General features: G+C 48.3%; 1 long non-coding RNA gene across 1 annotated transcript; it reads right to left on the reverse strand.

Annotated features, from left to right (window-relative positions):
• Positions 1-19,745: 19,745 nt before the first annotated feature.
• LOC137149669 (uncharacterized) lies at positions 19,746-33,743 on the reverse strand. The gene is made up of 3 exons (XR_010918819.1): positions 33,615-33,743; positions 21,936-22,161; positions 19,746-20,225 (listed from the first exon to the last, which is right to left on the reverse strand). It is a non-coding gene; the product is annotated as an uncharacterized lncRNA (long non-coding RNA).
• Positions 33,744-72,089: the final 38,346 nt, after the last annotated feature.

A 72,089-nucleotide genomic window follows, 5' to 3' on the forward strand; every position in this document is an offset into this window, starting at 1 on the left:
CCCTGCTATCCAATTCATGGAGCACAGGGCACAGCACTGCCAATGCACTCCCTTGGTCAAGATGCACAACGACTGAGACTATCCCAGTTGTGGGACGTCACAGAGCCCTTCTGAAGTGTCTCATTCCTGGCCTGTAGTGCTCCTTATTCCAGTCCTTGTCATCAAACACTAGAAAACCTGCTCTAGGGGAGTTCTCTCTTTGCATGGAGATGGACTGGATGATCTAACCAAGTTTTCCACCTCTAACTTCTTTGAGTCTCTGATTCCTAGGGACCTTCATAGCTCTGACAAAACCTCTCAGGAGAGACCCTCAGCACTGCTTACCATGCCCGCCCTGGATAGCTTCACTCCTCTGGGCTCTGAAATGCACTAAGTCCTGATCCTAGTACCCTTATACCAGTTCTGGGTCCCACCCATGCACTTCACCCCTGTGGCTTAGCTCTCGCTGCTAACCCAGTGCTGGGCCCCCACACAACCCTGTCAATGCCTTTTAGTCAATCTACCACACTCCAAGCTCTTCCATGCGCTTTTGTTTGGGTTTAGGGCATCCCCAGCTATTGTAATCCGGAAATTCCTCTGAGCCAAGCCTGCCAGTCATGGTGGTTGCATGATGCAGATGAACCCTTGCCCAACACAACTCAACTCTTTTGTGTCTTAGTACCCAGGCCGCTGATGGCGAAAGGCAATGGCTCATGCTTTATGCAGCAGGAAGCCATCTAAGCAGAGAGATTCCTTTAAAGCATTTAGGAGCCATACATGGAATCTGGAGTTTCAGTTGGCAGTTCTCAAGAGTGAATGTGCTATGGAGAAAATGTTCCTTTGATTACAGATTGAGACTGCATGAAATCTGTGTCTGCACGACGTCAGAGAGAGGGGCATCTCAAGGCATGTGGGGCAGTCGGAAGTGTGGGCAAGAAACGGGCCTCATATCTTCTGTTTCCACTTCCATCTTCTCGATGGGTCATAATCCTTGGGGTGTGTTTTTTCCTTGCAGGGAAGGAATCCTCCCAGCCCCTCTGAAGGCCTCCCTTCCTCCTTCATCTCCAAGGCATCACCTGATCTCAACAACCCACATCCTCACAACCACAACCTCAACATCCCTACTTCCCCCAGCCAGTGAAGGTTTGCTGTAAGGACACCACCCATGCCATTCCCATGGGACTGCCCTGAATTGGAGGGGCCAGCCTGCACCATGCCAGTAACAACCAAATACTCTGCTGGTGTAACTGGGCAGAATTCCACTGAAGTCACTGGGGCTGCACTCACTTGTTCTGAGGGCTAGGCTCTGAGAGTGGGAATGAGACCACATTATGTGGGGAGAAGTTTCCCCAGGTGGTTGTGGCCCATTGCAATATGGGAACACAGCTGCCTGGAGTCAGATGCTGCAGCGTGTCCCCTTTGCTCCTTAAATCCCCGCTTTCCAGGTGGTAATTTTGGATCATTACACCTCCTTTCCTCCCCCCCTGTGGTGCTCTCTCCCTTTCCACTGCAGACCAGCATGCAGTATACTTGATCAGGATGGGGACATAGTTTCAGACTCTGTCCTAACACTGTAGGCCTGCCTCGCCTCTCCACCCCAACCCACTTTATGCCGGTGTGAGCACACTGAAGCTCATGGAGTTACACCGACATGTAGCAGGGACCTGGCTGCTCTGGCCTTGGGCGTGGCTGCTGCCTCAGTTTCCCTTTGCTATCTCCCTTCCTCCAAAGCTCACTGTCCTGTCTCCTGACTTCCCCAGATCAGGCCTTCTCACTGCAGCTGGCCAGGAGACTAAATTTCACTTCTCGCAGGTTTTTTTGCAGTTTGGAAAAAACTTTTCTTCCCCAATCTACCCAAAAAAAGCCAAAACCTCACAAATTTTCCTATGAGTGACATTTTGCAATATTTTGTTTTGGAAACCCCAAACCATTCCCTTGGCAGGAGCACTGTGGGTCTTTCCAGAATGAAATACGCTCCAATTGAGCCTAGGAACCCCAGCTCCTCGGCCACCTGCTGGGACCTGGATCTCTGAGCTCGGGAGCCTGACCTCTCCCGTTGCCCGCCCGACAGGCTGCTGAGGAACCGGGAGTTGGAGAGCCCACCTGTGAGCTGGCAGGAAACCTGCTTCATGCTCATCAGAAGAATCACTGAGATCACCACATTTCTGTAGAACATTTCACCTTCAACAAATCGGACTTTTCTGATGGAAAAACCATTGCAAGGGAAAATGTCCAACCATCTCTACTTCTCGCCCTGCTGGCTTCTCCCTTCCTCCCCGACCTTCTGCCTGGGAATGCTGGAGATGGGTCACCTGGCCCCTCCGCAACCCCCTAGCTGTCCCTGTAAGCTGTATAGAGGTCCAGGCAGGGTATGTAACCTGGCAAACAAACCAGACAAAGCTGGAACTTGAGCTGTGTGGAAGCCTGCTCTTGTTTGTAGTTAGCAGCCATTTTCTTTCCTGTTTGAGAACATAAAAATGGCCATACTGGGTCAGACCCATGGTCCATCTAGCCCAGTCTCCTGTCTTCCGACAGAGTCCAATGCCAGGTGCTTCAGAGGCAGAACAGAAGAGATAATCACCAAGTGATCCATCCCCTGTTGCCCATTCCCAGCTTCTGGGAAACAGAGGCCAGGAACACTTCAGAGCATGGTTTTGCATCCCTGAACATATTGGCTAATAGCCACTGATGGACCTATCCTCCATGAACTTACCTAGTTCTTTTTTGAACCACATTATTGTTTTGGCCTTCACAACACCCTCTGGCAAAGAGTTCCACAGAGTGACTGTGCGCTGTGAGAAAAAATACTTCCTTTTGTTCGTTTTAAACCTGCTGCCTATTAATTTTATTGGGTGACCCCTAGTTTTTGTGTTATGAGAAGTAAATAACACTTCCTTATTTACTTTCTTCACACCACTCATGATTTTATAGACCTCTATCATATCCCCCCTTTAATCATCGCTTTTCCAAACTGAAAAGTCCCAGTCTTATTAATCTCTCCTTACATGGACGTTTTCCATACCCCTAATCATTTTTGTTGCCCTTTTCTGTACTTTTTCCAACTCCACTATATCTTTTGAGATGGGGTGACCAGATCTCCACGCAGTATTCAAGGTGTGGGTGTACCATGGATTTATAAAGAGGCAATATAATACCTGTCAGTCCATATACGGTTCATGACACGCTAGAATCACATCATTTCAGCAGCAGAGCCACACCCACGTTGGGAAGATGATACCTATTCTTCCATCGGCTTGAGTGCCAATTGGCAGCACTGGACACTAATCATAGGGCTACCAGCCCTGAGGTTCAGGAGGAATTTTTGTTTGGTCTGAGGTTCAGGTGTCAAATACCTGCATTCATCAGTCGTGACCTGAGCCACCCCCTGCCTGGCAAACATCTCCCCAATTACAGCAACCGTAAGTGACAGTTTTATCGCACGTTTCATCCGGAAGCGATCCGGATTGCTTAACAAACTCCCACCACCGAAGCACTGCCTCCAGCCCAGCTTTGTGGCAGTTTGGGGAGAAGAAGCAAAGGATGATGGGCCAGATCCTCAGCTGCTATCACTCGTGGAGTCAATACGGCTATATGGGTTTACACCAGCTGAGGAGGCCATGGCATGGATATATCCAGCTGCCAGCACGGAGCTTTGCAAAGCCGGACAGAATGATGGGCGCTACTCAGAGCTCTAGATGGGAAATCTTTTTGATAAAATCATTTCCCCGTGCTGAGTCCAAGCAGGTCACAGGGGTAACAAATACCCCTGCCCTTACAATACAGCTGCCAGGGGAGCTTGTTCGATTGTGTGTGCTATCTGAACAACAGGAGCCCTGCAACTTCACTGTGCCATGTAACCCTATGTGGATACCTACTTGCAGTGGAAGGATGGCCCAGTGGTTAGGGCCCTGGACTTGGTAAAGCTGGGTTCAGGTCCCTGCACTGCCACCCCAGACCTCCTCTGTGATCTTGGACAAGTCAGTGAGCTGCTCAGTTTCCCACCTGCACAAGTGGGATCGTGTCACTGCCCTGCCTGTCAGGCTAAACATCTTAACAACCCAGAGGTGCGCAGCCACTATGGCAATGGGGGCCTTACAAGTGCCATAGACAGCCTCGCTCCAGGACTGACACTCAGCCCCCCAGTCCCTCCGACTCTGCTCGTCCATCCCGCTGGGCAGGACTGATCTCCCGTGGCTTGTGAGCTGCCCAAAGAGCCGGACTGGTTCAAGGCCTGTCTCTCAAAAGCCAGTTTGTTGTCTGCCAGGCCCAAGATTAAAGATACAGCAAGTGCTCCGAGTACAATCCCAGCAGGTGGGGTACTGGGGTCCCCAGTGAGCCAGGAGCTCCCCCATGGCTGCAGGTTCTCAGAGCCAGCACTGCCATGCTATTGAGGCTATAGGCCACTGGCGAGACAGCTGTCCTGATTCACTGACTCCTAGGGAAAGGCTTTGAGGCAGCAGAACATCCCTTCTTCCATGGGCCCACCAGGGCCATATGCTCTCTGGCCTTGCCCCCCACGGACAGAGCTCCCTGGCGCAGACCCTGCTGCTGGACATGGTGCAGCATTTTGCGTGGTGCCCAAGTGGAGACATCTAATGGGGGCTGGTTTTCTGAGAGTGGGTGTCTGACCCTTTTCTGACAGTCGCTTGAAGGTGTCTTGATTTGGGCTTTGGAAATCCCTGATCACTTCTGATTGACTGGCCCAGCCGGGGCAGCCATCCTGGGGTTTGAACCTTAGATTTGAAATTTACATGAGCAAACAGTTCAAGGGACAAGCTGGATCCTGCTGGGGTGTGAGCTACTGAACTGCATAGTTACCAGGGCGGGTCGGGGGCCTATCAGTGTGTCGGGGTTGATTTAAAGGAGCACAGCAAGAAGTTCTGAGCAGCCGCAGAACTTTGTGTCCAGCATCTATTTATTATGGGACCAGTAAAATCCAGCAGGTCTCCGCGCACAGATTCGGCAGCGAAACTCTTTTGCCCATCATTGCATGGTAAGATCTGCTCATGGCAAAAGAAGGGGAACTTACTGGGTTACCAGTCTCCATAGCACCTGAGCTACTTAATAATCCCTAGCTCTTATCATCAGTAGATCTGAAAGGGCTGTATAAGGGAGGTCAGTATCTATCTGTATTTTACAGATGGGGAAACTGAGGCCCAGAACGGGACAGTGAGTTGCTCAGGGCCACACAGCTGCTCAGTGACCAAGCCTGGAACAGCCCAGACCTCCTGAATCCAGGTACAGTGCACTAACCACTAGGCTGCTGAGTCTGCTACACCCTTTAGCTCCACTGGTAGACACTCATGCAGTGTGTGCTGAAGGTACTGGGGTCAATTCCTCATGATGGCAGCTGTCACTGACCAGGGCTGATCCAGGATTTGAATTACTGTGGCCCTCAGCTGCTCAGGACCAGCTTGTTGCAGCCTGGAAACAATTGTGTGCTACGTGTGAGTGGCTGCCCAGGTGAATCTTGGAGCAGGTAATGAGCAGGGCATGCATGATGCTGGCTGTGGGAGTCTGGTAATTAGGGGATAGGTTAGGGTGAAGGAGACATATCACGATGGAGGAGCATCTGGTGCTGTAGAAACCTGGAGAGCACCCCACTTTCCAGCCAGCACCATCATGCCAACCTAGCCATCTAGGGCTGGATTAAGGAGTAGGCACTACAGCCACGGGCCTGGGGCCCAGCTCCTGGAGTCATGTGATGACATCGAAATTTCAGCTTTCATTTAAACCCAAGTTTCAAACTGGTTCAAACGTTTATGATTGCAACAGAAAGCTTGGAAACCCAGCTTGCATGTAACTGCTTCAGAGAACTTAGAATCATGGAGTTGGAAGGGACCTCAGGAGGTATCTAGTCCAACCCCTGCTCAAAGCAGGACAAACCTCAGCTAAATAATCCCAGCCAGTGCTTTGTCAAGCCACAGCTTAAAAACCTCTAAGGATGGAGATAAAGATTGGAACAAGACATTTGAGAGGATGAACTCCAAGACTTACTGCCCTGCGGGACCTTGCCAGCCCCACCCCAGCAGAGGGCTGTGTGGTATGGCAGAAGACAGGAGCATATCAGACCAGCTGGCAGAGCATAAAGATTATTATTACTTAAGTGTATTAGAAGAGCATCTAGAGATGCCAGCCAGCATCAGGGCACCACTATGTTAGGTGCTATATAAACGTATAGAGGAGATGATATTTACCCTGGAGAGATTACAACCCAACGTAATGCCCTTGTATGTTACAGCTTGGCTAAGTGTCACTGTAGAAGGTAACTTTATTCATATCAATGTACCATCTTTTTAAATGTATTATCCTATTTGCCCCCCTACCATCATGTGGCAGTGAGTTCCCTAGGTAACTCTTATTTTCAGCTCTCTGCATCTCTTCGTTCACTTCCACCTCCAAAGCAGGTTTGCTCAGATCCTTTCCAAGTACACCCCCAACTTTTTGCAGCAACCTGGCTCCCTAGGAACAATATGCTTGAGCTGTGCCTGGCTTTACCTTTTAATGATTGATTGGCCTCTGTGCATTACAAACTAGGAAACGCCACAGTTCCTTGGCAGCTCGCACAATCACAACTCATCAAGTGTTGAGGGGGATGGAGTAGGAAACAGTAAAACCAGCCGAAAGAGAAGTGCATCTCCAGCGCCAGAGGTAGCTGGGGAACTGGGACCCAGAGCTGGGAGAAAGACAAACAAATAACTTGTGACAGTTGGAAAATCCATTGGCTCTTTGAATGGAATTGAACTAACAAGCCAGACCCAGGAGAAGCCTGCTCCCTTGTGGACTACAAAGCGATTGGACTAATTCCTACCTTCTCATCATATCATCGGAAACTTAGCCTGAAACGCTGACTAAACCCCCTGACCTGTCGTAAAGCTTTTGCTTCGAATGCTGCTCTGTACAAGTTGCTCTGTGGCTTTAGACATCGCTAATGCATTAAGGGGGGGAGCTGTGGAAAGGAGGCGCTGCACCAGAGACAGGCGCAACACTTCACCACGGTACTTGGAGGAATGAACGCAGGCTGCGTTCCCTTTAAAAAGGAGGCTGAGAATGCTGTCCCCTGACTGCAAGTAGGTTCTGCAAAGGGGGTAGGGCTGCAGATTGGCCCGCCTTCCCTGGCCACACCCATGTGGGTGTGTCTAGCACCCTCCAGAGGTGGGAGGTTTCTCAGCAACTTCTGCTGCAGGTGACAGCAGCAGGACTTTGGCTGCCTGCTGCGTGAGTGCACAAGGGGTTGCAGAGATGGCTCCGTTCAGCCCCTCACCATCACTTTGTGCGCGGTGCATGAGCCCCCAGAAGCTGGGCCTGCCCCTATATTCCCTCTGGATCTCCTCCCAGCAGCTTTGGTGCAAATAAGTCTGTTTTCTCCACCGGGCTCCTGAATCTTGCCAGTGGCAGCTGCTTGTGCGTGCAGCTGTCTCGGGCCTCGCACAGACACCAGCGCGCTCATACACTCATGTCAGGCAGAAGGCAATTCACTGACACACAAGGTCCATGCTGCAAGCACGTCAGTGGCACTCATCGGCCCACAGGGCCCCTCTCGTGATGGCACAAAGGATCCCACGCCACCCGGCCCGTCCAGCTCCTCACTGGGGTGTGGGCATCGCAGTCAACACACCGTCACTTGCAGCTGTGTGCCTGCGTGTGTTTCCACGTGCAGGGCGAATCTCTGGGCCTTTCTCCACACTAGCGTGAGGAACCCAGCTACTTCCACCTGCTATTCGGGGCAGCTGGGTCATGTCGTTTGCCACTGCCCTCCCGGCTGGGGGAGGGAGGCTCTGACGTTCTCCTCAAGGAACCCAGACCCATGGGCCACTGTGTGACCTCTGCCTCAACAAGAGTGAGCTGTGCTCGGGTTTGAACCGTGCGTCAGCTCCCTGCCACCCCCATCCGTCCGCCTCACCCGCTCATGCCTTGGCACTCTGCCCACCTGAGCCTCGTCTGGGCAGACGTCGCCCTGCAGCGTCCAGCCCCCTCACTGCACGCTCACAGAAACAGGGACAGTCGCGGCCTCCAAAGAGCCCGGGCACACACCAGTCAGGTAGCTGAGCTGAGGTGTCCACTTCACTTCTACATCCAGCACGGCCGTGGTTTTGTGATAAGACGACCATCGGTTTGGTAACTATGGCCCTAGACTTAGGTGATGCCAAGCAAGGAGAGCAGAAATAGAAAAGGGCTACGAACAGAACAGAACAACACACTCGCTTCCTAGTGACAAACTTAATATGAGCAAGTTCTAATCCTGGCCTAAGCATCTGTCTCACTTAGAGCAAGTTACCAGCATCTCCAGCCCTCCAGGCGAGAGGACCTGTAGGCTGGTGGCACGGCCCAGCTGGGGCGTCACGACCCTTCCTCGGGCCCAGGCTCTGAGGAAGGCCACAGCGCCTTGGCCTAGGGGAATAAGCTTAGTCGATTCTGAGTCTTTAGCCCTGTCCCCCAGCGGGATGGGCTTTCCCTGCAGTCTGTAGCCCTGGCCCTCGTGTAGGGCAGGGCTAGTAAGGAGTCTAGAGCCCCGGCCTTGCCACAGGCGGAGCTAGCACGCAGTCTGCGGTTCCCCGGCCCTCAGGCAGTTTACTGCCCCCGGCCCGTGAGCCGGGCAGGGCTGATGAGGCAGTCAATAGCCCCCGGCCCTCCAGCGGGCGAGGCAGGCGAAATAGTCTACAGCCCCCGGCTTGCAGGCAGGCACGGCTGGCAAAGCTCGGTGCCCCTGGCAGGCAGGTTCAGGGGAGCAAAGCACTCCCGGGGTGTCTAGGAAAGGGGGGAGGGGACGCAGGTCCACCCGACTCCACTGCGTCCCAGCCCAGGAACCTACCAGTGGCAAAGCGTTTTGCCACCGAGTCAGCGGGGATCCAGCTGCAACACACCGACTGGTTTGGCCACAGATTCTCTAGTTGGCTGTCCCTGGGCTACTTCCTCCCACCCTGTCCCCAGGTACCTGCAGCCCGGGTCTCCCTCCAGGTCGCTGGGGTAGACGGTGAGCGGGAGCCCCACGAGTCCCTCACCGTCAACTGGCGGCAGGTCCGGAAACTCCTTGGGGTCGTCAGCAGAGGGCAGCTCCTCCAGGTCCCAGGGCACAGCGGGCTCACCAGGGGGTTCCCGATGTCCGGCAGCTCCTCCAGGTCAGGGCCAGCCTCGGGGGGTTTCTCCCACCCAGTGGTATTGGGTAGCTTCTCCCGGTCACTCGGGCCCAGCAGTCCGGGCAGGCATTGGAGGCTCCGGTTAGTGGGGCGGTTGCTCCGAACAGCCGCGGGGCCTGGGTCAGGCCTAGACCGCAGCCTCAGAGAAGACACATCTGTCTCCAGCAGCAGCTTCCCCTGACTGAGCTGCTGGGCCGGCCTTTTATACTGGCCTTTCCTGTCCTGGCTCCGCCCCTCTGTTTCCGGGGTATTTGGCCTGTAAGGCCTTGTTCTGTCCAGCCGGGGCATCATGACCCTTCCTTGGGCCCAGGCTCCGAGGACGGCCACAGCGCCTTGCTACAGGACCCAACATTCACAGAACCAGCGGGTGCTGCCCCCTCTCTTCCCTAAGTCATGGATTCTCTTCCCGTCTCTTTACAGACCAGTCACCTTCAATATGAGTTCTGCTGAGTGGTAACCCCAGATGAAGTGCTTCTCCCCTGCTGTGTGTCTTCTTGGGACTTCCTCACCCACTGGTCAATTTACTTTTCTTCGCTCAGCTTAATCACTTTGTTTAACTTAGATGTAAATGTGCTTTCATTATCCTTTGCTTGTAAGCAAAGCCCAGACAGGGAAATCCACATTCTTTTGTGTAGGTCACAACACAACTCTGTATTAACTCTGCTCGGATTGCATGGCCCAAACAGATATCGCTCACACATACATAACTTTGTACACACAGGCTGTAGATACATCACATCATGGTATTAATGACCAGTGTGTCCCTGGCTTTCATACAAGACCTTTCTCAATACACTTTTACAGTACAATAATATTGTACACAATCAGTTGATTTTGGGGAATTCAGATGCCCTGCTTTCCCCGTAGGATGCCTGGTCACAGGGTCTTTCAGGCTCTATCCCTTAGCGCGTCTCCACAATCAGCTGGATGGTTCTGGCTGCTATTTTCTCCTCTGCTAGCAGATTGCTATAAGCACCCAACTGCAGGACATCTCTGAGCCTCCAGTCGCTGCTCTGACAATGAAGGGCTGGAGGACTTTCCCCACAACACCTGAGTTTCACTAGCACATACGCCAAGGATGCTGATGTGGCAATCCAGCCCATTTTCCATCTGAGAACCCCTCCAGGAGATCCCATTGCAGTCACGCCCTCTCCCCGCTGGCAGCTGAGCTTTCTTGGTCTTTCTCTGTGGTCTCGCCCTGATCAGTGCCAAGGGAGTTTATTCCCACAATTAAACATTATTAGCCCTGGAGTGAAAGGGGAGGGCTGTGAGTGGGAGGATTTTTACTGGGAGGTTGTTACTTCTTTAATTGAATGGAGTCCATTAACAACGACAAGGAGAAGAAAGAGGAACACAAGTCAAACGAGAGGTAAAGGAATTTAATTCACTTCTGCGCAAGAGGAGCTAATATTAATAAACTGCTGGATAAAGGGATTTGTGAGGGTTTGTTAGGGAGATTAACTCTAAAATGGTGATTTGATTTCCCAGCGTAAACTCGCCAATAAACAAGCGAAATGAGACAGATACATATACTCTGCACATGGACGGAGGGGTTCCTCCAACTTAGAACGGGGACCAAGATTAGCCCCTCAATGAGCTGCTGGAAGGAGGGAATCCTCCCCAGGCTGCCCCACCCCCTTGAAGACCACGGCTCCATCTGGGGCAGTAGGCTGGTTGGTGTTGGAAGGAGTGGGGCTCAGGAGTCAGCCACAGATCTTGTGCAATCACTTCATAGTAATAATAAAAATAATCCCTAGCTCTCATCCCGTACTTTTCATCCATCAACCTCAAAGCGCTTTACAAAGGCAGTGAGTGTCATTATCCCCATTGTACAGATGCAGAAACTGAGGCACAGGGAGGCAATGACTTGCCCAAGGTCATCCAGCAAAGCAGTGGCAGAGCTGGGAATTAAACCCAGGTTCCCCGAGTCCCAGTTCATCTGCCCAGCGTCTCAATTCCCAAGGGTATTGTCAGGACAAATCCATTGAGAATTGTTAGATGCTCAGATACTTCTGGCTTTAAAGACTCACTGGTGCTGCAGGCCATATAAATACCGAGATCAGTTCCAGAGCAGCATCCCTCTACGTGCTGCCTTCTTCACTTGATGGGCACTAGCTGGTGCCCAGTCATTTTGCTCATTTCAGCTCCACTACAGCCATTCTGTGTTATCCTGGGGGGAGGATACGGCCCATCAATCTGCCTTCCTCCGGAGTCCCTGCCCCCTTTACTAATCCTCTTCCCCAAGCTGCTCCCCTCTGCTTGTTCAAACCCCTCCTATCAACTCAGCCACCCGACGGGTTATGGAGTGAGCCCATGCGAGGGAGATCAGCAAGGACTGATCCAGGGGATCTCTCACCCCAAAGCACGGGCCACTAGCCCTGGAGCAAAGTGCAGCTGGTGGAGGCCGTAGCAGACTATGGTCCTAGCAGTAGCGGGAGACAGATTCTCTGGGCTCAGCCCATTACATCTGCTTCTCTGATGCAGTGTATACTGTCTAGATAAGGGCCAGCTGGTGAGCTGCTTGTTCCGTTCGGTGAGCTGCAACTCAGCCACGTCAACAGCCCCAGCTCTGTGACTGCCTGCGCTCCCAGCCTGGCCCTGGCACTGTAAGTGCTTCAGGACAGCCAACTCTCTCTGGCTTTTGACATCTGCTCTGCACAACACAGCACGTATGACCTCCCCTTCCTGGGACAGCCTCCGTTACTGCACAGCCACCACTGGGTTTACTCCCACTACCCCCTGCAAGGTAGGGTGCGCTATCTTCTTCATGGCACAGCTGGACTAAGTGGCTTGCCCAAGGTCCCCCAACAAATCCAGAGCGGAGAGGGGAATTAAACCTGGGTCTCTCTGCTAGGCCAGGGCCCTCATTGCTGGAGCGATCTCCCTCTCTATGAATTCTGGCACTGCACCAGGGTGCTAGCCCCGGATGGTGCTTTGGATCGGGAGACGTCAGCCCATGCTGTCTTCCGCCGGGGTCACCCACCTTTGGAGAAGACCAGCGACACTGCTGATGGAAAGCAGAGATCTGGAGACGGCTACTTCTCTATGGGCAATGCAGAAAGCCCCATGCAGTGGTGGTGCCCAGGGGCTGGCATTTCAAGAGATTCTGGCTCAGCCGTCACATCAGTGGAAACAGAAATGCCTTCATCACGGAAATAAAGAAACAGTGTGGGGGGTGGGGAAAGTCCAATGTGAATCTGTTGCATCTTTTCCCTTGTTGGTTCCCAAGATCGGGGGAATGTTGCAAGCATTTGCTGATACACTTTTTCGCCCTTGATGACTGTACAATCTGTGCTATTGTTCCCCCCGTGAAGTGCCATTCATCAGACTGAACAGTTCCTGAATGTGCACATTTGCTGGTATTTGAATGTGCATCCGGCCCCAAAGATTAAATGCTGAGGCAGCTGCCAGGGAAGACCCACTTTTCTGGAGGGTGTTTAGCATGCGTGTGGGTAGCAGACACACAAGGGTCCTTCCACTGCATTCTTCTCTCCTACCCACACCTGAGTGAGCAATGTGAAAATCCATCAGGCCACAATCATCCCTAGCTCAAGTCCAAATTGCCACGGATGGAGCTGCACCAGGGACAGATTTGGCCCAGCGTAGTTCTGAATGCTGCAGTTGGAGGAAATCTACCTACCAACATCAATGAGTGATCTGCGCTGCGTTGTTTCATTATACACGCTTGTTTCCTAAAAGTTGAATATTTAAGAAGGGAAAAAGCCTTTCCAGAGCTACCGTCAGCTGCAAGCCCTAAAATTTCATCTCTTCAGATTGTTCTAATCAGCTGGGGAATGCCATCTGGATCTTCACTCTTCTGTCCTGCCCCCATCCCACTCCAGCACTCTGCCACACTGGGATTTTAAAAAGCAAAACCGTAGCTGGTGTTCCCATAGGAAGAAGCAAATAAGTACCTCAATGGTGTCTCAGCTCAGGTCTCATTTGATTGCTCACCCAGCCCTCCATCTATTGTGCTGGGAAAGAGAACTCTGTATGGCCCTGGGAGTCAGCCAGCACTTCCTCCATGGTCTGCGCTGGTGTTGAGTAGGGTGGCCTAGTGATTAGAATGGCAGCCCAGAACCCAGGTTCAGGTCCTGCTCTGCCCCAGATTCCCGTGGTCAGACAGACAAAGTACGTAGGCTCAGCTCCTCAAAGGTATTTAGGCACCTAACTTCCAATGGAATCAATGGGAGTTAGGAACCTAAATACCTTTGAGTCTCTGGGCCCTGGCTGCTCCGTGCCTCAGTTTCCCCTTTGCACAATGGGGATAACAGCACTGCCCTGCCTCCCGGGGTGTTGGGAGGAGAAATCCATTACCGATTGTGAATTGCTTGGCTCCTACAGTGATGGGGGCCAGGCCAGCACCAAAGTGGGAGATAGATGGTGCAGAGTGACCAGCGCGGGAAAGCGTGCCTGCAGTAGGTGCTTGGGGACACTAGAGGGTGTGTAGGGAAGAAGCGGGCAGAGGAGGATGGAGGGGAAAGGGAAAGAGGTGGGGTGTTGCGCATGCTCCGGCTGCTGGCTCGCTCCAGTGTCATATGAGTTCGGCCACGCCCGAGCCCTATCGCAGCAAAGCATGGCTCTGCCTCTGCTTCTGGCAGGGCTGACCCTGCTTTCTCCGCCCTGGTTTGCTGGCCCTGGCTACTTAAGCAGGACACCCTGCCTAGGAGAGGGCACTGAGGGGAGCTATAGCTGAGGCTTGATGAGAGACACACAAGATTCTGCAGCCAGAGTCAAAAAGCAAGCGTGGCCTCTGCCCTCTTGACCATGGCCCGTTCATATGGCAGGAAGCCCTAGATACAATGCAAGAAACCTGAGCCAGAGCCTGCATCTCTGACCTACGATACTTCTTGACTACTGAATGCCAAGAACTCCCGGAACGGAGATCATCCACGTCTCCTTCGAAGCAGCATGGCCTAGTGGACAGAGCACCGGACTTGGACTCAGGAGTTCAGGAGTCTGTTTGCGGCTCCACCACAGAATGACTCAGGGCAAGTCACATAGAATCGTAGGGCTGGAAGGGACCTTGTGAGGTCGTCTAATCCAGTCCCCCACAGGCAGGACTGAATGACTCAGGGCAAGTCACATTTTAGCCTACGGTCATCGTAGGGCTGCCCGCCGCCGCCGGACCGTGCCGGGACCTTGTGAGGTCATCTAATCCAGCAGACGGCGGCCCTGCACTCAAGGCAGGACTGAGCATTATCTAGACCATCCATGGGAGGTGTCTGTCCAACCTGTTCATAAAAATCTCCAGTGATAGAGATTCCACAGCCTCCCTAGGCAATTTATTCCAGTGCTTGGAATACATGGATAGTAATTCCATGCTTGAATAATGAGAATATGGCAGTAGGGATATACTACTGACCACCTGACCAGGATGGTGATAGTGACTGTGAAATGCTCAGGGAGATTAGAGAGGTTATAAAATGAAAAACTCAGTAATAATGGGGGATTTCAACTACCCCATATTGACTGGGTACATGTCACCTCAGGACAGGATGCAGAGATACAGTTTCTTGACACCTTAAATGACTGCTTACTGGAGCAGCTAGTCCTGGAACCCACAAGAGGAGAGGCAATTCTTCATTTAGTCCTAAATGGAGTACAGGATTTGGTCCAAGAAAAGTGAATATAGCTGAACCATTTGGTAATAGTGACCACAGCGCAATAAAATTTAACATCACTGGTTGGCAGGGGGACGACACCAAAACAGCCCACTATGGAAGCATTTAATTTCAGAAAGGGGAATTACACAAAAATGAGGAAGTTAGTTAAACAGAAATGAAAAGATACAGTGCCAAAAGTGAAATCCCTGCAAGCTGCATGGAAACTTTTTAAAGACACCATAAGAGAGGCTCAATTTAAATGTATGCCCCAAATTAAAAATCATAGTAAGAGGACCAAAAAGTGCCACCGTGCCTAACAACAAAGTAAAAGAAGCAGTTGGGGGCAAAAAGGCATCGTTTAAAAAGTGGAAGTTAAATCCTATTGAGGAAAACAGAAAGGCGCATAATCTCTGGCAAGTGAAGTGTACAAATATAATTAGGAAGGCCAAAAAGGATTTGAAGAACAGCTAGCCAAAGACTCAAAAAGTAACAGTAACATTTTTTTTAAGTACATCAGAAGCAGGAAGCCTCTAAAAAACGTGTGGGGCCACTGGACGACTGAGATGGTAAAGGAACACTCAAGGAAGATAAGGCCATTGCGGAAAAACGAAATGAATTCTTTGTATCAGTCTTCACGGCTGAGGATATGAGAGAGATTCCCAAAGGTGAGCAATTCATTTTAGGTGACAAATCTGAGGAACTGTCCCAGACTGAGGAGTGATTACAGGAGGTTTGGAACGAAGTGATAATTAAACAGTAATAAGTTGCCAGGACCAGATGGTATCCACCCAAGAGTTCTGAAGGAACTCCAATGTGAAATTGCAGAACTACTAACTGTGGTATGTAACCTGTCATTTAAATCAGCTTCTGTACCAGATGACTGGAGGATAGCTAATGTGAGGCCGATTTCTTAAAAAGGCTCCAGAGGCGATACCGGCAATTACAGGCCAGTAAGCCTAACATCAGTACCAGGCAAATTGCGTGAAACTATAGTAAAGAACAGAATGATCAGACACATCGATGAACACAATGTTGGAGAAGAAGGAGCATGGTTTTTGTGAAGGGAAATCATGCCTCTGTCTACTAGAATTCTTTGAGGTGTCAACAAGCATGCAGACAAAGGAGATCCAGTGAATAGAGTGTACTTGGACCTTCAGAAAGCTTTACTCAAGGTCCCTCACCAAAGACTTTAAGCAAAGTAAACAGTCATGGGATAAGAGGGAAGGTCCTCTCCTGCATCAGTAACTGATTAAAAGATAGGAAACAAAGGGTAGGAATAAATGGTCAGTTTTCAGAATGGAGAGAGGTAAATAGTGGTGTCCCCCAGGGGTCTGTACTGGGACCAGTACTGTTCAACATATTCATAAATGATCTGGGAAAATGGGATAAACAGTGAGGTGACCAAATTTGCAGATGTTATAAAACTACTCAAAATAGTCAAGTCCAAAGCAGACAGCGAAGAGTTACAGAAATATCTCACAAAACTGGGTGACTGGGCAACAAAATAGCAGATGAAATTCAGTGTTGATAAATGCAAAGTAATGCACATTGGAAAACATAATCCCGGCTATACATACAAAATGATGGGGTTTAAATTAGCTGTTAGCACTCAAGAAAGATCTTGGAGTCACTGTGGATAGTTCTCTGAAAACATCCACTCAATGTGCAGCAGCAGTCAAAAAAGCTAACAGAATGTTGGGAATCCTTAGGAAAGGGATAGATAACAAGGCAGAAAATATATTACCGCTTAATAAATCCATGGAACACACATCTTGAATGCTATGTGCAGTTCTGGTCGCCCCATCTCAAAAAAGATACATTAGAATTGGAAAAGATACAGAAAAGGGCAACTAAAAAGATGAGGGGTATGGAACAGCTTCCATATGAGGAGAGATTAATAAGACTGGGACTTTTCAGCTTGGAAAAGAGACGACTAAGGGGGGCTATGATAGAGGTCTATAAAATCATGACTGGTGTGGGGAAAGTGAATAGGGAAGTGTAATTTACTCCTTCTCATAACACATAAAATAGAGGTCACCCAATGAAATGAATAGGCAGCAGGTTTAAAACGAACAAAAGGAAGTATTTCTTCACACAATGCACAGTCAACCTGTGGAACTCCTTGCCAGAGGATGTTGTGAAGGCCAAAACTATAACAGAGTTCAAAAAAGAACTAGATAAATTCACGGAGGATAGGTCCATCAATGGCTATTAGCGAGGATGGGCAGGGATTGCTGTTTCCAGAGGCTGGGAATGGCTGATCACTTGATGATTGCCTTGTTCTATTCATTCCTTTTGAAGCACCTGGCATTGGTCACTGTTGGAAGACAGGACACTGGGCTAGAGGGACCATTGGTCTGCCCTTTTTTATGTTCTTATGTGCTTAACTACCCTGACAGGAAATATTTCCTTACGTCCAACCTAAATTGCCTTTGCTGCAATTTAAGCCCATTTCCTCTTGTCCTGTCCTCAGAAGTAACGAGAACAATTTTTCTCCCTCCTCCCTGCAACAACCTTTTATGTACTTGAAAACCGTTTTCACGCCCCCCCCCCCGGTCTTCTCTCTCAATCTGCCCTCATAAGTCATGTTTTCTAGACCTTTAATCATTTTTGTTGCTCTTCTCTGGACTTTCTCCAATTTGTCCCCATCTTTCCTGAAATGTGGCGCCCAGAACTGCACACAGTACTCCAGTTGAGGCCTACTCAGCATGGAGGAGAGCGGAAGAATTATTTCTCATGTCTTGCCTACAACACTCCTTCAATTACATCCCGGAATGATCTTTGCCTTTTTTGCAACAGTCCTGCTCAAACCACTAGGCACCACACCCTGGTTTCTGACACAAGCGAACAAACAAACAAACAAAATCCATTATTCTTCCAGCTCTAGTTTCAATTCAACACTCCTGCCTATGCACAGCCGGTGTCCTATTGTGAAGGCTTACAAGGAGGGTGGGGCTGGAACTCATCATCTGCCCAGGGGAGAAAATCACCCTATGCATCTGATTCATGCTGCTGTGTCTGCACTCCATTGCAGGCCTGTGGACGTTACCTATCAATCCTTTGCCTGTACTCTTTTTATGTGCCATGTACACAGTAACTACAAAGGAGCAGCAAAGCTCGTAGAAATGTTGGATTATGTTGGTATTGCATCAGTGTGGGTGAGAAATGAAACGTGCTCCATCTCGGAGTGAGACTCGGTCACAAGGGGCATGCACAAAGGAGTAACGTTAAGGTTATTCCTTCATCCTTGTCCCCGGTTACTACAACTTTGGCGTTTCTTCCGCGGGAGTGCTTTGCTGTGAAACCTTAACGTTGCATTAACCTAGAGCCAAAATCTCCAGAGAATTCAGCCTGTACATTTTTGTGTGTACGCATGTAGAGGTATCTTCAGACATTAGGAAAAACTTCCTAACTGTCAGGGTAGTTAAGCAGTGGCACAAATTAGGTACGGAGGTTGTGGAGGTTACTGTCACTGGAGGTTTTTAAGAAGAGGTTAGACACACACCCCAGGGATGGTCTAGATAATGCTTAGTCGTGCCTCAGTGCAGGGAGCTGGACTAGAAGACCCTATCAAGGCCCCTTCCAGTCCTACATATCTATATGATATATAAATAAATCATATAGAGACCATTATGTGTAGCTATAATGTTCATTGTTAAATCTATAACAGATGTGCTATATAATATTTATGCATATCATGCACATTATGTATTATAGCTTTTGTTTAATAGCGACCTATCTTTTTAGAGCATCACTCTTCCACTGTGAGTGGTGATGGGACATATGGGCCATGCTGCATGATGGACGCTTGTCCCAACGCTCTGAGTGGAGGCCTGTATTCTCTAGCCCAGCGGATCCAGCACTCATCCCCAACATTTGACACAGCTTGTGGCTGTGGGATAGACAGCATGCTGCGGATGGTACCCAGGGAGCTGGCTGCCAGGACTGCTTTGCTGCTGCCACCTCTCGCTTGCTATTGTCAAGATGTTACAAGAAAAGGTTTCCTGCATAACGCAGTGCCACCGTCGTCTCAACGGCTCAGCAAGTTGCAGCCCGCACAGTCTGTCAGAAGGAAGTTATGCAGCTCCAGTTTATCATGTAAAGTAATTGCAGTGCAATCCATTTTATTGTAACAACAATTCATCCTCGTTAATTATGTTACGGAAGAAGGGGGGAAAAAGAGGCGCAGATGTAATGTTTATTAAGAAGCTAGAAGCTGCAGAGGCAGTAGCTCTTGGTTTATTCAAAGGTTGTATGATTGCTGGATTGTTGTGGTTTTTTCCCCCCCTTCTGTGTCCCTGGAGAATTCCTATCTGCTCAGGAAATAAATTCTCCCTGCTGGAACTACTTACAAAGCACTAGAGCTCTAACTCAGTGTTTCATTCAACTTCATTTTTTCCCCCAAAGCCATTTGTCACACCTTGGTGGCTTTCAAATATCCTTAACAGCATTCCGCTCCATACAGGAAGAGCTAGGTTTGTACTTAGAGGAGAGCTGCTGGGTTTCTTTGCCATTCTTTTGAGAGCAAAATAAAGGAACATTGGCTTCTGTTTTCCTTTCAGAGAATTGATCCCTAAATAATCTATGACCACTTAACTAAGGGCTTGTCTACACAGCTCGGCAAGGAACCCGAAAGGGGTGTGATTTCTAACGTGCATCAGGGTGTTGCACACTAACTGGCTGGGGTAGTTCCTGCTGGTGCGAACTGAAGGTTCCCTAGTGAGTGTTGGTGCACTTTAGAAACCAGCCTCCCCAGCGCGTATTGCCGGGCCATGTAAATAAGCCTTCAGTCAAGTATGCAGTGTTGTTGTAGCCGAGTGGGTCCCAGGATATTAGAGACATAAGGCGGGTGAGACACTGTGAGTTCGTTTCCCAGACCTGAAGAAAAGCTCTGTGTGGCTTGAAAGCTTGTCTCTCACCACCAGAAGCTGGTTTAATAAAAGATATTACCTCACCCACCTTGTCTCTCTAAGCCAAGTAAAAATTATTGACACAGGGATCACGTCCCAAGAGAAGCGTGGAAAGAGTTTAACAGCACACAGCAACCCTTCACAATATTTTAAGACAGGAAATGAAAAAAAAAAAAATCATATCCCCTGAAAACAAAGAGGGAAGTTGTATTAGGTGAGCAGGAATAGAGTACCTAAGTTAGACTCTGGCCAGGTCATCTGGGCTAAAGCCGCTACAGAAAAATAGTCCCGTGGGATCATGATGATAAATTCCCAGAGTTTCAATTTTCATCTCATCCAGAAAACGACACACCAGCATAACCCAGTAACGCCAAGCTGGGGTGTCGGCTCAGCGCTTGTGTTCTCCCGTCGGCTGAGCCAGTAACACGGCCTCCCGCAGTAAATGGTTACTAGAGAAGAAACCCGGATCATCAGTGTTCTAGCAGTGCATGGAGGCCTCAACCAAGTCTGGAGCCTTTCTGGGCTCCTAGGGTCCACGGCGCTGGACAGCTTGCCAGGCCACCTGGCCTGGGTCCCGAGCTCAAATCCGCCACCTGGAGAATTTCAAAATGTTTGGTTTTCCTTCTGAATCAACGAGTAAAACCAAAATTTCAAAATAGCAAAATTCTCCACCTTTGTCTGCCCAGTCCTAACTCCCTGGCCTCAGTGTCTGTACAGCACCCAGCACAACCTGGCACCGCTGGGGGCTACTGTAGTCCCGATAGAAATAAATAATGCCTCTTCCCTATTTGGCTTCTCTGGCATAGCAGACAGCTGCAGAGGCCCAGCAGCTGTCCCTTGCAGAGCACAATGGCTTGGCTGGTGTGATTGTGTCTCTCTCTACTGGCTGGCTCAGCAACTACAACAAGCTGCTATTCCTGCCAATGGCGTTACTCCTTCAGTTTAAGTGAGGAAGCATCTTTGGTCTCCTAGTGCTAATGCCCTTGTTTTCCATCTTTGCTAACAACCCTGGTGTTTGGAGCTACCGTGTACTTGTACAAGGCAGTGGATCGCTTTTATATATGCATGCATCCATTGGCCATGCCCTGCGCACAACTCCAGATCCATCCCCTGCGTTAAATCAACCCAGCGTTTTCCAAACCAAGCCAAAATGCTATTCCTCAGGGAGGCCTCTGCACATAGAGCATTTCACCCTTCAGGTGGCAGCTGCCCTAGATGTAACTCTGCTCAGGCTAGGATGATTCAAAGCGGGAAAAGCATCTCTCTTTCACCGCCACATAACTCAGAAATAATGGCCAAAAAGAATGTACTCAACATTGCCACAAACAGGGAACTGCAAGAAAGACCCCCGGATGGAAAGCTTCAGCTCAGAAAGGTGAATATTTCAGAAACCTACAGGCATGTTATAACCAGAGTTCATAGCAATCTTAATTATTCCGTCAAGACAACTGTCAGGTAGGCAGTATGTCCTAGTGGGTAGAGTGCTGGCTGTGACTCAGGAAACCCAGGCTTGGCCTCTGCCCTGCTGTGGGCAAGTTGTTTCCCTGCTCTGTTCCTCAGTGTTCCCATCTATAAAATGGGGCTAGTGATACCAATCTCCTTTGTATCGTGCTTTGAGATCTACTGAGGAAGAGTTCCAGATAAGATTGAGGGGTAGTAGTTGCTCGTATTCTAATGATTCCATATCATTGTTGTAATTAATATTCTCTGCAACACCCAGCCCTGAGCACGAGTCAGTAATTGGGGTGTACAAAAAGGTTTCCATTTCTAAATAGTATCTTATATTTTGATAGTCCCTTTTGCAGCAAATAACACCACAGAGCTTTACAAGCATCTGGGCTTTCATTGCTGCTCCTTATTTACAGAACTGCCTCGACTGTCTGGCTGAGCTGAGGGCCCCATTGTAAAAACCCTGGCCAGACACACAGTAAGAAACAGTCCCTGCCCCAGAGAACTTTCAGTCTAAATGGACAAAAAGTAGGAGGGGAAACAGAGGTGATGTGACATAACCAAGGCCTCCAGCATCTCAGCTGCAGAACTCCCAAATCCCAGGCCCATCCCCTAACCTCTAGATAATGCTGCTACTGCATATGCAGACATCAGCACACACAGCAAGAGTGACTTCACCCACCACTGAAATGCAGCCACCTCTGGGGTGGAATGTGGCAGCTGTGTAGATGCGCACAGCAATGCCACACAATACCTGAGGTCAGAATGTGGAGGAGGCACCTACATCCAGTTAAAAGTGCACATGTGGGAAAGGCTGGCAGAATGTTTGAATTTGCTCAGGATAATGTGCCTACCCTCGAGAAAGGTGCTTCAGGAAGTGAATGTCTCAGACTCACACGGATCCAATGAAGCTCGCGTTTACATCTCACCCACAAGAAAGCTGCAGTGTCCTGGAGCCCCACGCTGGAGTCTTGGGTCAGAGGGAAGAGCGCTACCTGCTGGATTTTCTATCATGGTATCCCCGCTGTGTACTGACCATTCCAGACACATCTGAGCTCACGGTAACCGGGAGTGTCAAGGCTGCAAGACAAATACATCTGTCACATTCTGTCCTTGGCCATTGTCATCCTTTGCATTAGCTCTCAATAGCTGCCTCTCATTACTGGCCTTTCCATCTCCCTCACATGAATCCTGCTGGGGCAGGGGTGCCTGGGTGGGGTAAATGTTAAACCTAATTGTATTCGTTTGATTATTTTCCTTCCCCAAGGGTACAGCCTTGTCAACCTCCCAGCCACAGAACACCAGGTGTTGATACGTTCTGTATTTGGGCTGGCACAGTTCGGATTTTATGCTAGCCTCTGCAAAACTGCGTTCTGAATTCAAATGGCTGCGCTAGAGAAGGACATGTGGTGCCACTGGAAGCCAGCTGAACACAGCAAAATTAGCAAATGCATCTTCCTGAAGCGCTGGTGAGAAGGTAAAGACCCAGCTGCGATCACGGGGGGCAGGAGGAGGGGCGCAGATTCTCCTCTCTGTCAGGGCAGCTTTAGTGTGCCAAAGCCAGGCATCCAGCCAGTGCAAGATTCCTTTTGTAGGGCATGACAAAGGAAAGGTGCTGCCGCCTGTAAAGGGTTAACAGATCCCAGGGGGGCACGCGGCAGCTTGGGGAGTGTAAAAGGAAGGAGGCGTGTGTGTGAGGACGAGATTGATTGCCACTGCTCAGTGTTCTTCAGTTGATTTGCTTTTTGGTTTTGGATGATAATACTTAGCACCAGCTTCGGAGAATGAGTGGCATGCAATATACTGGCCGAGGGTGTGTGCCCGTGCCATGGAGCCTTCTAGTGACTAGTCCCGGGGAGAGGCTGAATACCCAGGCACTACCGGGATTTCAGTGAGGCACTTGAATGCAGTTCCACATGGGAAATTATTAGTTAAATGAGAAAAGAGGGCAATTAATCTGAGAACTGGAGGGTGGGTAAGGAGCTGGTTAAAGGGGAGACTACAGCGGCTCATGCTGCAAGGTGAACTGCCAGGCTGGAGTGAGGTTACTAGTCGAGTTTCTCAGAGACCGGTCTTGAGACCAATTTTAGGCCACATCTACACGTACAGGGCTGCAGCAGCGCAGCTGTACCAATGGTGTAGTAAAACCACCTCCGTGAACAGCAGAAGCTAGGTCGGTGGGAGAAGCTCTCCTGCTGACATAGCACTGTAAGCTTACGTCACGCTGGGGGTGGCTTATTCACCCTTGAGCAATATAAGTTATACCGACATAAGATGTAGTGTAGACACAGCCTTAATTAACATTTTCATTCATGACCTTGGCACAAAAAGTGGGTGTGCGGAAATAAAATATGCAGATGACACGAAGTTGGGAGGCGTTGCTACTATAGAGGACTGGGATATAATACAAGAAGATCTGGAGGACCTTGAAAATTGGAATAATAGAAATGGGATAAAATTTAATAGTACAAAGTCATGCCCTTAGGGACTAACAACAAGAAATTTTGCTGTAAACTGCGGCTGTATCAGTTGGAAGCGACAGAGGAGAAGAAAGACCTTGGAGTACTGGCCGATCACAGGATGATTATGAGCTGCCAATGTGATGCAGCCATGAAAAAGGATGCATGGGGCAAGGTATTTCCAGTGGAGATAGGGAAAGGTTATTGCCATTATACAAGGCACTGGTGAGACCTTATCTGGAATAGCGTGTGCAATTCGGGTCCCCCATGTTTAAGAAAGATGAATTCAGACTGGAACAGGTGCAGAGAAGGGCTACTAGGATGATCCGCGGAATGGAAAACCTGCCTTATGAGAGGAGACTCAAAGAGCTTGGCTTGTTTAGCCTAACCAAAAGAAGGTTGAGGGGAGATATGATTGCTCTGTATAAATACATCAGAAGGATAAATACCAGGGAGGAAGAGGAGTTATTTAAGTTCAGCGCCAATGTGGACGCAAGAACTAATGGATATAAACTGGCCATCATGAAGTTTAGACTTGAAATTAGATGCAGGTTTCTAACCATCAGAGGAGTGAAGTTCTGGAACAGCCTTCCAAGGGGAGCAGTGGGGGCAAAAACCTAGCTGGTTTCAAGAATGAGCTGGGTAAGTTTACGGAGAGGGTGGTAAGATGAGATTGCCTACACTGTCTGGGGCCCAAATGTGACTGTTAGTAGCAAATATCCCCAGTGGCTGTTGATGGGACAGTCGATGGGGAGGGCCTTGAGTTACTGCAGCGATTCTTGTCTAGCTGGTGTGTCTTGCTCACATACTATGGGTCTAACTGATCATCATATTTGGGGTTGGGAAGGAATTTTCCCCAGGGCAGATTGGCAGAGACCCTGGGGTTTTTTTTGCCTTCCTCTGCAGCATGGGGCACAGGTCACTTATTGGTTTAAACTAGTGTAAATGGTGGATTCTCTGTAACTTGAAGTCATTAAATCAAGATTTAAGGACATCAGTAACTCAGCCAGAGGTTCTGGGTCTATCACAGGAGTGGGGGGGGTGAGGTTCTGTGGCCTGCGTTGTGCAGGGATCAGCCTAGATGATCACCATGGTCCCTGCTGGCCTTAAAATCTGTGGACTCTTTGAGAGAGGGGGATTGGAGGTCCAGCAGGTGGGGAAGCCTCCGTATCCCAGCATTGCTTCCCTTCCTGGCACCATGGGAGCTCCTCGGCTGTAGTGCCAGCACGAGGGCAGAGATTTTCCCGGCAGGCCTGGGTGTGGGAAGGAGTGAGCCAGGGATTATCTCCAGTACTTCAGTGCTACAGGTCCAGGAGGACCCAGCTAATGAACAGCAGCCATGCAGAGAGCAGGTGGGCACCCCGAGAAAGCATCCCGAGATTGTGAGAGGAAGCCCCAGCAAGTCTTACCAGGGTGTCAGCTTCCCAACCCCACCAGCCTGTGAACTCTCCTCTGCGCTCTGCCAGCCTTGGCTTTGCCTGGCAGGTGAACAATAGGTTCACCCAAGCCGCTGCAGAGTCCAGCCCTGAACCACTGGGTGGGCGCTCACAGAAATGACCTCACCAGCAGTCCCCAAAGGAACAGTGCACACACCACGTGCTCGCCTCAGCGGAAGATCAGCTGCAATGGCACATCACAGCACCGAGATGTATTTATAGTGAAAACAATCAGCAGTTTATTAGCAAAGGCTACGATCTCCGAGCTAAGGAATAAGGACAAGAACGGAGTCCGAAGTGGTTCCATATAACCATATTCCAAGGGTAACAAGCTTCCTGGAAACTTTAGATAAGGGGGTTAAATACTTATCTCCCAGCACAGCTGGGGAGCACCCCTCACAAATGCAAAGGGAACGGAGCAAGGGCTGTCTTTTTGCCTTCTCTTTATAGCCTCCAGTCCCCCTGCCAAAGGACTGTCTTTGCATACAGCCAGGCTAACCCGCCTGCTTTTCTCCCCTGTGTTGTAGTGACACCCCCAGGCACAATCCAGACTATTGAGTAGCGGTGCCACCCTTGCCTGCTGTCCTGGGGTGCCCTTTACACGGCCTGTGTTGTGGAGTCACAAGCAGACACACAAATGCTGCAGCCAGCCAGCCACTCCTTGGCTCTTACCAGCCTGGGTTAATTGCAGGGTGACCCCAACACACCCCACAAATGTATGTCCTGTACTGCCCAGCTCTCTCCCAGGCAATACAAGCTTATATAAAGTCCATCATTTTATTAATTGAAATGATATGCACACCTCCTGTTACCCCCATGGAGTTTCCCAGACACTTCAGTTCAAACACACTGGATTAGATAAAAAAACAATAAAACAAGTTTACTAACTACAAAGAATTTGATTTAAGCGAGTACAACTAACAAAGCACAAAAGTAAAAAACGCTTACAAGGGAAAATGCAACTGGTGCCTCACTTAACAGCCTTTGTTAAATTCAAAGCAAAGATTCTCAGCACACGTTCAACAGTCTTAGGGGCCAAACTCCTTAGGCCAGAACCCGTTCTTCTGGTTAATGGCTCTGCTTCCTTTGTGCCTTCTCCAGCAGTGAATGGAGGACCAGGCAGAGGAAGGAGGAGGGAGCGTCTTTCCCTTCTGTTTAGAGTCCAGTCTCCCCTTTGAGAAGCGTTTCTAACTGGGAGCATGGTCAGAGGCAGTCTGCATGGACGGGAACACCATGCTGTGTCTTTGCTAAGTCTGCATGGACGGGAACACCATGCTGTGTCTTTGCTAAGGGCTTGTCTACACTCGCGCTTATGCTGGCAAAATTTATGTTGCTCGGGAGGGGTGTGTGTGTGTGTGTTTTTCACACCCCTGAGCAACAAAAGTTTTGCTGGCATAAGCACAAGTGTAGACAAGCCCTAACATGTAGATTTTTTGCCCTTGTCCCATTTTCTGCCAAAGAATGGCCACTTAACAGGCCTAGTTTACACCTGGCTGAGGTGTCAGCTTGCCCTTTGCCCCGATGAACTGGTTTAGCCCTTCCCAGATGTCTCTGGAAAACAGACTTTTAGTCACCATCCAAGTTTATGTTTCTAACATCATGCTGCTACGTGCGTTTCGCCATGATATTATTGATCGGCCAGTGATGAGCTTTTAACTGACATCTCATAAGGCACACCTCAGACAAAGATTACTACAATAAGCCTATAAAATGTGGACAGAGGCAACAGAAGAGGACAACTGACAGAACGTGTCCCTGTGTAGGTGGGGCTCCCCTAGGGCAGCTTGCAATGATTCATCTGCACGGCTGACAGGTAGATCAACATCCTTTGTCTGCCCCAACGCCCACTGTCAGCTCTGCCTTGGAGACAGACTTCAAAACGTCTTCTCAGTTCATACCCACAACTCATACCCACATGCATACAGCTCGCAAGGGTTAGGACAGTCAGTACGACAAGCTTTTATTAGGAACCTTCCATGATGTCATTTATAGATAAATTCTATGAAAGCAGGGTGCTAGGTGTATTGAGTTTGTCGGGCCTTTTTAGGAGTCACAGAACAATCACCCCTTTGCCAGGTGGCACCAATGGGCCTCTGCAACAGCAGGGGATCAGTGTGGTGGGATCTCCCCTCCGTGGCCCTGAGAACTGTCTTCCCTGTGCATCAGCCTGCTAAGGCTGTGATTCTTACTCACCGTGTCCCACAAAGCCCTGCCCACCTGAGCGGAGGGACACCAGGAGACACTCCAAGCTCAGCGCCATCCAGTTTCTTGGTCCTGCTCCCTTCCCCTGGGATCAGACTCCCTTAAAAGCCTGGGATCTTTGGATCCCCAGTGAATCCTGGCAGGCTCAACTCCAGCTTTCTGAGCAGGAAGAGTTGAGCATCATACAGGTTACCGTTTCTGCGGACTAAAACCTTCGACAGCTGCACTGTGTGGGCACAGCCCTCCCAGAGCGGCACCGTGTTGCCTGTGACTAAACTCCTCCCACCCTTGGTTGCACTGAGTATTATTTGGCTATGCTCCACCTCAGAGGTGGCTGCATTCCAGCAATCCTGTGCGCACAGAGTTTGGGGGACCCTGCCCTAGTGAACAATGCTTGCAGCTATAAAACAGCATGATCATTAGTAGAGACTCTCCCTTAGTTCAGCTGGCAGAGACCTCTGGTTCTGCAACACCAAGTCCTGCTTACACCCCTCAGACTTCAGCAGCTGAGGTTGAATTGGCTTCCCCAAGCATGTTAGAGACAGAGCTGGCTGGTTGACCCTGGAGGCCCATAAACATTCAGATCAAGAAGCAGAGGTCCGGTGTATGTTCCGTGTACCTGAGAGCAGTCGCAATTTCTCCATGCGCTACCCTCTCCTCGCACTGAATCTTGACTTTCTGGGTTTTGCCGTGCAAACAGGGAGCAAAGAAATATCCCTTTGACCAAACAGAGGGGGAGACTCTCTAGCTGAGAGACATGGGACATGCTACTTCTTGAAGGGCCAATAACTTATCACCAGGTGCCCTGCCGCAGAACCTGCATTACCCCATGCTGCTGTGCTAAATAACGGCGGTCAGGAGATAGGGGGTGGTGCCAGCCTCTTCCCAGTGGGAGGGCTGAGATGAGCTCGACAGAAAATGGGAGGGGCACATGCCACCCTTCTTTCTGCAGTTCTGTGCTGCTACTGGTGGTACCACCTTCAGAGCCAGGTGCCTGGCCAGCAGTTGCCACGCTCCGGCCGCCAGCAGCAAAGAAGGGTGGCAATGCCATACCATGCCGCCCGTACTTCTGCATAAGATTTGACCTTTGCACTGGGGAGGAGTGGCCATGCGGGGACTCAGACAAATTTTGGGGTGTCTATAGCCCCCACAAACCCCCCACCAGTGCTGCCCCTGGCTCTCACTTGGCACAAGTGTTCACACCTCATGGCTGCCTCATGCACAGAGGAAGAGCAGGAAGCAGCATGGGGATGACAAATGCAGTCGGCTGCCACACCACATTGTGGGGGGCTCATGTGGATCTGGGACAATCCTGCTCTGGTTTCCAAGAGCATCATGTGCCCTTACTGTCCTTGTGCCCTCCCCAAGGGTGCATGCTGCCTGACAGCTAGATCCAAACCACTCACTCTCAAGCGTGTGCCGCTGCTGGGTCTGTTGAAGGCATCATGTCCTGCACCTACCTGGTCCTCAGAGCACGCACTCCGCAACTTAGCATCCAAACAGGGGGATTTGCTCACTGAAAAATCATGACACAACATTGATCTCAGCCTAAACTGGCTCCCAAGCTCCCTCTCCCCCATTGGACGCTCCCATTTGAGAGTGAGCAGCATCTCCAGAATGGTCAGTCCCACGATGTCAAAACGAAACAACCAAATCCAACCACGAGTCAGACCACTGCCCACAAAATCAGATTTTAAAAAATATCTGAGGGTTTTTAAAGTCAAATACGTTTTAGGTTCTTTTGAACCTTCAGGGTTCAGGCTTCCCAGCCTTTTTCCACAAGGAGAGCTAGAAAATTCCTCTGTTTAACTGGAAGCCAAGAGTCTCACATAATCACATGACTCCAGGAGCTGGGGCTTAAAAAAGCTACATGAAATATTGCCATTACAACTGGTCAAAACTCAGAATTCGTTTTGGGGAAAATGTTGATTTTTGAAATACATTTTTGATCCAGATTGGAACAAAATTTTGAAATTTCCCATAAAATTAAATTTTGGGAAAAAACTCATTTTGATAAAAATCAAAGTGTTCTGATCTGGTTTTGATTTTTAAAATGGTCATTCTAGTTTAGAATACAAACAGAAAACAAAATCAGGTTGGAAATGAAAAATCAAAGTGTTCCAGTAAGGACGTTATAGAAATGCTTGGCTTAATCCCTCCTCTCCCCCAAAAACCTTCGCTGAAACAGACACATTCCTGCAGGAAGGTGGATTTCAATGAAGTGGCAGAAACAACATTCCCTCCGAAAATCTGCAGTCAGTCTGGTACACTGCACCCGGCACAGCCAGTCAGCAATGCTGTGGGTGGTATCTTACACCTGCTCCCAGGCATGGGCTGAGGCAGGCATGCTGCTGACAGGTCTATGCTACAATGGGAAGTTTGACTCTGGCTTGGACAGACGTACCTGTGCTAGCTTTAATTTAGCTAACGCAGCTAACAACAGCAGTGAAGACATGGCAGCACTGGCGGTACAAACCCAGCTGGGACCCTGAGTACAGGAACTTGCGTTCTAGCGTGAGCCAGGGTCCACGCCACTGCATCCTCATGGCTATGTTTACCTGCGCGAGCTAGATTAACACTAGCCCAGGACTGCCTACCGGAGTTGTGATCACCCCTCCGACTGCAGTGCTGACAGAACCTATGTTGCTTTTTTGCTCAGTAGGACCCAGTTAAGGCCAGTCACAAAAAACGTCATGGAAAACATGCCAACATTTCAAACAGAACAAAAGGAGGTGAAACTTTGTGGACTTTTTGGTTTCATTTCGGTTTCCGGACACAGTAAAGATGGCCATAACACGGTACACACCCGTCTCTCTCCGTACTTGTGTGCAGGCCCCCTATTACCATGGCACCTCACGATCATTAATGCAGCTGTCTTCAGAACACCCCAAAAGCAGGGCAGAGCTATCATGCCCACCGTACAGAGGCGGAAACTGAAGCACAGAGAGACTCAGCCCCAGATCCTCAGAAGGTCTCTAAGCACCAACGTGCCTTGATTTCAAGGAGAGGTAGGGGCGTAAATACCTTTGAGTCATTTGGTCACTGTCACTAAGGAAGGACTCAGACTCTGTTGCCAAGCAAATGCTCTAAACACTGGATCAGCTTTTGGCCCAGTCTACACTAAAGAGCTAAGTCGACCCAACTACATTGCTCAGGGGTGTGAAAAATGTATGCTCCTGAGCAACCTAGTTAATCCCCCGAACCTCCAATGTAGACAGAGTGAGTTTGATGGAAGAGTTCTTCTGTTGACCTAGCTATTGCCTCTTGGAGAGGTGGATTACCTGCACCAATGAGAGAACTGGGGGTAGGTAGTATCTACACTCTGTGCTGCCATAGCACTTTAAGTATAGACAAGCCTCATTCTCCATTCAAGACACCAATCCTACTGCAGAAGGACAACATACTAGGGTCTCTTTCAAGAGGTGTCCAGAGTCCAATGAGCAGGATTGACCAACCTCTCCTGTGCATGCTGGGACTGCGATCTGGGAGTGGAGTGAGCACTGTGTGTGCTGAATCAAGCTCAGGACCCCGTGTCTCCCCACGGAGGCAGAGCACCCTGATGTGGAGGGTTCCCCTGGAACTAGGAGCACAACAGGAGGAGAAAGATAGGGTAACAGCTGGATCAGCTGAGCAAAGTACTGGGATCTGAAAGATCTCCAAAGATTTGAAGAGAAAAAAAACCCATCCAAGTGATTGTGAAATGCTCAGGGAGAGACTGGAGAGCCAGTCTGCAGAAACAGCAAACCCTGGCAGTTACAGGCCAGTAACTCTAACTTCAGTACCAGGCAAATTGGTTGAAACTATAGTAAAGAACAGAATTACCAGTCACATAGATGAACATGATTTTTTGGGGAAGAGTCAACATGGTTTTGTAAAGGGAAATCATACATCACCACTCCATTAGAATTCTTTGAGGTTGCAAGGCATGCAGACAAAGGTGATCCAGTGGATAGAGTGTATTTGGACCTTCAGAAAGCTTTAGACAAAGTCCTTCACCGAAGACTTTAAGCAAAGTAAACAGTCTTGGAATAAGAGGGAAGGTCCTCTCCTGGATCAGTAACTGGTTAAAAGACAGAAAATAAAAAGGGAACGGAATAAACAGTCAATTTTCACAAAGGAGAGAGATAAATAGTGGGATCCCCCAGGTATCTGTATGGGGACCAGGGCTGTTCAACATATTGATAAATAATGTGGAAAAAGGGGCAAACAGTGAGGTGACAAAGTTTACAGACAATACAAAGTTACTCAAGAGAGTGTGAAGAATTACACACTGACCTGGGTGACTGGGCAACCAAATGTTGGATGAAATTCAATGTTGATGACTACAAAGTAATGCACATTGGTAAACATAATCCCAACAATACATATAAAATGTGGGGTCTAAATTAGCTGTTATCACTCAAGAAAGATTTTGGCATCACAGTGGTTAGTTCTCTGAAAACATTAGCTTTTTTTGACTGCTGCTGCACATTGAGCAAACATAAAAGTTAGAGACCATTAGGAAAGGGATAGATAATAAGACAGAAAATATGATAATGCCACTATATAAATCTATGTACACCTACATCTTGAATACTGCATGCAGTTCCGGTCACCCCATCTCAAAAGAGAAAGTAGAAATGGAAAAAGTACAGCAAAGGGCAACAAAAGTGATAAGGAGTGTGGAACAGCTTCCATATGAAGAGAGATTAGAAAGACTGAGACTGTTCATCTTAAAAAAAGAGACGATCAAGGGTAAGATATGACAAAGGTCTATCAAATCACAAGTGGGGTGGAGAAAGCAAATAAGGAAGTGTTATTTACCCATTCACATAACACAAGAACTAGGGGTCACCCAATGAAATTAATAGGCAGCAGGTTTAAAAACAAACAAAAGGAAGTTCTTCTCACAACATGCTGTCAGCCTGTGGAACTGATTGCCAGGGGACGTTGGAGGTGTCAAAAGCATAACACTGTTCAAAAAAGAACTAGATCTGTTCCTGGAAGATAGGTCCATCAGTAGCTATTAACCAAGATGGTCAGACACACAACCTCATGTTCTGAGTGTTCCTAAGTCTCTGACTGACAGAAGCTGGGAATGGATCACTCGATGACTGCCTGTTCTATTCATTTCTGCTGAAGCATCTGGCATTGGCCACTGACAGACAATAGTTTACTGGGCTAGACGGAGCATGAGTCTGACCCAGTGTGGCTGTTCTTATGTTCTCAACCCTCCATAATTCTTGGGGCTCTGAGACTGATGTTAACAGGGTTCCTCATGGGCAGATCTCTCACTGCACTGGGTCTGCAACTGGTGCAGCGTCCTGGCTCCAGGGCCTTCTCTGGGGGTGAGGGGCAGGAGCTCCGTGACCCTGCTTGTGTCTCAATGTCTCCCCCCAGCACATGCACACACACTTTCCCCCCTCCACCGCATGTTGGGACAAGCAGGCAACAGTTCTGCTGGGCTGATACATTATTTACAAGGGGGCAGGAGAGGAGAAATAACCCAACAGCTCAGGGAAGATGCAGGTCCAAGCAAATCCTGTGTGGCCACAGGCATGGCCTTTGTAGGCATAATTCGACTTCAATATTTGGGGGGGCAGCTCCGGTCAGGCCAATGGGGCTGCGTGTAGGGGGCAAATACCACACCTGCCTGAGGTTTGCAGTTTGGGGGGCAACACCCCCCCCCCAAACAACTACACTCATGACAACCACTATCCACCCCCCCAACTTTTCCATTCCTGTGTCAGTACTGGGCTTCTGCAGCTCGCTCCCCAGCCCCACAACTCCCCGGGGGGCTGCCTTTATCTCAAAACACCCAGCTGTGGGAGGATGGACTCGCCACTAGCTGGGCATGGCGTAGCAGCTCTTTTCCCTCCAGCGCCCCTGCCCCTGGTTTCTCCTGTCCCGTGGTGATCTGCCTCATCTCATGACTCGTTCCTCTGGCCAGGTCACACTGGTCCCACCCCTCCAGGGTATCCAAGTCCAACAAACAGCCATCCCTTCCTTATGCAGGCTCTTCAGCCCCGGCTCTGGGCCCTGGGTTCCTCACACCTTCCCCTCAGGGTTTTAAATCATCCTTAGCCCCTCATGTCGGGGCCTCACACCACCCTGCCCGGCAGCTTGGGGGAGCCCAGGTCCTCCCACTACACTGGGCTCCAGTCCAGGGACCCTACAACCAGCAGCCAAGATCTGCTCTGTCCGGCTCTTGGCTGCTGCCTCCCTGGACTCCTTCCTCCGCTAGCCTGCCAGCAGGCCTCTCCCAGCCTCGCTAAGGTCAGGCTCCTTCCAGGACCAGGAATTACAGGGCTCCCTCTGGAATCCGCAACACAGCTTCTGCCCTGCTCAGGCTTCACCTTACATCCCTCTGAAATTCCCTTGTGCCATTTCTCAGCTGGACACCCCAGGCCTCTGTCCCTCCCTGGAGTCCAGCTTCTGCCTTTGTATCAGCACTCACCATCAGACTCTGCTCTGCCCCAGCAGCTGAGCCCCATCTCTCCTGACCTCTCACCTGCCTGCCCTGTTCAGGCAAACCTTCTGACTTGACCCTGGCCAGCGCTCCACATGCTACTCTCAAGACCAGACTCACTTCTCCTTCCTCACTGCCACTCCCCTTCTGCCCAGGCCTACCTCCCTTCCTACTAAGCACCCAGCTCCTTCCCCAGCTGGGACTCATCTCTGCCTGGGCTACTCTCCAGGTGCAACCTGCTGTGTAAATTGGCCTCTCTAGGCCACATTATCCCTTCCCCCACCTGTGTGGGATAAACACCCCGCCACACCATCTCTGAGGGGCTGGCCTATTGTGTGTACACTGCAGAAAATTTCAGTCATCCCTTTTCTCAGTTATGCCTCTTGCAGTTTTCCCTTCAAAGCTGTTTCTCTCTGTTTGTTTCTCGCTTCTCTCCAGACTCCTCCTCAGCCCCTTTTATCATTGTGTATCCCACAATTCAAAGGAAACAATTGAAATCAAAGCCACAACTGGGCCTGGGGTTTCCACAGGGCAGAGCAGTCTCTGGGGACATGTGTTTTGCCTTGTCAAGACGTATCAGCCACCTGGTTGGGTGCAGAAAATGCTGCGAGTTCAGGTCACACCTACTCTTCATAACAAGGGAAGAACGGAGAGGCTGAAAGGATCCCCACCTGAAAAGCAAGCGGTGGAGAGGCACCAGAATGTGACTGTGTAACCCACATTGAAACCAGTGTGACTCTTTGTTTGTCCCTGTCTAGTGGCTAAACCACACATGGAGATTTATGTGGCCGTTACTGCCCCTGACCTAAGAGATCTAGTCCTTGGGCTAAGGAGGCAGGACTCCTTGCTTTAGTTCCAGAATTTGCAGGATCAGTCTCTGCAGCTAACCTGACCTAAGGGGGCATCACAACTGTTTGGCCAGCTCTCAGCATTGCTGACATCAAATCCTACCTTCAAGTAACCTTGTTCACAAATCCATTGAGGAAACTGAGGAACGAATTGGGGTCCTTGCCCTAGCACAAAGTGGGGTGTCAAACACTAGCAGATCAGAAGAACTGTAGCGCTTTGCACTGGTGTAAATGAATTGCAGCAGGGAGAGGGCAGCTGATGTACTTGTGCCCTGGGTTACTGGAAGTTTTTAATCCCACAACTCTCAAACTTTGCAACATAGAAGGATCACAGTGTTAGCTTGCTCGGAGCCAGGCGGGCTGCACCAAACTGGCATACAACCTACCATGTAAAGATCAAATATTCCTGGTCACAACTAAAGAGCCCAATGTAAATGCCATCTGCTTGGACTTGTCTCTTCCTTGACAGGAAAATAGAACCTGACTTTAGCTGGAGGTCACCAGCCAGAAAACCTGTTTTCTAGCAACCCAATCTTTAAAACTATGATGCAGACACAAAGCGGTGTATAGAAATTGATGGAGTCTCCTTTCCCCTTCACTCTCCATCTCCTCAGAAAGGGCAAGAACTGAATGGGCCATAGAGCTTGAACTTCCTGTCATTGAGTTGAATCCCGAAGTCTGTTCTGACGGTGAATTTCACCATCGGGTCCTACCAAAGCAAAACTTCCATTGAGTCAATAGGAGCTGCTGCTGTTTCTTGTTTTGCCAAAGCGCTCCAGGATTTGGCTCATGTATTGTATGAGAGGCAGTGTGTACTGGTGGTTTGGGGAAGCCAAGAGAGAGGGGATTTATTTAGACCTGTTCTGCATGAAATCTGGACGTTTGAAAACGTTTTCATTCCAAATCAGAAGGAAAAGTTACCATTTCAAAATATTTCCCTGAATAGAAATTCTGAAAAAATTAAATTGAGAGACATTAAAATGTTTCATTTCAATAAGGATGAAGCGTTTATAACATATCTAAAATAGTAATAGGATATATGACATTAATTATAATATATAAATAATATATAAAATCAAAAGGAAATGAAACAAGAAAGTTGAAACAAACCATTTTACCTGATCAAAATAGAGTGTTTTGACTTTATCGGAGCGAACCATTTCAACAATATCAAAAGAAAATGAGACAGCAGGAACAATTTGTTTCAATGTGTTTCTGTCAAAAATTTATCAAAGTCAGCACATTCCCATTATTTCATTTTTGACAAAACTGCATTTTCTGATAGAAAACTGGTCTGTGTAAACGTTTTCCAACTAGCTCCAGTTCTATGCTTGCAAGGCCCAAGCATAATTTTTTCAGGCCCAGCACAAACTTGTAACACAGGCCCTCTCCTGCACACACATACCACAGTCCCTCATCCCATACATACAATCTCTTGAGCCATGACATTTTTCTTCCTCATGGTAATGTGGGTTGCAGCCTGGGCCAGGCCCCCCAGGGCTTCCGAGCCCCAGTAAAGTGTACCCTTTCCCCCTCCTCCATGTGGGGGCCCTGTATGCTTGTCAAACAAACTTGATATCATTTTTTTCATTAAGATCACAAGTTTGGTTGATAAAGGCAACTGTGTTGATATAATACACTTAGGTTTATGGAAGGCATTTGTCTTAGTCCTACATGACATCCTGATAAAAATTTAGCACTTTACAAATTCAATCCAGCCCATGCCAAGGAATTAAAAACTGATTAACTGATAGATCTCAAAAAGTAACTGGAAATGGGGGATTGTCACCCAGGGTGCCTAGTGGGGATGATCTTATGTAATCCATACATGATAAATAATACATGATCTTATGTAATTAAATATCTTTATCAATGATCTGGAAGGAAACATAATATTGCTGGTAAAATTTGCAGAGGATTAAAAATTGGCATGGTAAATAATGATGGGGACAGGACAGTTATACAGACTGCTCTGGCATGTGTGGTAAGGTGAGCTCCTTTGCATAATGTGCATTTTAGAACAGCCAAATGAAAGGTCATACAGCAAGGAACCAAGACTATAGGTGACACTTACAAGCTGAGGGGTAATGTATCCTGGAAAGAAAAAGACTTAAGGGGTCATGGTAGATGCCCTAGTGAGATGCTGTAGCTAAGAAGATGAGTGTGCTCTTTGGAGGAAACAGCAGGGGAACATGAAGCAGAAGGATGAATATCTGTATATGGCATTGGTGAGAGCATCACGAGATAATGGATCCAGGTCCGTTGTCCACACTTCAAACAGGATGTTGAAGAATTTGATTTTAGGTCTGGAAAACATACTTTATAGCCAGACTCAAGAAGCTAAATCTATTTAGTTGATCCAAGAGAAGTTTAAGACGTGACTTGATCACAATCTACAGATACCTACTGGGGGGAAGAGATTTCTGATGGTAAACATCTCTTCAGCAGAAAAAGGCATAATGAGATCCAGTGATGGGAAGCTGAAGCTAGATACATTCAGACTAGAAATAAGGTGCACATTTTTAATAGTGAGGGTAATGAACCATTGGAACAAATTTCTTAGGGAAAGTGGTGGATACTCCATTCCTGGAAGTCTTTAAATCAAGACAGGCTATCTTTCTAAAAGAGACACTGTAGCTCCAGCAGAAGTTATGGGCTTGATGCAGGAACTACTGGGTAAGGCGGTTTGGCCTGTATTATGCAGAAGGTCAGATTAGATTATCATAACGATTCCTTCTTCTGGCCTTAAAATGGATTAAACTATTCCTTGCTCTGCCTCTGACCTACTGAGTGACCTTGAGCAAGTTCTTTTTCTGTGCCTCTCTTTCCACTCAGCTCCTGTTGTCGTATCTGTTCAGATTGTGAGCTCTTTGGGGCATGGACTGTCTCTTGCTGTGGTTGTGCAGTGCCCTGATTCAGTTGAAACCCAGCCAGCAGCCTTGCATATGTGGGCACTGGCTAGTACAGGCCGGGGAAGGCTTAGCCTTCCCAAACAGCCGGGCATGGCCCTGCCCCAGCCTGCTGCCTTGCCGGTGCTGCGGCAGCATCCTCCCTCAGACTCTCCTGAACGCGGTGGGGCTGGAGGGGGCGAGCCAGCCTTTGGTCCGGGCCACCCACTTGGACTGCCCGGCCGGTGCTCCAGGGCGACTGGGGCTGCCCGACGGGGAATCAAGGTGGCTGGAGCCGCCAGGTATTGGGGCCTCCAGTGAGGACTCCACCCAGCACCGATGCTCCAGGGTGGCCAGGGCTGCCTGGCCAGTGCTCCAGGGCAGCCAGGGCCACATGCAGCTGGGGTCACATTGCCTGGCTGGGATTTGGGGCACCTGGGGCCACCTGCACTGGAGCCACCAAGGCCCAATTCTGGAGTGGGGCGGGCTCCTCCAGCTGCAGTAGGGGGGAGGCAGCTCTGAGTGGCAGCAAGGGAGAGGGCAAGAGGGGCGTGGCCTCAGGCAGAAGGGGAGGAGCCATGGGCCAGCATCTACTAGTGGGCAGGTCACCCAGAGCCAATGCTTGCACACAGCTCCAGGATTTCTTTTGCAAGCCCCAAATCTCTAGCAGTTCTCTTTGCTTCGCCGGCACCCCTGTCCTTTTCATATATCACGCTGAGAGCAAAGCAGCACAAACCAACAGACAGGCCTATTATGCCCTGAAAGAGCCGTTTGGCAGAGGTAATGCAGCTATTGATTTATCCTGAGCTGTGTGATCGGCCCTGCTGGTCTCTCATCAGCATCACATGCTCTCTCCAGCTGCTGCTTACAGTACTTTAAGCTCGAAGACTTGTTGTGTGCTCATTCACCCCATTATCTCATTCTGAGGATGAAAAGGTATTGAACTGTGGTGGTATTGAACAAGGCTGTGCTCAAACATCCCATTTCTGACTCACCTAAGCCCTGGAGTTAGCCAAAGGCCTGTCCAGATTGGTTTCCCTCCCCCTTTTCCTCTGAACAATACTTCACACTAGTAGGCAGGCACTGATCATTGATTCCTTGCGCGCAGCAAGAATGAAAGGAACAGTGCTCTGAACATTTGAAATCTGAGCCCCTACCTTCAGGAAAGTGAAACTATTCGCATCCCTACCTGGAGTCCCATCAGGTGGAGATGAAGGTCAATGAACCTTCAGGACAGCTGAGTGAATAACTGATTTTTATGGTCCTCCAGCAATTCAAAAATTCAAAAAATGTTTTGGTTCAGGCCAACCCCAAACTGGAATTTTCAGCATTTTCAGCAGACCAAAAGAGTTGGAAAAAGTTAATTTCAGGTCAAACGAAATGTTTCCATTTGGGGATTTGTCACCTTTCTAATAAAAGCCAAGGAAATGAAGGGTTAGATTCACAGACCTGAGCAGGAGCCAGTGTCATCATCAAACATGCCTAAGGACTATTGTGCAGCCTGAGTGACCACGGTTGATGGCACTGCACCAGGCATCATGCAGTGACACTCCCAGAGCTGGCTCAGTCCTGCAGCTCCATCAATCTCTGGGGGAGAGAGGGAGGCGCCTGCTGTTATAGCCCAGTGTTTAGGGGCATTTTGCTGGGATGTGGAAAACCCAGGTTCAAATGCCTGCTCTGGAGCAAAGCTTCCCATGCGAGTGCCAGAGAGAAAGAGTGGAAATGATCCCATAGTCTGGTTGTTGGGGCACCGAGGGCCCAGTCCCTGCACCAATGAAAACTTAATTCAGAACAAATTACTTTAACATTTTCAGAATTTCTTTTCCATTCCATCCAGAGCAGTTCACCGAAATGGACACAGGTTTGTGAAAGGTTTTAGTTGCCCTGAATCTGTGTTTTTTTGGTGAAAAAGTTTCAGCTGAAAAATTTCCCCCAGCTCCTGTCTTCAACCGTACATCGTTCACACTCCCCCTTAACCAGCCCATCACACCCCTAATTTGGGAACCAATGGGGGACAGCTTGCTAATATCTGCTGTAGGTACATATACACGCTCCCATTGCCTCACAATCTTATTTTTATTTTCACAGCACCACTGTGGTGGACGACAGTGCTGTTAACCCCATTGTACAGATGGGAACTGCGGCACAGAGAAGACAAGTGACTTGCCCAGTGTCACACAGAGAATCAGTGGTAGAGCAGGGAATTGAACGTAGATCCTCTGAGTACTTCATGTCACTGGAGCATCCTCCCTGCCTAATATAATCCTTCCTTTCCTTTTCCCCATGCTCTGAGGAGCAGTGAAATAGTTAACAATGCTGGCGTTTAAAATCTTATCATTGGCATTTGAGTTAACACCCACTGAAATTAATGGAACAGGTCCTCTTTGAGAGTGATTGTTTTAGTCTCTCTGCAAACTCAGGCAGACAACTGATGTTTCAGACTGCACATATTGGTGTCAGTGTGAAAAGAAGGAGTGCCTATCTATAGCATCTGGCCCCCATTACCAAAGTATCTGGATACCTCTCACCCTATTAATGCATCTTCCCTCACAACAGCCCTCTGGGGTAGGGCTGTGCCATGATTCCCATTGTACAATGGGGGAACTGAGGTACAAAGAGGCCAAATGACTTGCCCAAGGAGTCTGTGGTAGAGTGAGGAATTGAACCAGGCTCTGCAGGGTCCCCCACTAGCACATTAGCCCATCCTTCCTCCTCCTCCATTTGTGAGGTCAGTGCAGTTCCAGCACTGGAGACAGAGGTTAAGCAGTTCTCTCCTCCCAGTGTCCTAGGGCTGGAGGATCTGCACGGAAATCTGCTGTGCTTCCTCAAGAAACGTCACTGCAGGAAGTTACACAATAGCCTTTCAGCAGAGCGTGGAGAGGCACTTGCAGAAGCGACAGTGAAATTGGACGACTTTCCTGATCTTTGATCAAAGTGGCTCCCAGTTCAGGGAAGGGGAAACGATAATGAATCTGACCTGAGCCCAGGAGCCAAATCTTTATGCAAGGGCCCTTCTTTAAGTGGCTGTTTGTCTATTTGCTTTTTAAACCAGTGCAAATCTATTGGGCCTTCATGGATGCCAGGTGATATTCCCACCTCACATTATTCAGAGGAGTTTCTAGCAGGGAGGGCTGTGGGTCAAGTTGGAGGTGCAGTGGCAGAGCTGGTTGGGTGCCCAGGACTAGAAGTGGGTTGGGGCTGCAGGTCAGGATTGATGGGGCTATAAAGAAACTCCCCTCTGAGACGATTATTCCATAATTGTCAATGGTAGGGTTGCTTGTTCCCTCCTCAGTCAGACACGTCCAATACTGGCCACCACTGGTGACAGGACCCAGGACTAGGTGGACCTTTGGTTTGATCCAATCTGTTGATTCCTGTACTAATAATTTCAAGACTCTTTCGCTGTCCTGAAAACTTGAATTGTGCCCTTTGCCAAAGGGAAATATAGAACATGGAAGGCAGAATAAAGCGAGGAAATAAACAAAGATCTGCTTGTAGAGAGGCCAGGAGCAGAAGGGGATGCTGGGAATTGCTGCCCTGAACAAAACCTAAACTCTTGGTGCCTCCAGTCTTTCAAGGCTGAACAATTCTAAGTCCGTTGCAGCCAGCTTCCTGATCCCTCTGTTCACTGGGGAACTTGCATTGTCCCTGAAATAAAAAAGACTTTCCGAGTTGAAGCAGGGCTGCAGCCTTATGATATTAACATACTAATGTGTCTGAGCAGCTCAGTAATCCCCGCTGTAAGCAGGCCATCTCCTCACGGGGAGATGGGAGGGGCAGAACCAGAGCGCTAGGTGACAGGCTAACCACATTCTCTTAGGGATGCCAGCCAAGGTGCTGGCACCTGACCAGGGCTCCCTGGTTTTCAGCCATCCTGTATAGGATTGCTGATGGTTTTTCAGGCCTGGTCTTGTCGGTCTTGTCTCATGCTCTGTCTTGCCTTGCATGGTCTTGTCTCATGCTCTGCTACCTGCTGGCTGGTTTATCAGGGTAGTAGAAAGCAGCTTTGATTTTTGCACCGTGACTCATTTTCCCTGTACTGCGAGGGCATTTCACGAGCCTCCTCCTGTATCAGGCTTTGACGTCTGAAAAGGAGCCCCGGGCCTTTTCCATCAGTAAACTCTCTGGGAGGAGGGCTGTCTGTCTGTACAGCACCTAGCACCATGGGAGCATGGTCCAGGAGTGGGGCTCCAGGTGCGGCAGTGATACAAATAGTAAGTCATGCTACTCATGAAAGAGCCACTCTGAAAGGCAGAGGGCGGTGCAGAAGAGTGGACTCACAGCTCATGTGCCCCCTTCTGGCTGGGCCTGGCATAGCAGCTCTCTCCCATCTAGTGCCCTGGCAGATGGTCACTCCAGTCCCAGTGTTGTCCGCCTCTTCTCAGGACTTGGCCATCCGGCCAGAGCATGTTTTGTTCCCACATCTTCCGTGATACCCCAGTCCCAAGCTCACATAAAACAACACCCAAAGTTTCAGTCCCTCTGCTCCTCTTCTTGGAGGTGACTAACACAAAGATTTTCAGTGCAGACCACTCATAGAAATCTCAACTCACGCATATCTAGTCCCACTCACCTCCCAGTTCTTGGCTGATCCCCATCTCGAGCTCCCCACTGCAGGAACCCTCATCTTTCACCATCTTGGTACTTCCTCAATCTCAGCTCCATACTGAAGCATCTTTCAGGCCTGATGCAGTGAGAATCATGTATCCTGTTGTCTTTGCCTTTATATTGTTCAAACCCAAGGTTTTCCTTGCCTCTAGCAACTTTCCTGACACCCTCAGCTTCCCGGCCTTCCTCCCCAGGTCCCCTGCACTCCTTGCTCCAGAGCTTTTTGTGGGGCTCAGCCTGATACCTGAAAAGTTCTTTCTGGCTTTTATTTCAGAGCATGGGCTTCTCTCTGCCACTAGCCCAAGAGAGGAAACTCTTAGCTACATATCTCCTGGTTCTCCTCCATGGCCTTCCTTCAACTGCCCTCTGCTCCTTCCTTTGCAAAGCCCAGCTCCTCCCTAGCTGGGTTTGAGCACTAATTATGCCTAACCCCCTCCAGGTGCTAGCCAGTGACCTAACTGGACTCAGGTTAATCAGTGTGGGGTTTATACACGCCATCATAGGTGGGATGGTTCACAGGCCATGAGCATTGGCCTCACTCATCTCCTATTGTCATCAGTTCTCCCAGCATGGGCAATAGTTGGTCCCATTGACTGCAATGTGAGCAGAGGTAGGCCAAGGCTGAGTCTGGTTGAAAATCCCACTTGAGATGCACAGCTCACTATGTGCGGGGATGCTCTTGTGGTTAAGGCACTGGTCTGCAGCTCAGATCTGGGTGCAATTTCTGACTCTGCCACAGACATCCCGGGAGACCTTGGGCAAGTCCCTGAGCTTCACTGTGCCTTAGTTCCCCATCTGTACAATGGGGATAATGATCCTTCTTTTCTCAGTCTTCTCTATTTAGACACTATCTGAGGCAAGGACTGTCTCTCACAGTGGTTGTACAGCACCTAGCACAAAGTGGCTCCAATCTCGGCTGCAGTCTCGAAGTTCTACCATAATACTATTAATGACCATTCTCTGGGGGACAACTGCTCCTGGGAATGACTGGTACCATCTCCTGGCTATTTTCATATCAACGCCAGGCCAGGTTGGTAAGGACTGGAAGGCATTGCTGTTCACCTGAAATGAGTCTGATGTCCACATTGCAAACACCACTTGTTGGGAAGCTGCTGCAGAGAGGCCAAGGACTGACTGGATCACAGGGACTGAACTCAGTTTTTGTCTATAGAGTCAGTTCCTCCAGGTCAGTTGAGTGGGGAAGCTTAATTCCACTCACATGCAGCGTCCCATGGTAGCCAATGTGATGCAGTCAGGCCCATGTGAGAGTCTCTGCAGGACTGAGCCTTTACTCTGTTGTGTGTAATGGATCATGGGTAATGGATTGAGAACATGGTGAAAACACACAATATTGAAGTAAATAAACCAAAGGAAGATGAAGGCCAGGCAGCTAGTAGGGAAGGGGCTCCACCATCCAAAGTGTCTGCAAATTTGTCTTTAATCACTAGGTTCTGACCTCTCTGCCTAATTAACAACCTTGCAGACATCTGGTAAATGATGCCCTTAGTTCATAACGTGAGAACATAAGAACAGCCATACCAATGTCAGACCATTGGTCCATCCAGCCCAGCATCCTGTCTTCCGACACTGGCCAATGCCAGCTGCTACAGAGGGAATGAACAGAACAGATAATCATCAAGGGATCCATCTCCTGTTGCCCATTCCCAGGCTCTGGCAAACAAAGGCTAGGGATACTTGAGAGCATGGTTTTCCATCCCTGCCCATCCTGGCTAATAGCCATTGATAGACCTGCCCTCCATGAACTTATCTAGTTCTTTTTTGAACCCTGTGATAGTCTTGGCCTTCACAACATTCTCTGGCACAGGTTGACTGTGCGCTGTGTGAAGAAATACTTCCTTTTGTTCATTTAAATCCTGCTGCTGATTAATTTTATTTGGTGACTCCTAGTTCTTCTGTTATGAGGAGTAAATAATACTTCCTTATTTACTTTCCCCACACCAGTCATGATTTTATAGACCTCTATCATAGTCTCCCTTAGTTGTCTCTTTTCCAAGCTGAAAGGTCCCAGTCTTATTAATCTCTTTTTATATGGAAGCTGTTCCACACCCCTAATCATTTTTTGCCCCTTTCTGTACCTTTTTCAATTCCAATATATCTTTTTTGAGATGAGGCAACCAGATCTGCACGCAGTATTCAAGATGTGGGCATATCATGGATTTATAAAGAGGCAATACGATATTTTCTGTCCTATTATCTATCGCTTTCCTAATGAGTCCCAACATTCCGTTGGCTTTTTTGACTGCCGCTGCACATGGAGTGAATGTTTTCAGAGAACTAGCCACAATGACTCCAAGATCTCTTTCTTGAGTGCTAACAGCTAATTTATACCCCATCATTTTATATTTATAGTTGGGATTATGGTTTCCAATGTGCATTACTTCACCTTTATCAACATTGAATTTCATCTGCCATTTTGTTGCCCAGTCATCCAGTTTGGTGAATCCCTTTGTAATTCTTCGCAGTCTTCTTTGGATTTAACTGGCTTGAGTAGTTTTGTATCATCTGCTAATTTTGCCGCCTCACTGTTTACCCCTTTTTCCAGATGATTTATGAATATGTTGAATAGTACTGGCCCCAGTACAGTACATATCAAAGCAACAGAAGCAATTCTAACTCTCGGCTGCAAACTTATCTTCATTCAACAGGAACTGTATTTTTTAAGCAAAATGGGGTGGCAGGGAGAGAAGTGTTTAATTAAGAGAAAAGAAGTGTTAGGCCGAGCTCTGGAGGGCAAAGTGACACTGGGAAGTGCTACTTAGAGCTTCAAAATGTGCACATCTCTCCAGCCCCTCAGCTTCAGTGGGAAAAGCAATCTCATTTAGACTAATATCCCTCCTCATTAGAACTTTCCACACACTGTCTAATTAACCCAGCCCACTCCATGCAGCAGATAATGCTTATCCTCATCCTTATCCCTGTGAAAGCACCATGCTTAGTGTCCGAGACATCATGCCTAAGACAAATTACAGTTCCAGGTTTCTGTGATACACATTTGTAGTGCTCTATAAACAAAGGAAGATGGAGGCTGGCATGTCTACAGAGGCCGAGGTAAGGTAGTTTGGGTGAAATTCCATACTTTCAAAAACAGCCATGGGGGGGTCCGACCAACGGTCCATCTAGCCCAGTATCTTGTTGTCCAACAATGCCTGGTGCCAGGTGCTTTAGAAGGAATGAACAGAAGAGGGCAATTATTGAGTGACCCATCCTGTCGTCCACTCCCAGATTCTGGCAGTTGGAGGTTTAGAGGCACCCAAAGCATGGGATTGTAACCCTGACCATCTTAATAGTCATTGATGGATCTATCCTCCAGGAGCTTATCTAATTCTTTTTTGCACCTAGTTATACTTTTGGCCTTCACAACATCTCCTGACAACGAGTTCCACAGGTTGACTGTGTGTTGGGTGAAGAAGTACTTCCTTTTGTTTGTTTTAAATGTGCTGTCTATTGATTTCATTGGGTGACCCCTAGTTCTTGTGTTATGTGAAGTAGTAAATTACACTTCCCTATTCACAGTCTCTATACCATTCATGATTTTATAGACCTCCTTCAGTCATTTCTTTTCTAAACTGAACAGTCCCAGTCTTTTTAATCTCTCCTCATTGTTTTTGTTGACTCTCTCTCTACTTTTTCCACTTCTAATATACCTTTTTTGAGATGGGGCAACCAGAACTGCAAACAGTATTCAAGGGGTGGGTGTACCATGGATTTATATAGTAGCATTAAATATTTTCCATTTTTCTATGTATTCCTTTCCTAATGGTTCCTAACACTATTATGTTTTTTGACTGTCACTGCACACTGAGAAGATGTTTTCAAAGAACTCTCCACAATTCTCCAACATCTCTTTCTCGAACGGTGGCAGCTAATTTAGACCTGCCATTTTGTATGAACAATGGGATTATTTTTTACTGTGTGGATTATTTTCCGCTTATCAACATTGAATTTCATCTGCTATTTTGTTGCCCAGTCACCCAGTTTAGTGAGATCCCTTTGTAACTCTTCAAAATCAACTTTGGACTTACCTGTCTTGACTAGTTTTGCATCATGTGCACTCTTTGCCACCGCACGGTTTGCCCCTTTTTCCAGATCATTTATGAATATGTTGAACAGCACTGGTCCCAGTACAGATTCTTGGAGCACCCCACTATTTACCTCTCTCCATTGTGAAAATTGACTGTTTATTCCCTACCCTTTTTGTTTCCTGTCTTTCATCCAGTTACTGATCCATGAGTCGACCTTCCCTCGTATCTCATGACTTCTTACTTTGCTTAAGAGTCTTTGGTAAGGGACCTTGTCAAAGGCTTTCTGAAAGCCCAAGTATACTCTAGCAGCTGGATCACCCTTGTGCAAATGCTTGTTGATGCCCTGAAAGGATTCTAATAGATTGGTGAAGCATCATTTCCCTGTACAAAAGCCATATTAACTCTTCCGCAACATATCATGTTTATCTATGTGTCTGATAATATGGTTCTTTACTATAATTTCAACCAATTTGTCTGGTATTGAAGTTAATCTGACCTGCCTGTAATTGCCAGGATCTTCCATGGAGCCTTTAAAAAAAGGTGTTACAGTAGCTCACCTCCAGTCATCTGGTACAAATGACAGGTTATATACCACAGTTAGTAGTTCTGCAATTTCATATTTGAATTCCTTCAGAACTCTTGGGTGAATACCTTCTGGTTCTGGTGACTTATTACTGTTTAATTTATCAATTTGTTCCAAAACCTCCTCTAATTACACCTCAATCTGGAACAGTTCCTCAGATTTGTCACCTAAAAAGAATGGCTCAGGTGTGGGGATCTCCCCCAAATCCTTTGTAGTGACGACCAATGCAAAGAATTAATTTAGCTTCTCCACAATGGCCATGTCTTCCTTGAGTGCTCCTTTAGCATCTTGATCATCCAGTGGGCCCACTGATGGTTTGGCAGACTTCCTGATTCTGGTGTACTTAAAAACGTTTTTGCTGGTACTTCGTGTCTTTTGCTAGTTGCTCTTCAAATTCTTTCTTGGACTGCCTTAATATACTTTTATACTGACTTGTCAGAGTTTAGACTCCTTTCTGTTTTCCTCACTAGGTTCTGACCTCCAATTTTTAAAGGATGCTGTTTTGCCCCTAGCTGCCTCTTTTACTCTGCTGTTTAGCCATAGTATTTTCTTGGCCTGCTTACTTTTTTTTAAATGGGGGGTATACATTAAGTTTGAGCCTCTATTATGGTGTTTTTAAATAGTCTTCATACAGTTTTCAGGCATTTAACCCTTGTGATTATTGGTTGTAAATTTAATCTGAACTCCAAATATCTTGACTTTTTAATGGCTGTTCTTTTACTAACTCCAACATTCTTGGAGTTACCCTTACATTGCAGGTATGTATTGTCAACTTTAAAGTCATCATCACAACGTCTTTTGTTTTGGAATTTCCTTTGCTTGCTTTTGTTTTTTAAATGGTCCTACAAGTGGGACTAGTGAGAGGGGGAGCTAAGGAGGTATTTCCCCTTCCCTGACATCTACAGGAGTGAAAGCTCTCTCTTGCAACCCTCCTGAGATCTGCAAGAAGGATAGCCTCACTCCTGCAGAATTTACAAAGCACGCAGGAAAGGGAATCCTTGTTGAGGATCACATGAAGCCTGCAGAAGGGGAAGAATGGGGAAACAAAGTGTGGCTGTACATCAGGGAAGGATTCCACTCCCTTCATGGAGAACTCCTGAAGCCCATGGGTGGAGTGCACAGCAGAAGGGCTCCGCCTTCGGAGGTTCGTGGAGGTGCCTCTAACTTTCACCACTGCAAAACTTAGGATGCTCTTTCTAGACCACTCAACCCTTCCCCACAGCCCCTGGAAACCCCAGGAGGCTTGTTTAGCCTGCATGAAAATTGCATGAAGACTATTTAAAAACACCATAATAGAGGCTCAAACTTAATGTATACCCCCCATTTAAAAAAAAAGTAAGCAGGCCAACACCAAATGGGACTAAACAGGATGATCAGCTCCCACTGATGCTCTTAGGGCTCATCAGGGACTAGAGAGCCTAATTTGGCTCCTCCGGGTCTGCCAAGGCAAGCAAAGAAAAGAAGAAAGAGAATGTCTGCACTAATCTGTTAAATCCAAGCTGTTCCATGGTGCGTCTCTTGTAGACAGACTGTCGCAATAAGCCAAGCCGGAGGGCAGTATGGAGAGATGCTGTGTGGTTTGTAATGAACACATTTTTCATGGCCAACTTCCACTACAGCCTTCAGAGCTACAAAACGCAGCAGTGTTGACTAATCCTACAGAAGCACACACAGACACCAGCGCTCTGAGGTCATCAGAAGCTACTTGAGCTTGTCTCATGGTTACTGTGATTTTCTTGGAAGCTCTCAATGAGCACAGAGCTCTGGAGGTCAGCTGAGGGTGAGCTGGAGTGCTTGCAAAGAAGAAAAGCTGTTTAAGGGCCCGATCCTGTTCCCACTGAAGTCAGTGGGATAGACTCTCCATTGACCTGCACCTTAGGTTGTTATTTACGTCCATGCCAAGTGGCCATGAAATACTATGCAATCAAAAGGGTGGTGTCGTACACTCACTTTGCACTGTCGCAAATGACCAAGCAAGTGGAAAATCCGGCTTCAATGGGGCAGGGCTGGGCCCTACCTAAACACAGGAGCTGACTTTAAAAGGATAAACAATTTTATTTAAAATCAAAAGATCATTTTTAAGTCTAAGGCTTAGGGCCTAATGCAGCTCCCATTGAACTCCATGGTACAAGAACTAGGAGCTCAGTAAGGACATGATTAAAACATGTTTATACCCTGTCTACACTGCAAGCTGGAACAGTGTTTTAACCACCTTTCACAGACTTCAGGAGGATCTATGGTTGCTCATTATCTCTGTTAGATGGCTAACCCTTCATTAGCTGTGCAAATATGGAGCCTCAGTTTGAAACCATCAGCCTTAACCCCTTTTGTGGCTCAGTAACCATTGCTCTTTCTGTCTTGGTGCTTTCATCATTTCATTTAGGCCCAGTAGGTTTGGTTATGGACAGGTCAGAGTGACAGCTGCTGTCTTGGTCACAACTGGGGATCTCCCCAGCTAAAAGCAGGAGCCTCTTCAGGTTCCAGAGCAGAAAGCTGGAACAACCTCATACCCTCTTAGATGAGGCCCAGAGGGTGACACATTGCATACTGCACACTGGATTACATTAGATCTCTGCCCAATGACACTTGGACCATTGACTAGCATATGGATCCATAGTTTCTGTTCCTCTGAGTGGCTGAGCCTCTCCTTCAAGGCAATGAGCACACACGGCATCTTCCAGGATTACGCTCTTTAGTTAGGACTGGAGAAGATTGTCTTGAGGATGCTATTTTTTGATTCAGGAATTTGTGAAGTGATTTTATTTCTCTGGAGTGCTAAAGACCTACAGAAGAACTGTCAACAACTATTAGATGATGATGAGTCAAGCTTTCTTTTCTTTTCTTTTCTTTTCTTTTCTTTTCAGCTGTTCCAGTTTGTTCTGGTTGGACAAGGTAGGCTGAGTTTCTGATACTCTCAGGGTATTGCTACGTGAGCTGAGTTAACGTAGTTTGGGTGCTGCTGGATTTTCCGACTTTCAAGCTGTCACATTTTCTGTAAGTTTCATTTTAACTCTGAATTTGCTGCTATTGGATGGCTGCTTTTTGGCTCATCACAATGCTCCTGTAAGGGTTTTGACCATGGGTTTGAGCTATCATCCTTAACAGTGTCTTGTCTGGGACTCAGTACTAGCACTCTCTTCCCCTTCTGCCTTCCTGTCAGTGGGGGGTGAGTCTTTGATGAGAAGTCAGGGAGCCTGTCTTTCCCATACTTCATCCCCTTACAATCTTCTCCCAGTTACACCCAGGCAGCCCTCTAGATTTTAATGTGATTGCAGTAGGGGCTGCATATGCCAGAAGAATTTGTCCCTTTATATGAAAGGATGGTTTTGTCCAATACAGAAATTCAGCCACCTCTGGGGTGAGGCAGGGTAACTATTACACACTAGCAGCATTGTTAAGAAGAAACAAATAATAACTTTTCCAGTTGAAATTGCTGGGGGAGTGTAGTTCTTGCAGTCAGAATTGAAATCCCTGTAGCTGGAAGTGCAGGGCTAGTGCTCCAGCTCATGTTTTGCTGCAAGTTACTCATTGATTTGTTGCTTGGGCCTTTTGCTAATGCTGATCTATCCAGGGGCTTGAACTTTCACTTCTGAGACCAGCCTTTGCAACCAAGCTGCTGTCAATGAATATCCCTTTGTAAACCAGCCCTGCAACGTTTGGATTCCAGCACCAAGTAGCACAGAACACACAGACCTGACTCCATGGCAGGTAACAATGAGATACCAGCATGTAGGAACCGATTTCCGGCATCTAAATCGCTAGCAGGACTTCTCTAGGGGACTGTTTTCTTTTCCCTTCACATTCCTAGCCAAGTTTAATCTGTTCTGATTAATTTGAGTTCAGATCCCTCCCCTACCGCTGCCTCCGCTCCTGCCTTTGCACTAACACAGCTAATTTGGGCCAATACATTCACGAGTCAATAAGCACCGCTGCAGATGAAGGTTCAGCCATGAGATGTGTCCCCCTGGGAGACTCAGACACTGCAGATATCACTGCCGTCCTGACGTTAATACATTGTGACTCAGTGTTAATGCGAGACACTGGCCGCTCTGTGGAGCGCCTCCACCTTGTTCTCTGCATTAGAACTGGGTGAGAAATGGTCTTTCCGGCCCATGAAGTTTCCCCTCCTGCATCGGGATGAACGGGAGACCTTTGGACAGTTTTCATGAAAAGCCAGAGGGTTCAAGAGCACAGAACAGACAATAACTCAGTGGTTAAGGTGCTAACCTGTGCTGTAGGCGACCACCTTCAAGTCCCTGCTCTGAATCCTCCTGCAACCTCTGTGGGACCCTCCAATTCCACCCTCTCTCCTTAATGCTCCAATTTCCTGTTATCACAACATGCCTAGATTAACTCTCCTTCCCCTTCAGAGCCCACCTTTGCACCCCCTCCCTTTCTCCTCTCCTCCCAGGACTTGCTCTCCAGACGTTCCTGTACCTTATCCTTTAATTGTCCTTATTGTTTCCATCCAAATTAGGTTCCATATCCCTGGAGGCAGGCGCTGTGTGGCTGTAAAACATATCCTGACCCTAGACACAGCAAGCAAGAAAGAATAACAAGGAACTGTGTGTTCGATCCAAGCAAATTACAGGCAATGCTGGGTTCACTCAAAGGCCTTGTGTGGTTTTTACTGACTCCACCAGTGAGGAGAGACTGTAACTGATATTCCAGCCATCAGGGCTTTCACCTTGACAAAGCCGGGCTGATCTGGCTCGTTTCCACATGGATAAAATGTAGCTACTGCATCCTCGAGCAAAGTGCCTCTGTCCCCTCCGGCTTTGGACTTCATGCACAGGACCGTATGTGCGGTGGTGGGAGTAGGAGGCCAACATGTGCCTCTTACAGCACCCAGCCTGTCGGTCCCAGAACTTGTTGCTACATGGGAATTGCCAGTCTGGCTCAGACCCAAGGTCAATCTAGCCTAGAGTCCTGTCTCTGACCAGGGCTGGCACCAGCTGCATCAGAGGAAGATATCCTCCAGCAAGCCTTTAGGGACCAACCTGCCCCCAGCGATGGTGCCATTCTTGCCCTATAAGAGGTTGATTCTTGCCCCATAGCAGCAGGGCTTAGATCCCTTCCAGAGCCCCACCAATCTATACAACTCCTGCTCCACGGAGTGGAGGGGGTGTTTAGAGGGTGGGAGGGGGCATCGGCTTGCCCTCCAGTAGTTTCCAATAGGGCCATTTGTGCCAGCTTAATTTACAGCACCTCTTGGGCTGCTCTAAATTATGCTGGGGGATGAATCAGGTCTGACAGAGTGGGAGGTGGCCTAGAGCTCCAGGCCACCTTTTCCTGTCCCCCCTCAAGTCCTTTGCTGAATATGGCTTGGCTAGGCCCAGGGATCTGTCCTTAGGGGTCGTGAGTACTTGTGCTTCAGGAGGCTGGCTGATTTCCAGGCAGGAAGGGGACATCCCCCCTCCCAGCATGGGTCTACATGGTTAGGGACAGTGTGGGGGAATGTCCCATCTTCTTCTGAAGCCTCTAGCATTGATCACTGTGGGAGCCAGGCTGAATGCATCCATCTCTTCTGGTGAGAGATGGAGTTGTATACCTGCTTTGTGGGGAGGCATGGGCAAGCTTCTTCACCTCTGGTATTGGAGCCCTGGGCTCTTGGAGCTGAATGATGGGGATTCTAGTTCTAGTTCTGACTAAGTTTGTGGTTCCTTTGCCTAGTAATTGTGGCTATTGTCAGCATCACACTGGGCCACGCACCAAATTTTTGGGTCAGGATCTGGACTTGAACTTTCCCGGAGCTCGAGGGTGTTGGGTTCTGGTACGGGCCTGGGCTCACCTCTAGATCCAGGGTAGTGACTCTGTTTCTGTGCAGCCATTTGTCCCTGCAGAAAAAGCCAGGCTTAGAACTCAATGCATTTAAATAAGAATTACTAGGCTGCAGGGAGACGACTTCAAAAGTCCCCCCGATTTACTATTCTCTCAGAAGAACAGAGAGGAGTCTGCGGGAAATGAAACAAACACATTAAGGCTGAGGCAGTGGATGCCAATTGCTGGATCAAAAGTTTAGGCTGGTGTCACTTTTGCTGGTCTCAGAGCAGAGCTAGCATCAGGCTGCAAGATCCCTGCCCTGGGTGTAGAACTGGGGCCAGAGAAAGAAGCCAATCTTCCAAACCCCTCCCATGCTGCACAGCTGTGCTAAGTTGCTTGGGTCTGAGTGTGAAGGCACTGCATTTCCTAGGCCTCCTGGACTGATACCCAGATACATGGGGAGCATCCCTGGTGGATCACTTCTTGCTGGGTGTAGCAACACCACCAGCCTGGTCTGGTTCAGGGCTAGCTGCTGCCTCAGTTTCCCTTTCACACAGGTTGGTGCTCCTGCCTGGTTTGGTTGCTGCAGTGATGTGGCCCATTGGTCAAAAGAAATAGTCCACCCCTTCCAGGGTATCAAAGTCAAACATGCACAAAGAACGAGTCTTTGCCTCCATCACCAGCTGGCCACTGCCTCTCCACTCTGAGAGTCTGTCTTCAGTCCCTAAAGATTTGTACAGCCTCTGCTCAGTCTCTCCTGGTTCTCTAGAGATCACTTACGATTCACTCACAGGGCTGCTCTCCTGAGAGTCCTCCGGTTCCCTGTCTGGCTCTCCATAAGCCTGCATCTCAACTGCAGCCCAGAGGGCCACAGGACCTGACTGTTGTGATTTGACTCATTTTCTCCAACTGGGGAGCCAAGATAATACCAACTCTTAGCTCATGTATAGCAGCTTTCATCCAAAGATTTCAACGTGCTGTGCCAACAAGGTGGCTATCACTATCCCCATTTTACAGATGGGGAATGGAGGCACAGGGAAGTGACCTACCCAGGGGACCAGTGACCTACCCAGGTTTCCTGAGTCGTAATCTAGTGGCCTACCCACTAGGCTATGCTGCTTTCCATTACAGTAACATAATGCATATCTACAGGGGAGCCCAACTGAGACTGCACGGGCAACCTGAATGCTGCATTGCATTTCCTAACCCTTGCTTGACTTTGCAAGCTTAATCATGTCCTTTTACTGACATTTTTTTGTGAGTAATTAAGTCAGTAATTATGCTGGACTGGAGCCTTCATGTTAGTAGCTGGGTTTCCTCTTCCTCCAGCCGCTTCCTCCTCTTCGGCTTTCATGTGGCTAGCATTAGCATGCTGCAGAATGGGTAACGAAGACCCATTCATCACTGTCTCATTATGGACGTAAGAGGCTCTGACAACGCACTGCATCAAACCTGAGTTTGCCAATTTCAATCCTGGGCTTGGTGCAAAAACCTCCCTTAATAGAATCAAATGAGCTTTAGCTCAGTGACAACAAGAGGAAGAGAGAGTTGACAAGTGGCCAAGCGGCCCTGGTGCTGGCTCGGCATTGGTGCTGGGCAAGAGGCTGGCAGGGACAGTGCCTCCACGTGCCCCTGGCCTGTAGAGGCACTAGACTGATCTAGCACAAAGGAGCAGTCTGCAGGTTTGCCTAGCAGACAGTTCTGCCCAGGCATTTCGGGCCTTTGCTGCTGTTCCAGTCCTGAACTCCCCACACTGCCCTTCCAATCCTGACGCACCACTCCTGGTCCAACCTTGGCTCCCCTTCCACCTCTGCCAGTGTCCCTCTACCCTGCGGCATCCTCTGCTATTCCCGCCCTGCCCAGTGTTTTAGCAATTCCTGTAAGTCCTCAGTCCTGACCTACAGCGATCCCTGGTATTCCAGTCCTGCTCTTCACTCTGGTGTCTCTACAACTTTGCCACAAGCCAGGCCTGCAGATCCACCCATTATTCCAGTCCTGCAGCTCCCCACGGCTCCATCAATGCCCCTCAGTCCTCAGGCAGAGTGATTCTCCCTGCTGTTCTAGTCCTGGCTCCACCCAGCTCTACCAGTGTACCCCCATCCCGTTCTGCAGTCCCCGTTACCCTAGCCCTTGGGCCTCTGCACACACTGCAATTCACACCAAGGGAAGTAACTATGCTGTGGCAGAGGGAGATGGTCTTGCGAAGTGATTCAACTGAGCTGACAAAACTCATTTCACTTGTGGCCTGAGGCATATTTTGCTGCTGAGATCTCCACAGATGGAAAATGAAGGTATGACCCTGGTACAATGGACGGTGTTTGTGTATGCTGGGGACGAGGAGTGTCATTTCTTAAATCACCAGAATTGTCCTTTTCATCACCAGTTGAAACCATTCCTTCTCTCCACTTTGTATATGTTCCTCATGACAGGTCCACGCCAGCCAGTGATCATACGACCAGCAAAGGACATCTGGGGAAGAACCTGTCTGTGGTTGAGTGAGGGACAGGAAGATGCATGGAGGATTCAGAATCCATCTGCTGGCCCCTGGCCCGTGAGTGTTAGCAGATTTCCCTGCAGCAGAAATGACGCAATGGAGAAATTGGGGAGGTCAGGTTTGCATTGCCAATCAATATTCCCCATCAACAATGAGGAACATGCAGTTAGTAGACCCCTGTAAAAAGTGTGTGTAAGTGTGACCCTAACAGCATCCCAAGGTCAGAGGGCAAGGGGCTCCCTAATATCTAGCAGTGAGTTTCAGCTGGCTTCACCAGCATACCCCAACTCACTGGTGTCATGACAAATATCTAAATGGTGCTGTGTAATATATCATTGGAAAACAAATAACATACTCGTGATTAATATCCTTGTGAAATGTAGTAACATTACATGTAGAGTTATGGGTGTTCTCCGATCTTATGATTTAAAGTCTGTATTTGAACAAAGTAGAAAACTGGTCTGCCCAGGTCTCGAATACAAACGAAGCAGGGCTGACTAGTGACAATGGGATCACCTTTACATACGCGGAAAACAGAACCACCAAAGCTCACAAGATAGTTGTGGAGTCAGCATGACAAGATCACAAAGGACTATGTCTGGCCAGCCTAGCTGTCAGGCAAAGACAAGAAAGGCATATTTACATGCAAGGTAAACAAAGCCATCAGGAGAGCAAGTGGGGAAAGATGATCACTTAATACTGTCCACGGGGGATGGAGATGGCAGGAAGCCTTCCTGCCTCTTGAAGCAGGTCTTCAACTTTGAGAGAGATGCTTTCCAAATGTTTACTGGACTATAAAGGTAGGGGCATAGAACCCCTAGGATACCCAGCACTTGGGGGACTAAAGATGCCAGAGCTCCTGAGATTGCAGAAAGTTGGTCCTTCAGCCAAGTGGGTTGAAGAATCTGGAAATTGATTATAGATGAGAAACCTGCTTAGGCAAAGATTGTAACTTACTGAACTGTTTGTAAAATTGTAACTAAGTGTTAGTCTTAGAAGTGTATTTTACTTGTTTGTAACCATTTCTATCCTATATTCCTTCTACCTGGTATCACTTAATCTACGACTTCTGTTTAATAAATGTGTTTGTAACAGGATGCTCCACTCACCGCCAGGGTGGTGACTCCTCCTGGCCACTCTGGAGAATAGCTCCCCAGGTCAACGTCCTTTCCCATGGTTGCAGGCTATCACGCCATCTCTCTATGCTGGTCTGCAGCCCTCGCTCCACAAGCTGCTGCTGCCTCTTCGTGACTCAGCCCTCCGGCCAAGTCACTATCCGCGTTTCCCCTTCAGGGATACCGAAGTCTTTCCCCATCCTAGGCCGTCTTCCCAGTCACTGCCTCAAAGTGCCACTTCCCCATGGGCTGGCAGGGGAACCTGGGCCCACCCTCTGCTCTGGGTTTTTGCTCAGGGACCTCTAATCAGCAGTCAAGCTCTGTTCCCTCTGAGTCCTTACTGACATTCCCTGAGCTCTGTCCTACCTTCCTGGCTCTCCCCACACTCCACTTTGACAACTCAAATACATCTCCCTTCTCCCAGGGAGTGACAGCAGAGACTTTCCCAGCCACCCCTTCTGCTTCTAATTTCCTGTCTTTGTAGTCCCGGCCCTGTTTGTTCCCCCTCAGCTGAGCCCCCGCTCTCAGTCAGGGGATTGCTTCGCCACCTGATTCCCCTCAGCTGTGGCCAGTTGGGTTAATTGGCTCCCTTCTTAGTCATCATGAATCCTTTCAGGGCAAGTGTGGGGTGAACACCCCCTCACCGTGTTTTACTTTTTACTATAAACCAACCCAGTGCTTTGATCACATAGAGCGCAGGTTAACTCCAGTAAGGTGATAAGCTGCCCAGGTGCTGTTTTAAAGAGAACAGCGAACGGAGTAACTTCTTCACGTGTACCAGGAGAGGGCTGGATACTTCAGGGCAGGAGGGTTGGGGAACTCTGGGACTGGGAGTGTGCTGGGGACACACGTGCATCAGATAAGTGGGTGAGAGAGGCTAGAGGGGGGCTGGCAGGCTGCTGGGAGCATGGCACCAGAGCTGCACAGCACACAGACTCGCAGGCTTGCCAGCTGGCTGTTGGTGTCTGGCTGCAAGCCTCAGCATCAGAGCGTTTAAAGCACCCATGCCTCCAGGGCAGGCTCCACAACCCCTCACCAGCCTGGATTGCACCCCGGAACATGAAAGTAAGTGACTTGCCCAGCCACGCACGGGAACTCTGTGGCAGAGGCGGGGTTAGAATCCAGTTCCCCAGGGCAGCTCAGGCTACAAATATTAAGCCCCCTTAACTCTGTAATGTCCCAGTTCAACATGGCCCCTAAGCAAATGCTTCACTTTAAGAATTCTCTAGACATCCCTATTCAGCAGCCCCGTTAAGCATTTGTTCAATTTGGAGCATGTGCTCAAGTTCTGGTAAGTGCTGGGCTGACTCTGGATGATAATTTGCACACGGAGTAACACAATGACGAAAACCAACCCTACTCTTTCCATGCTGTACTATTAGGGCTAGATCCAAAGTCCATCAAAGCCGTCATCTTTCTATTGGTTTCAATAGGCTGGGGATGAATTCCTTTCCATGGACTGAATCCATGGAAAGCCACTGGTCTTCCACTGATTCAGGAACTGGGCGGATGTCCCCAGGACCTCCTGCCTTTGAACTGTTGTCCTGTGTCCCTTGTTTGCAGGACTGCCAGGAGACTAGCAGCTCTTCGAAGCAGGGACCATTGCTTTTTAAGTGGCATGTATGTCTACAGCACTCCCCAAGAACTAGTCCGCAAGGTCCAAGTAAGGGGCAGCAGAGAAACCAGACTGTGACTCAAACTGAGTCACAGTTTGCTTCCTGGTGGTCCCCCACCCTGAGCTAGTCTTATACCTGGTGCAGATTACTTCCATCATGTTGATGGCCTATGAGCCCAGCAGCACATTGAGGATGTGGAGTGAAGTCTGTCCAAGACCCCGGCTCCATGTGCACCATTCCCTGCCTGTGAGGGAGGGGGCATCGCAGCCCTGCAGAACCCCAGCTTCTACTCCTGACTGAGGTAGCTAATGCCAGGGGAATACCTGGCTGCCTTTGTGCCCATACTCCCTGCATGGAAGCATTAGGTTGGCCACAGTCTGGCCCCAGATAACTAACTATTTAATGACAGCATACGTCTAGGCCTAAGTCTTGCTATTCTCTGATGTGTAAAAATGCACTCTGCAAGCAGCAGACGCATCAATATTTCCCCATTGCAGCTGCATAGCAGAATCCAAAATTCCATGTCACAGTCTAACAACTTTCTTCCCAGCTTGAATTTTTGATCCAGAGGCCTATGAGCTAGGGTTTAGGAAGGATGGACTCCCTGAGCACTTTGGAATCCCAGAATCCAGGCTGTTTTTGAGTTAGAAACGGGCAAGGAAAAAAAAAGTTAGATGCGTCTTACAAGAGTCTGTTAAAGTTTCATTGCACTGGATCTAGTACTCAAAAATGGCCAAGGCAATTTATCTTAAACATCCCCAAAGTATCCACCTGTGATCTGGGAATATAATTCAGTGCTTTGCTGAATCTGGGCCTGAGAGGTCAGTGTATGGCCCAGAGTATGTCTACACTCAAAATGCTACTGTAGTGTAGACACTTAGAAGGGGTTTTGCTGTCACTGTAGTGAATCCACCTCTTTGAGGGTGATAGTTGGATGCATGGAAGAATTCTTCTGTTGTCCTAGCAGTGTCTACACTGGGGCTTAGGTCAGCTTACCTACATCGCGCAGGGCGTGACATTTTTCACAGCCCTGAGAGACGTAGTGATGTCGACCTAGCTTCATAGTATAGACCAGGCCTCAGAAACATGCTCAACTTTTGGCACCCACCAAATAAGTCCAACAGGTGCGTTCTGACTAAACACCAGCATCACAATGTGATTCTCATTAGCGCTGCCTACAACAAGCCGGTCTTGCTAAAGAATTGGCCAAACAATGTACCTGATATTGCAAGTGTAATTCATTGGGCAGTGTTATGCAACCTCCTCTGTACCTAATCCACAGAGATTGTGAGTCTGTTACAGCCCATAGTTGTGTAGCTTGGCTCTTTAGCTCAAGCGGTAATAGTCTTATCCTTGGGTCAGTCCTTGATGGCAACCAAGATGGTGGCTAACACCAAAGGCCACGCCAGGAAATGGTTCCATAGACCTGAAAACCAGACGGGATCATCTTACCTGACCTCCTTGGTATCACAGGCCATTCATTTTCACCCAGTTACCCCTTCCCTAAGCCCACAATCTTTAGTTAGAGTCGCCCAAAGTTTTTCAGTCCTCAGGAGACAAGACTGCTGTGCGCCAGACAGAGACCAGGAGAAACCAAGGTACCAGCAATACTGGAATCGATTCGGTGGGGCATGCTGCCGCTCTGGCCCTCTTTTACAGAACTGGAATGGCCACTTCCCAGTCTCCCTGTGAACAGGACCCCAGTGATGGGTGCTGGTCATAAGCTGGGCGGCACTTTTCCCTCCCCAGATACAGGACATCCTCTGAGCCAGCAGGTGCTGGTGCTGTGCCCCGATGCGGGGTGCTTGGAGGTGGGTCAGAGTGGAGGCAGGGAGAGATGCTGCAGCCAGGACTGGGCAATGGAGCTAAGGGGCTAGAGCTACTGGGAACCCAGGGCAGAACCAGAACCAGAGCCAGGCAATGTCAGGAGCTGGGTAGCAGGCTGCCCAAACAGCAGAGCCCCCTCTACCAGACACAGGTAGCAGGGAGGTGGAGCTGGGGGGAGGGCAGGCTCTACTCCCCTGGGCCTCCTGCAGCTCCCTCTATCTTCCTCCCAACTCCCCCCACTGTCTCCCAACTCCCCTCTGTCCCCATTATGCACCTCAGTCCCCCCCAACCTTCCACCATCTCTGGAGTCCCAGCACTTCTTTCTTTAGGATTCCAGCATCAGGCATGCCCAAGTAATCCCAGCATCTGATCCAGGCCCTATGCTGCACAGGGAGGTGGAACTCCCCCCCGTGTCTCAATCTAACCTGGGGAAAAATTCTTTCCTAACTGCAAATCTGCCAGTCAGAGCATGTGAGCAAGACCCGCCAGTCAGGCAATGCTTTTGCCATGACCAGTTTTTTCAAGATGGCAGGTATGACTATGGTTCACAGGAACTGGGTCTGTACGGACCAAGGACCCAATTACACCCGCTAGCAGCTGGTTGTCAAAACAAGTCTGCGCTGGTCTTCCACCAGCCCACTCTCAGATCTTAAGCCACATCTTAACGAGCACATTAACACATTAATGTAATTAATTTGTTTTAGCCCTGTAATTGCGGCTTTGTTTATTGCTCTTTGCTTCTGTTGCCTTTTCATCTTCCCCAAGAACAAAGGAAAGAAAGAATACAGCCACTGAGTTTGTCATTAACTGTCAACTTTCCCTTAATAAATCATCTGTGGCTCAGCATTAGCAAATCTGGGAGTAATTATCTAACCTGCCAAAGCAAAGGAGGAGGTGAAAGGAAAAATAAAAGACCCAAGCCCTGACGTTAATGAATGTACATTTACAATTAATATAGAATGATTACAGGTGCTGATGTTAGGGGCTGCGGCTCCAGTCACAGGAAGATTGGTGATCAGCGAAGGAGCTGGGTGTGTTCCCCAGCGTCCTTCAGCTAGAGAACATGAACAGGAAGGGATGGGGGAACTGAAAGAGCAAACACTAAGGGCTTGTCTACGGGGTGGGGTAATGTGTTTTCCAGGGGGCTGATGTCTAAGCGCACTAACATGCTGCATGTTAACTGGTCTGTATAGACCCTGCTGCTGGGCATGTCAAAATCCCTGGTGCGCTTCCATGAAGGGCATTGAAACAGTCGTATGTCAAAAAGCACTAGGGAACCTGTAGTGTGCACTGGCAGGGCCTGCACAGACCACAGACCAGTTAACATGCAGCATGACAGTACGCTTTAGAAATCTTACCCCCAGACAGCACATTGCCCGCTGTGCAGACAAGCCCTCATCTTTTCCTCTGAAAGGCTGAGGGAGCGAAGGGTAACCCACCCAAACACACTGGGGCTCTCTGTTGCTGTCTAGTGGCTAGGCCATTTACTGAGGTTTATGAGCACGACTGCCTCCAAGCTGATGGAGCCAGTTGTTTGGTTCATGCTTTCCTCTAAGCACGTATGAGGTTCAATTCCTGCACAGAACCCAGCTGGGCCTGTAGTTATACAAGCCGGAGTATCCCAGTTTTGAAGCTGTTCTCATTAAGGATCAAATCCTATATGGCCTGACCTTAGTTAGACCTGCAGAGCACAGATCCTGTCCTGAGCGGGTCTCCAGCCCGTTGGGAGCAGTCAAAAAGCTGCATCCACTGCTGGGGTGATACCTAACTCTGCCCTCCTGGCTTTAGGATTGGCAAATGATCATGTTGATGCTCTGGCACAGATTGTGCATGGTTTGCAGCTGGAGTTGGCTGGAGACTGAACCCATGATGAAGTGTAGTTGGATGTACCTTGAAAATAAGGATCTCCTTACTATATTAGTTTGATTCATTTTCGTTCTTGTTTTATTTTCTTGTTATTCTGATCCAGTTAAAGTCACTGTAATTGATGAGAAAGGCATGATTGGCTCATCCACTGAGTTCAGGGATTGGTCTTTTCCATCTTTAGTATCTATGGGCTACAGCCTCAGCTATAACGTAAAACAGAGCTCCACTGAACTCCACAGAGCTATACCGGTTTATACCAGTGTTACGAGCCAGACCTCCATTTCTATTCTCTAACATCTTATTCCTTGTTGTTGGCATGATGAGAATAACTGATCCTGTTCCTCTTTCATAACATCATTTTGCCTCTCTGCAGATTGCAGCTGATCAGAAAGTGTACTTTATTTTCTGCCAAAAATGGAAATTTTAATTTTTCATCCAAAACCTATTTTGGCAGTTTTCAATGATCAGTCACTGAAAAATGTTGAAGAAACCCCCAAAAAATAGCAATGCAAAAATTCCATTTGTTGAAGGAGCCATGTCTCATAGAATCATAGAAGATTAAGGTTAGAAGAGACCCCAGGAGATATCTAGTCCAACCCTCTGCCCAAAGCAGGACCAACCCCAACTAAACCATCCCAGCCAGGGCTTTGTCAAGCTGCACCTTAAAAACCTCTAAGGATGGAGATTCCACCACCTCCCTAGGTAACCCATTCCAGTGCTTCACCACCCTCCTAGTGAAAAAGTTTTTTCCTAATATTCAACCTAGACCTCCCCCACTGCAACTTGAGACCATTGCTCCTACTTCTGTTACCTGCTCCTGGAAAAAGTATTTTGATGTAAAAATGTCAGTAATTGCTAATGCAGACCCATTTCCACCTCCTCTTTCTTCTGTACTGAACATGTCCCGAGATCCCTCCTAATCTTTCTTCAGAGGTCCTATGCCAGATCCCAGTGGGTGTCAAGCAGCGCAGCTGCATTCCCTGCCATTGACGTTGGTGTCACACTGGTTAGATTGGGGGGAGAGCATTTGTCATATTGGTTAACATCAGTGTGTCAAAATCGTAATAATTCATGTGAGATGTGCCATGTCAGGTACTGTTAGAAAGGTTATAATATGCTAGGTCAGATGATAATACTTATGTTCATGTGTTATATTTGTAATAACAACGAGAGTTCTGTAGCACTTTAAAGACTAACAAATTTAATTTCAGCAGGCATAAGCTTTCGTGAGCTTCAGCTCACTTCCTCAGATGCAGTTGGTAGAAATGATACAGCAAATAGGTAATATATATAGGAGGCAACATATACATATCCAAAGGCATAGATAACAATGGGGTAGGTGGATAAAAGCCAGGTACTTGAGGCCTAATGACAACCATTGAGTAGGAGGTGAGAATGGGTGATCAGAGCAAATTACTTCTTGTAATGAGATAGCCATTCCAAATCCCTGTTTAAACCCAGTTTGAATGTGTCAAGTTTGCAGATAATTTCTAACTCAGCAGTTTCTCTTTGAAGTCTGTTTTTGAAGTGTTTTTGGAGAAGTACAGCAACTGTAATGTAATGGAAGTTTATGGACATATCTGATGTACCGGTGTTTCAAACTATGCTGTATAAGACACACCCCAGACAGAGAGGCGGCAGGACAATAGCCCGCTTAATGGCCCATCAAAACCTTTACAGAAGCAAAGGGCCCGGGAAGAAACTAAAGGCATACCTGAAGAGTTACCAGGATTGGCACATGTGACTCTGGACTCCATTTTAGTTCTTGTAATATTCCACAAGACAGCATGGCCAGGGCCAGAGGGTATATAAGGCCAAGCCACAGAAACCATTTTGTCTTTGTTCCTGTCCAGCTGCAGACACACACCTACTTCTGGATCAATTCATTCTGCAACTGAACCGAAGGACTTAGACCCATCCAGGTACTAGATGTGTATCAGAGGGACTGTACAAGCCTGCAACTCCACAATTCTTCTAGAAACCTAATGTATGTGGACTTTGAATCATTTGTATGTATCTGATTGCTCTAATCCTTTAACATTTCTCTTATGGTTTATTTCTTTCTTTTTACAATAAACCTTTAGTTTTAGTTACTAAAGTATTGGCTAACAACGTGGTATTTTGGGTAAGATCCAAACTTATATTGAACTGGTACTGTGGCTGACCCTTTGGGGTCAGAGGGAACTTTTTTGTTAAGAGCATAGAGTTTAAATAACTGGTCTTTTTACTGGACCTAGTGCTGATTTGGGAGCCAGAAGCTGAAATGCAGTAAAGGGGGCTGTGTGCATTTGTGTACTGGCTTCTGTGGGGATTCAGAAGCGCGATTTGTGGCTGGTTGGGAAGCCTGTCTTCAGTGTCACCTGCCAGTATTGGGATAATCTACTCCCTTTTCACAGCCTGCCCTGACCTTGGCATTATCAGGTGCTACCCTTGGCACAGGATGGGTCACAGTTGGAATCACAGTAGCTGAGAGCCATGTGCTCCAAACCTTCCATCAGATTTCTTGCTCTCTCTAGCCCAGTCAATGAAGTCCAAGTTCATCTTGTGATTTTGCTTCCTCCACTGCAGTCATCACTGTGCCTCATACTGAGCAAGGAGCTCATTGTAATTTCCCATAAATATGGGATACCGGAGGCTGCTGACATAGGTTGAGCTGCACATGTAGCTGGGCCCCTTGTCCACCCATCCTGGTCTGAATCTTATTGACTATGATAAGGATCAGGAAACCAGAATAGTCCAATGCCCACTATAATCCAGGCTTTTCTAGTTTTCCAATTTGCACCAAAACCAATAAGGTTCAAAGTAGAGTAGTGGGTCGGAGGGGGGAGATGAAGGGGGGAATCAGTGTGGTGGCAACAGGCTCAGCTAGGGCAGCTGGATGGGAGGGGGTCCAGCTGGGGAGATGCTCAGAGTTGGAGAGTGGGCAAGGGGCCTACTAGCTCTAACCTGCACCAAGACCCCTAATCCTAAAGTCACTGTCTCACCCTGCTATCCAGGGTGACTCTGCTTTCCTACTGTAGACGTCTGGGAGGTCACTGTCTCACACCTTCATCCCGAGCCACCCAACAGAGATTTTAGTAGAAATCAGGCATTTCTAATTTTGCCGAGTCAATAGGAGATCTGGCCATTGGGGCCTAAAACATTCCTTGAATCTTTGGAATTGATCGGAGGTGGTTTTCACAAGTGATCACATTAGAGACGGACAGAGGAATGCCGTTGAGCTGGGAGTTCAGTGAGCATTGCTTGGCCAACCATTTCTTCCTGGTTGGCCAATGTATGGGTACTACCATTTCTTAGCTGGCATCTCTCTGCAAAGAGAAGAGGTGGTGGGAGGAGGAGGGAATCAGCTCTTTCTTCCTTGTGCTAGGAACATATTTAGGTAAATGTATTTGCTGCAGTGAGGAACGAGAAGTAGAAACAATGCGCAAACTTTTCTCTATAATGGATTTAGTGCTGGAAGAAAGACAGCCCTGGAGACTGAAGTCCTCTGTCTCTCCACAGAGTACGTACGTAGAGCACAGACATCAATGCAAGACTGTCCCCCACTGCAAATGTACCGCAACTGCAGGTGTGCCAATTGTTAGCGATGGCATTAAAAATGCCGGAAATGGGAATGTTTGCATATTTGGTTGCCTATTCCATGCTGATGGAATTTTGCATGAGACTTTGCTCTGCACCTGAACTAAGTTGAAACCAATTTTCCATCCACATGGACCTACTTTTTGAAAACTTCCAAATACGTCCTGATTTCATGTGTTTTAGCGGTCAAATTACCATCACAAAATTTCACAAAAAAGCGACATTTTGGGCTCACATGAAAACTGGCAAAGCAAAATTGCAAATGAATCCGCAATACTTTCACTGAGTCTTACCTCAAAAATTTGACCTGGTAGGGCTACTTACAGTTTTTGCACCTATATTGAGACTCCCAGGAAGGGTTCTGATTTAATCTAAGAAATCAAATCTCCCCGATAGCTGCTTCTCCAGTGGTACTAGAGTTTACTGACCATTTATGATAAAGAAAAGAACACTCAAGAGGCAGTAATTCCATCATTTCTCTGTTGACTGATCTTCAAAAGGACTTTGATGTTGGGGAAATAAGTGGGTATTTTTTCCCCTTCATTTTTTCTTGGGGACTAAACTTTATAATTTACGTTTTTAATGAGGAAGTGTCTCTAGCTTTCATCAGAAAGCGCTGGCAGTGGCTCACAGAACCCATGAGCCATGGCAGTTAAAATGAGGAAAGATGAAAAAATACCCCAAAAATATGGAGCCAGATTTTAAATGTCCTATGGAAACTCATGGTGAACTCTTCCTAGTGAGAGGGAGACTAAATAAAAGTTGGAATCTGTTGAGCAATATTATCCTGTTTGGATGAATGTATTATCATTGTACATGATGTTATGAATCTTTGCTATGTGTTTGTATCTCAAACATGTTGTGTTCCTGGGGACAGGATTTACATCCAGACCAATCAATCATAGTTGATGGGCCATTGAGGAGAATCAGCTCTTCCAGAGGGCCCCTTCTGAGGATGCCTCAGAGAGCATGTAGACAATGGATCCTTCATGACTCAGCAAGGGCACGTAAGACATGTGATCTCTGACTCCAACCATGTTTGTGTCAATAACTTTCCATGCACATGAACTGGGGAGTATAAATTGGAGACTGTGACGTAATCTCTTTACCTCTTTCCTTCTCCACATCTCTGGACTGTGATTTCTAATAAAGGGAGCTTTAAACAATGGACTGAGGACTCCAATCTTTTGGATGTACCAGAGAGACTTATTATAAACTGGCAGATTAAACATCCAGATCTACAGTTATTATCCAGATTATTATTATTATCCAGTTATTATCCAGATCTACAGACTCTGAAATCAGCTGTAATGTATATGATTTACTTTAACCATTTAATAACTCTCTTCTCTTTTTATTAATAAATCTTTAGTTAGTTTACTAAAGACTGGCTGCAGCATGGTACTTGGTGAGACCCTAAAGTACAGATTGACCTGCAGTGAGTGTCTGGTTCTTTGGACAGGAGGGACTAGAGCAGTGGTTCTCAACCTGTGGCCTGGGGGCCAAAAGTGGCCTGCAGGGTCTTTCAAAGTGGCCCGCTGCTCCCATCCCACTGGCTGCAGAAGGGAGCTGCTGTCTAAGGACCTAGGCAGAGCGTGTTGCCATGGGGCTACAAGGCCAGTGCAGGCTCCTTGCTGCAGCCCAGGGGACACGAGATCAGCACTCCCCTCCCTTTGGCTGTAGCAGGGAGCACGGGAAAGCGCTCAGTCTGGGTCCCTATGTGCTAGGAGCCCTGCTGGAGCCAGAGGGAAGGGAGCACTGATCTCCCGTCCCCTTGGCTGCAGAAGGGAGCCACTGCCTAGGGACCCAGGTGGAGCACATAGGGCTACAGGATGTGTGCGGTTTCCCTGCTGCAGCCAGGGGAACGGGAGATCAGCGAGGACTCCATCTGGTTACATTGGGGCAAGGGGGGAGCAGGAGCTGCTGGCAGAGACAGGTGGCCCTTCAGAGTTATAAAAATGATGAACTGTGGCCCTTGAGCCAAAAAGGTTGGGAACCCCTGGGATCCAGGGCCTGTGGCTCCATAATAACTAGTACAATTTTGGAAGCATACATTTGTTACTGGCTTGGTGAAGTCTTATGACAGAATACACTACCAGTCTGGGGAATATGCCCTGTATTCTACCAAGCTGACCTGAGACTGGTGCTTTTGGCTGCAGGGTTGGCCCTAGATCAAATGGCGCTCTAGGCGAGAAGTGTCTTCTTTTGAATACCTTATTTTTATTGCATTTATAGCCCATTTCAGGATTTTGATGCCCAATTTGCATGCATGATTTATCCCCATCATATAAGATGATGATTTTGCACACAAGGGTCTGTAAATCTGTATTTATTCATGCTATATATAAGCAAAAAAAAAAAGTTTCCTCTCAGTTTATAGAAACTTTTTAATTTTAAGAATAACTGAAATGTACTAACTCCAGAAATGAAATTGTCCCCCAACATGGGGTGGACTGATCTTAAACAGTGACACAGTAGGTGACAGCCCTAGAATGAGTAGTTCAAAAGGACGCTTTTCTCGCCTTTGCCATCATGAACTAAAGGACAGCATCAGAGAGAGCCACAGATTGGCCAATGGCATTTTCAAACAATAAAATAGCAAGCCACGCGTCTCCTGTCGGCCATCGTAGACCGAAGATATGTTTTAATGAGCCTGAACTTCGGAAAGCTGCACTCACCACTTGTGACTGTGACCCGCAGTGTGAGCAGAACCCTCAAAGCTATCCACACACACGTGTAAGAGGGGGAATGGTCCCATTATTGCGAACTTTCCTAGATCATGCACAACCCCGGTGGAGTTGGCTAGCAAAAGGATCTGAGTCCTTGCTCCCCCTCCCTTTCCCCAGAGGCCGGCCTGACCTCGAGGGCTCCCCTCCCACCCTCCTGTCTGGTGGGGTCCCTGTAACCCCAACAAGGCTGGGCCCAGGATTCCTGGGGCTCAACCCCCAACCTTGCCGCGGTCCCTTAGGGCAGGGGCTAGGGTGTCCCCACTCCGGTACTAACTCTGCCCTGGGCGCCTCCCTGCCCCACTGATCATTGCACACAGTGCAAAGCAACACAACGTGTTACACAAACCGCAATCAAACAGCAAATAAAACATAAGAAAAGCGGAGAAAAGCTAACGGCAAACACCCAGTGCTGCCCCTGGCCCGGGCGCCCCACACACAGCGTCTCTGGGGTGTCAGGGATGTTCACAGTCTGTGTCACACACAGAGAGTCAGACACTTGCTCTGGCAGCGGCCACACGCCCCAGGCGCTAGGGGGCAGGGCCCGTCTCCCCAGCGTCGCCCCATTGGGGTCACGACCCCCCTCCCAGTCCGGCCTGCGCAGCCTCTGGGCTGGGGACGTCTCCCTGCGCCAGGCCTGCCCAGACCCCCCTCACGTCGCTGCCCCCAGCCGCTCACTCACCGCACCCGGCTCCGGACGGCCCCGGCCCTGGCCCTGCCTGCCTCAGCGCGGCGCGGCTCGGCTCTGCTCCCTGGCCTGGCTTCTCTCCACTCAGCCCCAGGCTCAGCCAGCGCCAGCTCACACGGAGGACGGGACCCCCCGGCCTCCTGGCTCCCTCATTGGCCTGCCTGCCCTGTCAATCAGGCTGACATGGCGCGTTGGCCTCCCAGGGGCCTGCTCCCTCATCCACCCTGCCCCTGGCCTGTGGTGCTGGGAGCTGCCCCTCAGAGGCAGTGCGGGGCCGGCCGTCCCCTCCCACGGAGCTGACAACCTTCTAGGAGGTTCCAGGAAAATGCAGTTCTCAGAAAGTCTGGAAGGTTCCACGAGATTCTACAAAGGCCCGGAACATTCTGGGTGCTCAGTGACCAATGAACCCGCAGACGGACGCAATCCCTGAAACCTTTCACTGCAAACTGGCTATTTTCCCGTCTGTCGCTAGCCACAAAAACAGCCCCCGAGCCCGGCGCCCACCAAGCCCAGCACCCGAGGCAGTCGCCTGCCCCTAAATCCGGCCCTGCTTAGTCGTGTCCAATATCAGGCAGCGTGACATAAACTGCAGCAGTGTTTTACCAACAACAAGGTCTCCGAGCTGTGTGTGGACTTGAGCAGAGGCAGGAGCAAGAGGGCCCTGCCACGGACACCATCGCCTCTAACGTCCGCTCTCGTTAAATGGCGTACAACTCCACCCTCAGGACGCAGAATAACTGGAGTCCCAAATCTCTTCTATATCCAGAGCATTTTCATTTTAGGAATCTTCTTGCAAATTTGCTAGAAACGCCCAGCTCTGTGGAAGTCCCCCACCTCCCACCCCTTTGCTGTGTCATTCTTGTAGGACGTAAGGTGAGCTCTGTGCCACATGGAAGGGGTTTGCAAGTTGCCCCTGCTGCCCTTGTTTATGGGAAGCTGGTGTGAATTCTCTTTCGTGCAATTCCTCAATTCCTCTGCCCACATGTACTCATTGTGCCGGCATGAGTCATCTCGCTGTGACCGGCTGCAGATTGCTTTGTGGGGAAGCCAGGGCTGACAGACCCCAGAGACAGATTTGTTTTTTCTCCACAGCAGGGATATACCATGGGCAACGTCCCTGCTGCTTTCCCAACTTGGACCTGGCAGGACCACCCATGCAAACCTTTGTCCCTCTCCAGAGACTGCCAGCCAGGGCACGTTGGTGCCAGGTGGTAATTCTGGAGGAGTGCTTTCTACAGCTGTACTGCCTCTGCATTTCAGTCATTCTCTCCACCATCAGTGCAAGCTGTAGATTTGTCATTAGCACTCAGAACCCTCTGGTAGATAATTAAAGCTAGCTGTAGTGCTTCTCATCAATAGATCTCAAAGTGCTTTTCAAAGGAGGGAAGAATCATTATACCCATTTCACAGATGGGAAAACTGAGGCATAGTGCAATGTGTTGCCCATGGTCACCAACCACATCCACGCAGAACTAGGAATAGAACCCTGGTCTTTTAATTCCCGTGCTCTATCCATTAGGCCACATTGCCTTCCAAAACAGATGGGATCACAAATCCCAGCTATGGTTGTACACATCTGAATATTGTCTTTACTAAATAGACAGGAGTAGAATAGAGATAGTAGAAATATTTTTATCTAAATACTTTTTTGGTAAAATATGGCTTTTTCATTTAAATCAAAATTTTTGCAGAAAAATTTGTTTCAGAATGTTCCTCTTTCTAACTGAAATATAAAAAAGTTAGTTTTTCACTTGGTTTTTTCTCCCTCCTCCTTCAGATCCTTTTTACTTCCTTTCATCCTTTGGGGAAGAAGGGAAAAAAGAGAGAGAAGTGAAGTAACGGAACCCCCGCTTTTTCCATTTTCAAAACATGAATTTTTGCGGTGGGTTGCTTCACTGAAAAACCTAAAGATTTCACAGATGATTTCAAACAAACTTTTCCTTGGGAAACAAATACCAGTTCTATTATTTAAGTTCTTATACCAGGCCCATCACCATGATGTCCTGAGTGCCTTCCAATGATGCATTTAGCAAATGTTTTCTATATTATTGGTCAAAATACTGTACAGGGAGGAAACTGTGTGACTGCTATTATAAATACAAGTGTCTTGGTCCCAACATCTTTTAAATGAAGAATCAAAATTAACCAGGGATTGAATAACGTGGAAGACAATATATGTTTGTAGAGGAGCAGACTCACTGCTGGTGCACCCCCATGGCATAGTTGCTCTTTCCTCTCTAGCACCCTTGCTGACAGTTGCACCAGTCCCATGTGGTTTGTCTCTTCTTACAACCTGGCCTTCTGGCCAGCTGACGTTTTAGTTCCACCAGCAGAATCCAATGCCCTTAGCTCTGCGCCCTGTGGTCCTTACACCCTTCTCTCAGGGTTTTAAATCATCTTTATCTCCTTATGTCAAGGGGCTCAGGCCACCCTCCCCAGTGGCTGGCAGGGAACCTAGGCACTCCTGCTATACTAGGTTCAGTGCAGCGACCATCAGATGGAGACACCTTGCCACTGCCTCCCTGGACTCCTTCTTACTGCTAGACTTTCTTCAGGCCTTTTCCTCAGCCCCTTCCTGGGCTCCTTGTAATGAGCAACACCAACCAGGGCTCCTCACCAGAGATCCAGTTCCTGCCCTTGTGTGTCAAGGCCAACTGCAGGAGCTTGCTCCAATCCTATGTCTTCCAGGTATCTTTCTTCCTCCTGGGCTTCCTCCGCATGCTGCAGACCTCCCTGTTCTCCACAGGTCTTGCCACTCTCTGTTACCAAGGCAGTGACTGCAAAGTTCTTCCCTGTCTCCATGCTGCTCTTCTGCTGCCCTCCACACATCCTCTCTTAACAGCACCACCCCGCTCCTCCCCAGTTGGACTTCATCTTTCATTACTTTTGGCCCATCCTCTAGGTGCAGCCAGGTGGGGTTAATGGGCCTCTTTCACCATCTGTGTGAGGGAGGGTTTCCATCACAAAGTTGAAGCGTAGGTAACAAAAAGAAGTCTATTCTGATATGAATTGTGAGTAGGGATGGCAAAGGACATTTGCATTAAATAAGGAATGGCTCCAAACTCCATGCAAGTCCAAAGTGAATTGGGAGAAAGCTTCCCCCATAATTTTTCATTTCGACAAGTACCCCTGTTCTATTTGCTCATGGCTAAAGCAGAAGGACCAGAATGCTATGAGAAAAGCTGTTCTCATGAGATCTCCAGCACTGATTTGCAAACCGAGAAGCAGGGCTGGTCAACATTTTTTGCACTAAAAGACATTTTTTGTCATTGAAAATGTCTTTTTTTCTTTTAAGCAAAAGTTTTTGCGAAATATCATCCACATTATCCATGTTTTCCACTTTCTACAAATTTTCATGACATTTTTACCAAAATTTTCAATTAAAATAATTGTTTAAATCATTATCGACATTGTTTGTTGACCAAAACCTGGGTTTCACTGGGAACACACATTTTTTGGTCAATGACAAATCTCAGTAATAAACACTGTAAATATTTTCCCTCAAGAAACAGAAAATAAGTCAATTTTGAGCCATACAAAACAAAAGCAATTTCAAAATTTCTATGGTTTTTTACAATTTTTTTCTTTTTTTTTCCCCAACCAGTTTTTCTCAGGAGGCTGGGATGCTGCAGACAAACGTCCACATTTTGGGGTGCTGACATGAACCAAGTTGAACCTTATAGAATCCCTTTGGTAAACAGTTACTCAGAGGAGTAACTTCATTGACTTTAATAAGAGTATGGCTTGTAACTGCTCATCAATGGGAATAAAGAGATTACAGCCTGGCCCTTTAAAGTTTGCCTCTTAGACGTATAGCCT

The sequence above is a fragment of the Emydura macquarii genome, unplaced genomic scaffold (genome assembly GCF_026122565.2).
Source record: "Emydura macquarii macquarii isolate MOO-44397 ecotype Brisbane River unplaced genomic scaffold, CSIRO-AGI_Emac_v2 contig_799, whole genome shotgun sequence".
Taxonomy (NCBI): Eukaryota; Metazoa; Chordata; order Testudines; family Chelidae; genus Emydura; species Emydura macquarii.